The 72,089-nt window shown below is 40.7% G+C and overlaps 2 protein-coding genes across 3 annotated transcripts; one reads left to right on the forward strand and one right to left on the reverse strand.

Moving 5' to 3' along the window:
* Positions 1-5,205: 5,205 nt before the first annotated feature.
* Positions 5,206-28,754, reverse strand: LOC307141142 (uncharacterized protein). Of its 2 annotated transcripts, none has more exons than XM_079841112.1 (3): positions 28,520-28,754; positions 18,933-18,996; positions 5,206-7,867 (listed from the first exon to the last, which is right to left on the reverse strand). In XM_079841112.1, exons 2-3 carry the CDS (start codon positions 18,989-18,991, stop codon positions 6,253-6,255), a joined length of 1,674 nt encoding a protein of 557 aa, XP_079697238.1. In that variant the 5' UTR covers positions 18,992-18,996; positions 28,520-28,754; the 3' UTR covers positions 5,206-6,252. The 2 variants fall into 2 exon arrangements, with proteins under 2 accessions (XP_079697238.1, XP_079697239.1); XM_079841113.1 differs by having other exon boundaries at positions 28,526-28,726.
* Positions 28,755-48,955: 20,201 nt separating this feature from the next.
* Positions 48,956-63,590, forward strand: LOC307139406 (uncharacterized protein; the record flags this gene model as incomplete). The annotated part of the gene is made up of 2 exons (XM_079838388.1): positions 48,956-49,041; positions 62,009-63,590. 2 exons carry the CDS (start codon positions 48,956-48,958, stop codon positions 63,588-63,590), a joined length of 1,668 nt encoding a protein of 555 aa, XP_079694514.1.
* Positions 63,591-72,089: the final 8,499 nt, after the last annotated feature.

The raw sequence follows: 72,089 nt of genomic DNA on the forward strand, positions 1-72,089 counted from the left end.
TGGTTTATATTGTTCATACTGACAAGCAGCCTTTGGAGTATCATCATGGGATGCTGCCAAGCCACTCCATAGCAACCAAACAAAGTACCCTAGCAACCGTTTACCAAGACCTATATCTCTGTCTTAGAACATCATAGAGGCATGGGGGTTGGTTTATATCATTCATACAGACAAGCAGTATCATCATTGGATGCTGCCAAGCCCCCCTAGCAACCAAACAGAGTACCCTAGCAACCGTATACCAAGACCTATATCTCTGCTTCAGAACATCGTAGAGACATGGGGGTTGGTTTATATCATTCATACAGACAAGCAGTATCATCATTGGATGCTGCCAAGCCCCCCTAGCAACCAAACAGAGTACCCTAGCAACCGTATACTAAGACCTATATCTCTGCTTCAGAACATCGTAGAGACATGGGGTTGGTTTATATCATCCATACAGACAAGCAGTATCATCATTGGATGCTGCCAAGCCACTCCATAGCAACCAAACAGAGTACCCTAGCAACCGTTTAGCAAGACCGATATCTCTGCTTCAGAACATCGTAGAGACATGGGGGTTGGTTTATATCATTCATACAGACAAGCAGTATCATCATTGGATGATGCCAAGCCCCCCTAGCAACCAAACAGAGTACCCTAGCAACCGTTTAGCAAGACCTATATCTCTGCTTCAGAACATCATAGAGTCATGGGGGTTGGTTTATATCATTCAAAAAGACAAGCAGTATCATCATTGGATGCTGCCAAGCCCCCCTAGCAACCAAACAGAGTACCCTAGCAACCGTATACCAAGACCTATATCTCTGCTTCAGAACATCGTAGAGACATGGGGGTTGGGTCTTTTGACTCAGACTGGCAAATAGTCTTTAAATGTCACCTTATAAATTGTATAGCAACTCCATAGCAACCATTTAGAGTACCCTAGCAACCGTACACACACATGAAAAGGACATATCTCAGCTCCAGAACATCGTACAGACTTGGGGGTGGCCTCTTTTGCTTCGGGTGAGAATCCAGTACACACAACCTAGCATCCGAGAGGATTTTTTTTGCCACAGCAAGCACCACTCACATTTTCTTCAGGAAATGTACATTCTAGTTTTATATGTCCTTTTACTGAAACCCTAAAGAATTGTATGAATACTATTGTACTATATTGTCTGTTCCCCTCTCAATGAGAGAAAGCACGTTATCAGTATGTTGATCAGGAGTTTTGAGAAAAGAAGAACATTGGGGCCCTGTTTGTGAGTGGAAGGGGTAAAAGAGCCTCAAAACGGGGACTGGTCTTTTTAGTGGCCAGCATGTCCGTGATGAGGTGAAGAGACAATTGTAACCCGGAGGGGAAACATGCGTCACCACTTGACCTTCCGTAGTGACCTCACTTGTAGACCAGACGTGGCGGTATGGGACCCCCACATATGGTCTAAAAGGGGGGAATGAAGGGTCAAGGGTCAAGCCAAACATCACTTGTCTCTTCATCAGACACATATCCTTCAATAATGATTTTATGTTCAATATTAAAATAAGAATGAATGATAATCAAGTTATAACCATTTCCTACATTTGATAAATCAGTTCGCTATATTCAAGGAGTGATTTTGGATATTGTTGTGATTTAGTTGCTCTGTGCTTTTGAATCCACATTCTTTAGGTGCTGCTCTGAGTCTGTGTCAAGACGTGCTGACAGGCAACTGTCCTTGGTGTTGTAATAACACCCCAGGGAGTGAAGAGTGCTCAGCATGTGTTAACTGTATGTCTTACTAAAGTGACCCCTGGGGTCATCTATGTCACAGCTATGGGACTCTTTGGGGAAAATGTACCTCTTTGATATATTCTTCTTTCTTTATAGAATAAATTCACTTCTGTACTCAATGTCGTATCAGCATGTTTTGGAGAAGTGCTTTGTTGATAGTTAGTTAAAATGTTCCGACCTTGATGGAAACTGCTATTCTGCTATATATATATACTCCTATCTGTCTATGTGTGGAAAGTTGCTTACGTTGCATGTTGTTAGAACCAATCAGAATCATTCCACATGGCAGTAATGACGTGTCTAGACCTTGAAAACAGTATTACTGTTCAGAAAATTGTATGTATGTTAGACGGAGGCGGGGAGACTGTTAGAGGGAGCGCGGCCTACTAACTCCTCTTGAAGCTGGCTTCTGCTGATGAAACTGCAAACTATTCTTCAGTAAAATTTTCTTTAATTAATCTGACTCCTGGTCTTCATTTTTCACTACTGGTCCTGGGTCCTAAGCTGTTACCCCAACACTACTCGCACTGTACGAGTAGATCGCATGCGATGTAAAGCCAAAGCTCACGGTTTATGTGCTCACACCTCACACTCGTCGAGCGCAACTTGTCTGCTCACTGTACGAGTGAAATATGCGCGAAAAACCTATAATAGCCTATCAAATGCATCAGCTATCGATTTAGCATTTATTATTATTATTAGGGTAGGCCTACTTTTAGTATTAAATTGATATTACATTTTATTTTCCCCTGTGATAATTTCATAATGCATCAATGCAGGCTATGCATAACCGACGCTGCATAATAAAAGAATAGATAGATTAGCTTACTCCTCATTATTTATATACATTTTGGCCAATTAAACAAGGAATTATAGGCCTATAATTAAAATGATTATCAGTCTATAATATGTCAGAATACTACAATAATATCAGTATTATTATCAGAAAGTAAGAGCAGCTTTATTTCAAAAACAACTTGTTTAACAGCAGGGCTCGACATTAAGCATGTTCACGTGTCATCCACTTGTCCAAGTAAAAAATGTGCTTGTCCGAAAAAAAAAAAAAAAAAATGTGTGTGTTGTACATAAAATTTATTCTGAAGCAATCTCACCAGTGTTCAATCAGCTTTGACATGTGCATATTTGTGACATTTGTACCTTTTATAAAGGGCATTTTCCCCCTAATCTTATTAAATATAGGCTATGATTCAGATTTCCTTTTATATTCTTAAATTGGATCAATAAATTAAATTAGAAGACGACACTGGCTGTTACCAGTCAAATTAAATAACTAACACTGAAAAATTACAACTGCATTAAATAATGTTATGAGATGGTTTTAAATATGTTTTGAATATACAAATAAGAAATGTTGGAAAGATTAAACTAAACCACCAGTAGGTGGCAGCAGGTGACCGTCTGAATGAGTGAGTCATTGAGTCGATTCGTTCAAACGCTGATTCATTCAAGAATGAGGCGGTCGTTTACGAATAGTTCATTGAATCTTTGATTCTATCAATTAATTCAAACGCTGAATCATTCACTAACACGTTGTTGCTGTGACACGCGTTCTGCTGTGATCTTTTGGAACTTTTTTCGCTGCTGAAATAGAACAAAAACACTCAATATTGCATCTAAAATGTAAGTGACTTAATGTTAATAATTGTTTATGGAACTGTCATATGAAATCAGTGTCATTTTCAGTCGTGATGTTATTCAGGAAAACAGCACTCTTGGTAATGTGACGTTGCAACTGTATCATGTTATAAATATAAATAAACATTTCTACATTTTTACGGCAGTGTGTTAACTGGGTTTCGCTGTGCGAGCGGTGCACATTTGTTTCGATTTCTCCTCGAGCTGCGCTAGCGTCAACAGTGCAACGTTAGTTATCGTCAGTTCATTATACATTATTATCATCCACTGTCAATAGCCACTTACAGTAATGAATGCAGAATCATTCTTGCATTTTGGTGATTCCCTAGTTATTTTTTGTTAATGACGTTTTATCAGGCTACTTATCCGTCGGGCAAGTAAAATTCTCTTTCACTTGCCCCTTCAAAAAATCCACTTGTCCCGGACAAGCGGACAAGCGTTAATGTCGAGCCCTGTAACACGAAATGGGCCTATACTTCTCTTCTAATTTGTTTCACAATATGGGCCACAAGAGAAATATTAAGAATATAAATTCAGACAGTTATAGGATATACGTTATCAGCGTTAAAGCAGATTTATATAAATAAATAGATGTCTCTTGTCTCCGAAAGCTTGTCAGATTTTACTTTCACTTTTTGTAGTGAATAATTGACCAGGTTTGAGACTTCACCGACTCTCCCGCACATTGCGTTTTTGTGTGATGTCCACTGACTCGCCTTAATGATTTAAAACGAAAAAGAAAAAATATATATATTGCGCCGTGAAAACTGATCTCGTTTCCCTCTGTATACTTCACAAACTATGAAGAAGATGTCTCCTTCCTCTTCTGTCTTTATTTCTATTCTCATCTCTGTGGGCAGTTGATGTTAAGTTAAAATGACCTCGTTACATTGTGATGCAATGTTATTCCATTTGGAAAGATATTTCATTTACGCTACTATACATGGATTTCTCGGCGACGTCATCACTGCTTGCGCACGCACCCGAGAGGCAGAAAGAAGAGACCTCTCGTGTTGTAGGTTGGTAGCAGCGTGTCTGTAAGTCAAAATGCCAAGGAGTTGCTGCGTGGTTAATTGTACCAACAGAGCCAGTGCTGGGTGCCTGATGTTTAACATACCTAGGGGGAAGCATGCGTTTGCCAAAAAAATATTTTTGTTATTGCAGGTACATTTTGATAGGTAGACGTACCCTGCCATTCATTTGCAGTTAGCCGTGAGGATGTACCCAAGGGCCTTGTGGACATACACCCAGGCATCATAAGGCTTGGCTTTAATCCCTTGCCTTTGACTAGGGAGCACACCTGACCTCAACACGCAAAAATCCGGTGCAGCATCAAAGTATTTAACAAGCTGCACATGACCGCACGTAGTTGTATGCATCGAGGGATTTGTACGCTCTAATAATTTCTCTAGTATACACACTTGGTGTCTGAATTAGATAATTGTATATATCAGGCGATTCAATTGCTGGCCATTTTTTGTCATCCACAATCCACAGATCGTCATGTATAGCGTAAGGATCTGGCAAGATCTCACCATTGCTGAGAGTAAGTTTTTTTATATATATAATCGGCACGGTCAGAGGTACTAAGGCTTCCCACGTAATCCATTGTCAAATATTTTATTTACAGTTTAGTATTTTGTGTATATATGTGCAGTCATGAAATGTGGCACGTAAATAAAAACAAATTTGCGCTGTCCAGTAGATGCGGCTAGTACATTACTAGCCTAACATGATCATTCATACATGTATCACAGCAACACTGCAAAATTAAAGACAGACAAACAGATCCAACTAAAATCACGTTTTATTGAGTCAGCAGTTATATACAAACAATAAGGAAAGCTTCAATACTTAAGGTTGTTGCAGTAGCGGACCAGCTCAGCGATCTGTCTTTCTGCCTCCAGGATGCGCACGCACCCTGTAATGTTTGTAAACAGGAAACCCGTCTATAGTTGCAGCTTGAAGTCGCGCTGGTATTAAAAAATATTTTGAAGGTATTAAAAAAGGTAGTAAAAGGTATTAAATTCAACTTAAGAAGTTCTGTATATACCCTGGATTTGAACCTTGCACATTACATTGGTGAAAATCATACAATATAAAAGAGTTTGTGAAATCCGTTTTCTCTCAGGTACATCACCAGTGTAAGCTCTGTTATTTTCAGGCCCTTAACATTAAAGTTTCATAATTTTTTCCCTATGTGAATTTCAATAAAAAAACATGAGTCCCTTACATGTATATTTTACCTTGTTTTACTCTGTTCCTATACTACTTTGACTTATTATGTCTCTTGGGTAAAAAACAAAAACAAAACAAAAAACAAGTTTCTAGTTTAAAATAAGATCAGATTTATGAATATAGACCATAGTGTTTAAGAGCTGCAGACATTTTTATTTGGGTATGTCGTTTTCAGAAAATGCTCAAAAATAGGGGCGCTAATTGAGAGGTTAACTGATCATCAATCACAACCACAAGGTTCCTGGCTGTCCTGGAGAGAGTTATGGTAATGGTTGACTCCTTATGTTGCCCCCACTCTCAAAATGTAGAAGGGTTAAATCAGGACAAACAATACAAATCACTGTGGTTACCACATTTTCTGTTAGTTAAATCAATCATTCAGTAACCCAAAATAATGACATTATTATTACAGTCCATGAGCTAAAATATTGGAGATTAAAATGTTTTTTAATGCATTCTTCCATTGATTGAACCAAACACTAAAACATGAATGAAAATGATCTTAATACAATTATGAAACTGTCTTATAGTCTCCATATATACATAAAGTCTCCAGTATTGATTTCTCATTGTGAGCAATCTTCTTAATTTTCATTGATTCATCTCTTGTCTTCTTTGCATTTCTTCACTGGACCAAGGAAAAGTTTTAGCAGCCCAGCTCTCAGATAACTCAGAGCGTCTTTATTAGCTTCTTCAGCTTCAGCGGTTCTCTTCATTTCCTCCAGCTCTTTGGCCCAGTCTTCTTTCCCAGCTTCCCTCACTCTGGGGATGAAGAAGTCCAGATGCTGAAGAGTGAAGGCCGAGTCTGGCTTTAATGCGATCTCAGACAGATTCTTGATGGTCTGGTAAGCATCGGACAGAAGAATTGACTTTTGATCCTCAAGCTCCTGCAGATCTTTCTCAAGATGTTCCATTATATCTGAAAACTTCTCATACTTTTTTTGAGCTTTTTCATATTCCTTTTTTACAGAGTTATATTCAAATTCTGTGCTTACAGTTCTGATTACATACTTCTTGTTTTCTTTGACGTGTTTGCTGTGATGACACATCCCTGTGCACACAGTGCAGTATCCGTTTTTCATGACTTCACATTTGCTGGGATTAGAAAACCACCAGGAGTTGTACTCATGGCAGTTTTCCTCACAGACAGTGCAGGTTATCGCCTTCCTGCTCATCCATGAATCACTTGCAATGGGCACCTTTTCTTTCACTGCTCTTGTGAGTTGAAAAGAAAAATTTTTAAAGCCTTCAATCTTTTCCTTGTTTTGTCTCATTGCTTCCTGGATCTGAATTTTTTCTAACTTTTTCGACTCTTTCTCTTCGACTCGCAGCTGTAAGTTGCAGATAGATGCTTCGAACTGAATGCGCTCTATGAGGACATCTGAAGTCAGCTCTAAACTTCTTCTGTTCATTTCATTCAGAGACTGAAGGAAGTCCTTCATGCCATTCATGCTTTCTTCCCAGGAGTGTCTCTGAGCACGAAGGTAACGTCTCTCATTGTGACGGGCATCAGCCTGCCGGTTGTTGAATAAGAAATGAACAGGTCGGCCTTTTTTGTCTCGTCTGCAGGGGATTTGAGCTTTTTTAATGGCACTGTGGACATTTTTGGGTGGCAGACCATCAGAGTGTGTGATTAGAAACACAATGTTGTCCACAATGTCTTTTCCAAACAAAGACAGAATTGAACTGATGATGTAATGCTGTCTGTCTGAGAGACGATTCTTAGATGCTTGAGTCACAAAACACACGGCGTCAACTTCACGAATGCCATCATTGCTGTGAAACAGAGTGGATAAGTTCTCAGCAACTTCCAGATCTTTTTCCAGTCCTCTAGTGTCTCCATATCCTGGAGTATCAATGATGGTGAGCGATACAGGACTCTCTTCAGGACAGACCTCATACATGGTGATTTCAGAGGTTTGTGATTCTGATTGGTCTCTGTCTTCTTCTTCTGTGATTTCATACCACAGTTCATCCTCAAACTTTACACACAGTAAGTAGTTGACCATGGTGTTGATGAGAGTCGTCTTGCCAGCGCCGGTTTCTCCCACCAGCAGAACAGTTTTGTTTTGTTTACTGGTGTCTTTTATCCCATAAGTCCATTTTCTGACTTTTCCATTATCATCAAGCACTTCTCTCTCTGTATGTAGACGATATCGTTTTGGAGGACCTTCATGAATAAGAGTTGATCGGCTTGATGGAAGACTCGGCTGTCTGTAAAATAGGGAGTAAAATGCTTTATATTTATTATGCTTTCATGTAACTTTTAGATAAAGATAGTTGAATACCAGAATTTTTATATGAATTAATTTGACCTGAATAGTTGTAGGGACCACATTCCATTATATTTTTCAGAAATGTGGCTGTATATTCTGACAAGAAAACATTTTTGCATTCTACATATCAGTGATGTTAGGAAAAATTTTCACACAAAAATAATAAAACCAAAGTATCGAAGCATTTTTTTCTGTTCTGGGTATAGTAGGACAGTATAGGTATACATCCCGCCCTATTAGATGTGGTTGTCCCCTGAATGACGGGTGCGACACCCTACTGGCTGCCGTTCCTGGCATATTCAAAGGTCCCATAACAAGAAATTTTCACTTTCTGAGTTTTTTTAACATTAATATGAGTTCCCCTAGCCTGTATATGGTCCCCAAGTTTCTAGAAATTTCAATCGGTGTAAATCAAGCTTTTGCTATCTTTCTCTGCCTTTGAGAAAATGGAAGCTCAATCGGGCTGATCTTGAATCTCCTCCTTATGACGTTGTAAGGAGAAATGTTACCGCCCCTTTATCTGCTTTGCCTGCCCAGAGAATATTTCCCGCCCATGAGAAAATGAGCTTGGAAGTAGGAACGCATGCGCGCGATTTTAGTTTGTCCACGAGATATCATGGCTTTTGAGAGAGCGAAGCATAATAATTGCTCAATAATTGGATGAACAAATGAACACTGAAGCCTTTTTTTAGTTCCTTTTTAGCTGAAAGTCTGTATTGCCCACCGCCACAAACAGTGAGTAACAATGTTCATTAATGCCTGATCTGTGATCAGTGATTTCTGATGTGTAGCTTATCATTCAAGTTCACACAGACTTTCTTTCTAAATCGTTGAAAACTGTTTATGCATCAGTGAATCAAGCCAGTGATTAAACAATCAGCGTATCGTAGTGTGTATCTGCACACTTGCCCAAACTGCCGTTATAATGAATGACGCTGTTATGCTGCAAAACGAAGCTCTTACTGTATTCATATCGATATTGTGTTAGTTGTGGTCAAAGCATTTTGTGAGAGAAATAGCGCTGCAATGACGAGATCACTGTATTCACGCGATGGACAGACTGTCTGTGTACTCAATGCTCATCACTGCAGCCTTACATGTGATGGGAAAATATCTATAATAATGCTATAATCAACACATTCACAGTATTCAAGAGAGGTTCCACGTGTTACAAAGTTCGTAGAATAAGTTGGAAGAAGACAGGGTCGGTGTGACTGGCACTCGTGTTTATTCAGAACTCTCAGATACAAACAAAATAAACTTGCGCTCACATCGCTCTCAACAACTCAGTACAATATAACTTTCTCAGCAATCTTTTTCCAGCTCTCCGTCTCTCTGGTCCACATGCAGTCCATCTCTCAGTCTCTTTCTGGCAGTGCTTGCAGATCTCGCTAAACCATGCCCACTCCTCCGTATAATCTAATACTCATTTCAAATGCAAAGCTGTCAGCCAATCACAATAGTGGGCGTTTACACTGAAGTCTCACAGCAGACACGCCCCTTGAAACAGAGCATTCAAGCCAGAGGGCTAATATCAGGATATAAAAAATGCCTTTTATTTTTAAATTATGACATTTTGTGATGTAAAAATCATACTAACAATATAAGTTCACCTCAGGAAACATAAAATAATAAAAAAATCCACGTCATGGGACTTTTAAGGCGTAATTTATACCATCTGGGTGCGCATCGTACAATCGCTGTTGTGTGTGGGCGCGTGCGCGCAGCTCCGCGGGAGGTATGTACCTAACTGTTTGGCTAACGTTGTTGCTAGTGCCTATGCACTGTTTAAGTGTGTGTATTTGCTATAGCCAGGTCATGGGTAGGGTCAGTGCGACGTTACTGTTGGGTACAGGCTGTCTTTCACCCCAGGTACTGTATGTTTACCCTAATGGATTAACGTTTGTTGTGGTGTGATTCATAGTGACTTATGTTTCGCTCGTATTGCAGCTGTGTGTGCTCTGATGGAGCACCTGCATATTTGCAGTTCCCTTTCGTTCAGTCACTACGACGTAACGTTAGTGACTAACGAATGGGGGTTTCGCTTAGAAGCCTATCATCTTCGAGCATAGAGAAAACGCCCAATGGCGTGCCAATGCCATGGGGCATGCGGAATTTGCATACGTAACTCCGCCTCACCGCGTGAGTATATAAGGAAGTACGTGGCAATATCGCATTATGTTTCTGCTTTCGGAGCCAAGAGTACCTACCTCTTCACTCCTACAGCCTTCTGAGACTCTGTCAGCTTCTTCGAGACGAGCAGCTTTCCAGTCGGTGTTGGTGTGACGGCGCGTTCCAGTGATCGCATACTTCCTGCCTGCTGATCAGCGCAGTGGTCCGTTTGACAGCTGGTGTGTGTTTCCCTGGGCGCTTCGGCATCGACTGCGAGGCTTTCCTCTCACAAAAGAGCTTGCGCGTGACACGTCCTTTTCAGAATGTCTCGCCCATGCACTTCTGGGTGCAGTAGATCCCTTCAGCCTTTCGATGGGCACGAGCGCTGTTTGACGTGTTTGGGCTTTCAGCACGCTCAAGCGGCGCTCGTGGATGACTCATGTTCTCTCTGCGGGAACATGGCCATCTCGGTGTTACGATCGAGACTCCTTGAACTCCGTGCGGATGCCGGAGCGAGAGTCCCCTCTGCCACACCCCGATTTGCGGTCTCCACTGGAGGCGGCACTTTGGCTAGTGGCCTGGGTGATCTGAGAGTGACGGTGTGTAACAAAGCTCCGACGCTCATGCCTCGGCCCACACCCCCCTCTCATGCACCTGACCCGGTCCGTGTCCAGGCGTCTACATCGGGGCCGGCTCCTGCCGTCTCGACTGTGGCGTTTGGTGCGGCGGAAGATGAGGAGATTTCTATCGCCGCATCACAAGGTGGGCTGGAGTCATCTGAGGATGATGATTCGGCTGTGCTGCCACCCTCGGGTGCGCCAGCATTGCCCGAGTCGTACCCAGAATTGACAGCCATGCTGTCTCGGGCCGCCGCAGCGCTTGGGTTGGAGTGGAACCCTCCGCCCCGACCTGAGCGTTCGCGGTTGGATGATTGGTTTTTGGGGGTGGCGCGCTCGGATGTCGCTCGGGCGTTGCTGAAGGGTCAACATGTGCTTGTCCGGACAGCCAACACGGCCGTAGTAGCGTACATCAATCACCAGGGCGGTCTACGCTCCCGCTGTATGTCTCAACTCGCCGCCATCTCGTTCTATGGAGTCAGAAACGCCTGAGGTCCCTTCATGCTGTCCATATTCCGGGAGTCCTAAACCACGCAGCCGACGAGCTCTCGCGGTTTCAGCCTCTCCCGGGAGAATGGAGACTCCATCCCCAGACGGTCCAGCTGATTTGGGAACAGTTCGGGGACGCGCAGGTAGATCTGTTTGCCTCCCACGACTCTTCCCACTGCAGCCTGTTCTATTCCCTGACCGAGGGCACGCTCTGCACGGATGCACTGGCGCACAGCTGGCCGCGGGGCCTACGCAAATATGCGTTCCCCCCAGTGAGCCTACTCGCACAGCTCTTGTGCAAGATCAGGGAGGACAAGGAGCAGGTCCTTTTGGTCGCCCTGTACTGGCACGGCCGGACCTGGTTCCCCAAACTCATACTCCTTGCGACAGCCCCTCCCTGGCCTATTCCTCTGAGACCGGACCTCCTTACTCAGAGACGGCGCACCCTATGGGACCCGCGTCCCGACCTGTGGAACCTCCACGTGTGGCTCCTGGACGGGACGCGGCAGGTTTGAGTGGCCTGCCACCTACGGTGGTCGCCACCATCACTTCCGCTAGGGCAGAGTCCACTCGGCATGCCTATGCGTTGAAGTGGAACCTCTTCGTCACCTGGTGCTCTTCCCGCCAAGAAGACCCCTGGAAATGCCCGATTGGGTCCGTGCTCTCGTTTCTCCAAGAGGGGTTGGAGCGAAGGCTGTCTCCCTCCACCCTCAAAGTTTATGTGGCCGCAATTTCTGCCCACCACGATCTCTTGGAGAACAAAAAGGTAAGTCAGCACGACCTGGTCATCAGGTTCCTGAGGGGGGCGAGGAGACTGAATCCTCCTCGCTCTCCTCTCGTACCCTCTTGGGACCTCTCAGTAGTTCTAAGTGCTCTGCAGAGGCCTCCCTTTGAGCCTTTGCGGTCAGTTGATATTAAGGCCCAATCCCAATTCTATTTTATACCCCTTCGCCTTCCCCTACCCCTATACCTACCTGTTCCCCTTGCCCCTTGAAACAGAGTGCCAAGGAGTAGGGGTGAAAATATTCCCCTAAGAAATGAGACACCACTACTATACCATTACACGTCATCATACCCCGTTTCTTTTATTATAAAATCCTGTGACATTTAACCAGTATGAACAGCAATGAAGTGCGTAGGCTATATCTAACAGAAATCAGGCGCGAGCACGTTTAACAAATTACTAACTCCCAACAGAGTTTTGCGACTTAATAAAATGGCGCTCGTTTTCAGTTCAAAAACATATGAGCCAGAGTTTCCTAAGATGATACAGAATGATACAGAACATACAAGACTAGTGAAGCTTTTCCATTGGACCGAACTGTTCTTTGTTTATTAACCGTTCCATTCCGTGCTGATCCGACCCGGCCGGTACGGATATGGTTTCGTTATCCACTGTGGTGCTGCGATAATGTTCATACGTTATACATCAAGTCAGTCGTTGCCTTGGTAACGTGAGAGTTTACAGACGATATGTATTGTAAATATCGACTGCGTTATGAAGGATGACCAGATATATATTTTTTAACTATTATTAATATGTGTTCAAATCACCCAAATAGTGAGTTTAGCAAGCTACGGAGAAACAGCAGACAGGCGGACACGCAAGCGATTGATCCCGAGTGGCAACACACACACATTCTAGCAGCACGGTAGCCGGTGGAGGGAAACTCCTCATGTAGATGTTCGAAGTGTGGTCCTGAAAAATCTTCGTTTGAAGGGCTATATGGCCGTTCCCCTTAACCCTACCACTCCAGTCAAAAAAGAATCGAGACACCCCTACCCCTTCACGTGAACGCGCAAAACGAAGGGGTAGGGGAAAGAGAAGGGCTACGGGGTAGAAATGGGATTGGGCCTAAGTTCCTGTCGATGAAGACGGCTCTGCTGACCGCATTGGCCTCCGTTAAGAGGGTCGGGGATCTGCAGGCATTTTCGGTTGACGAAGCGTGCCTGGAGTTCGGGCCGGCTAACTCTCATGTGATCCTGAGACCCCGGCCTCGATATGTGCCCAAGGTTCCCACCACTCCGTTCAAAGGCCAGGTGGTGAAAATGCAAGCGCTGCCTTTGGAGGAGGTAGACCCAGCCTTGGCACTGCTCTGTCCAGTACGCGCTCTCCACGCTTACGTAGACATGACGCAGTGTCTCAGACCAGCTCTTTGTCTGTTATGGTGGAGAGCGGAAGGGAAGTGCTCTCTCAAAGCAAAGGCTGTCTCACTGGATAGTGGACACCATTGTTTTGGCTTACCAGCAGCAAGGTCGACCATGTCCCCTTGGTGTAAGGGCACACTCCACTCGGAGTGTCACCTCCTCTTGGGCTCTAGCGCATGGCGCCTCGCTAACAGACATCTGCAGAGCTGCAGGCTGGGCGACACCTAACACATTCGCCAGATTCTGCAATCTCCGAGTGGAGCCAGTGTCCGACTATGTACTCGCCCCGCCGAGGGGCCGGTAATGGGCCAGGCTCAGGTGTCATCGCTTGCTTGCCATTCCACTCCTTGGACTGGATACATGCGATATTTCCTCAGGTGAGCTCCCCGAGAGCCCTGAGTTCCTCCAGCACTGCTTACGCCGATACCTGTGTGTCTGCCCTCTAAGCGAGCCACAAACCCTCGTGTCCGGCCAGGTGCCCCGTGTGCATGGTTCCCCTCCGGCGACCCCCACACGAGTATTTCACCGTAAGTCTCCGCAGTGAGCGGGTTTCTTCCCTTGGCGTGTCCCCGTCACCCCTAGGGTTAAAAATCCACCTTCGGCTGGTACCCTAGAGTTTTCCCATATGCAGCCCTTAGCGGGTCATATGTGTTCTTAAGTCCTCCCCACGGGTAGGCATCTTGGCATTCCCTCACTGGGATATTCTTCCCAGTGTACCTTGGCATTCCTGTGATAAGTGGGAGTCCTTCGTCCGTACTAGTCTTACGACAGGGTACTCACACTTACGCAGGGCACTGGAAGACAGCTGAGTGGCGGGATTATATTGGGACCCCCATTCGTTAGTCACTAACATTACGTCGTAGTGACTGAACGAAAGGGAACGTCTCGGTTACGGATGTAACCCTCGTTCCCTGAGGAGGGAACGGAGACGTAACGTCCCGTTGCCACATCAGCTGTGCTACCTGGAACGCAGGAGTTCAGTCTTGGCTCCTCAAGCAGGTAACATAATGCGATATTGCCACATACTTCCTTATATACTCACGCGGTGAGGCGGAGTTATGTATGCAAATTCTGCATGCCCCATGGCATTGGCACGCCATTGGGCGTTTTCTCTAAGCTCGAAGATGATAGGCTTCTAAGCGAAACCCCCATTCGTTAGTCACTAACATTACGTCTCTGTTCCCTCTTCAGGGAACGAGGGTTACATCCGTAACCGAGACGTTCTTCAAATACAGATAAAGCTGTGAGTAACTGAACCTATATGGTTTGTTCCATTTTTTTTTCCTTTCTGGTTTTGTTCTTTTCTTTTGATTCCTTGCTGCTCATGGCGTGAACCTATTTGAACATTTATACATCTCTGTCTGACCCCTGGGGCCAGTAGATTGCCCATGGTTGTCCTCCTTTATGGTTAGGACTTATTCCAATGCAAGTTGTTGATTGAATGTGTTTAAGTGTGCTTTTACATTCTCTTTTTTTGTTTATTCCAGGAGCTGAAGGCCCCCAGTGAGGGAAGCGAGCTGCTTTTTGTCCTGTGGTGGTGGTGTTTCTCTCACAGAGTGTGTTTGCCATTTGACAACTGCGTCTCCCTCACTGAGTGTGTGTGTGTGTGTGTGTGTGGACTGGTAATCATCACGTTATGGGGACAAAATGTCCCCACAAAGATAGCAATATCCGAAATCCTCATCCTTGTGGGGACATTTTTAGGTCCCCATGAGGAAAACATCTTATAAATCAGACTAAGTGATGTTTTTTGAAAATGTAAAATTGCAGAATGTCTCCTGTGAGGGTTAGGTTTAGGGGCAGGGGCAGTGTAGGGGGATAGAATATACGGTATGTACGGTATAAAAACCATTACGCCTATGGAAAGTCCCCATAAAAGATGAAAACCAAACATGTGTGTGTGTGTGTGTGTGTGTGTGTGTGTGTGTGTGTGTGTGTGTGTGTAATGTGTGGACTGGTAATCATCACGTTATGGGGACGAAATGTCCCCACAAAGATAGCAATATCCGAAATCCTCATCCTTGTGGGGACATTTTTAGGTCCCCATGAGGAAAACATCTTATAAATCAGACTAAGTGATGTTTTTTGAAAATGTAAAATTGCAGAATGTCTCCTGTGAGGGTTAGGTTTAGGGGCAGGGGCAGTGTAGGGGGATAGAATATACGGTATGTACGGTATAAAAACCATTACGCCTATGGAGAGTCCCCATAAAAGATGAAAACCAAACATGTGTGTGTGTGTGTGTGTGTGTGTGCAGTGTGAGTGTTTGTGCAGAGCATAATTGCGTGAGAGGTGTGTCTTATGATACTCACTGTTCAGCTAGCCACACTACTGGTAAGTTTCTTTCATTGCTTTTCTTTGTTTGGTCCACAGTTTTCTGCATTTTTAACTAATTAGTGGTGCTTGCGTAGCAAGGCATCACTATTACTATCTAGCCCCAGAACGAGTTTTAGTGATGCCTTGCTGCGCAAGGCATCACCATCACTCTCAAACATACCTATTAGTGTTGCTTGTGAAGCAATGCATCAATATTGTTATTCTCCATACTTATTAATATTAGTGGGGCTTGCGTAGCAAGCCCTAAATATTAATATCTCACCCCATATCGGTTTATTTTTATTATTCTTATTCCGGACAACATTTTGTCCCGCTACTCCTCCCACATTTTTCGTCACAGACCCATGAATGAGGTGTCAAAACGTGCGGCCTATTCGGGAATGGTGTGCTATATCTTTTCTAAGGGGTCGGGGGTGCGGTGTTCGCCCCAGGGGCGAAAAAGTAGCGAAAAAAATCCCATAGACTTAACATTGGGAAAAATGTAAAAAAAAATTAACAAGTCATAACTCTAAGCGAGGATTTCGTAGAAACTCGTGGGTCACCACATTTGAAGAGGCTGACAGGCCCTGTAAGATGACACATCGCAAAGGGGTGTGAGTTGTACCCCTGGGGTGCAGGAGCTGCCTAAATTTGCCCCATTGACTTACTATGGGGAGGGACGTCCCATAAAACGCATGCGTTTCTCTTACTATGGGAAATTGCATAGGGATTTTGTATTGACCATAGCTCTGGCTCACAGTGTCTCAGAGACAAGGGGGTGGGCTCAATTTACTCAGACAGCCAATCACTATCTCAGGATGATTGTCAACATATGAAGCCACGCCCTAGCAACCATTTAGAGCTCCCTAGCAACTGATCCCATAGACTTCCATTGAAAGAGATCAAAGGGATATCTTTGGATAGAAGTGTCATAGAAACACGAGGGTGGGTTTGTTTGACTCGGGGCATCAACAGCCAATCACAAATCACCTTCAATACTTCCTAGCCACGCCCTAGCAACCATTATCAAGCAGCCTAGCAACCGTTAATCACGACCTATATCTCTGCCTCAGAACATCATAGAGGCATGGGGGTTGGTTTATATCATTCATACTGACAAGCAGCCTTTGGAGTATTGTCATTGGATGCTGCCAAGCCACTCCATAGCAACCAAACAGAGTACCTTAGCAACCGTTTACCAAGACATATATCTCTGCCTCAGAACATCATACAGACATTGGGGTTGGTTTATATCATTCATACTGACAAGCAGTATCATCATTGGATGCTGCCATACCACTCCATAGCAACCAAAAAGAGTACCCTAGCAACCGTTTACCAAGACTTATATCTCAGCCTCAGAACATCATACAGACATGGGGGTAGGTTTATATCATTCATACAGACAAGCAGTATCATCATTGGATGCTGCCAAGCCCCCCTAGCAACCAAACAGAGTACCCTAGCAACCGTATACCAAGACCTATATCTCTGCTTCAGAACATCATAGAGGCATGGGGGTTGGTTAATATCATTCATACAGACAAGCAGTATCATCATTGGATGCTGCCAAGTCCCCTTAGCAACCAAACAGAGTACCCTAGCAACCATATACCAAGACCTATATCTCTGCTTCAGAACATCATAGAGACATGGGGGTTGGTTTATATCATTCATACAGACAAGCAGTATCATCATTGGATGCTGCCAAGCCCCCTTAGCAACCAAACAGAGTACCCTAGCAACCATATACCAAGACCTATATCTCTGCCTCAGAACATCATAGAGACATGGGGGTTGGTTTATATCATTCATACAGACAAGCAGTATCATCATTGGATGCTGCCAAGCCCCCCTAGCAACCAAACAGAGTACCCTAGCAACCGTATACCAAGACCTATATCTCTGCTTCAGAACATCATAGAGACATGGGGGTTGGTTTATATCATTCATACAGACAAGCAGTATCATCATTGGATGCTGCCAAGCCCCCCTAGCAACCAAACAGAGTACCCTAGCAACCGTATACCAAGACCTAAATCTCTGCTTCAGAACATCATAGAGGCATGGGGGTTGGTTTATATCATTCATACTGACAAGCAGTATAATCATTGGATGCTGCCAAACCCCTCCATAGCAACCAAACAGAGTACCCTAGCAACCGTATACCAACACCTATATCTCTGCATCAGAACATCATAGAGACATGGGGGTTGGTTTATATCATTCATACTGACAAGCAGTATCATCATTGGATGCTGCCAAGCCCCTCCATAGCAACCAAACAGAGTACCCTAGCAACCGTTTACAAGGACCTATATCTCTGCATCAGAACATCGTAGAGGCATGGGGGTTGGGTCTTTTGACTCAGACTGGCAAATAGTCTTTAAATGTCACCCCATAAATTGTATAGCCACTCCATAGCAACCATATAGAGTACCCTAGCAACCGTACAAACACATGAATAGGACATATCCTAGCTCCACAACATCGTACAGACTTGGGGGTGGCCTATTTTGTTTCGGGTGAGAATCCAGTACACACAACATAGCATCCGAGAGGATTTTTTTGCCACGGCAAGCACCACTCACATTTTCTTCAGGAAATGTACATTCTAGTTATTATTATTATTGTGAAATAAAGGCATTTTAGTATTTATATCCACATCTCTTGTGTTCAGTGGTAACAAACCTGTGTGCCCTATTTTGGGTATAAACTTCCCCATTCACAGAAACGGGGTGGCGTAGTCTGCTCTATCATGTTCTAGTTGTATATTAGTGTAAATTGCTGCCCTTCACCGTCCTGCCACATGGGCAATGACCATTAAGTTCAGGGATTGTGCTGGGGATGGAGGAGATAAGGACCCATTTATAAAACTTTCCGATTTCATCCTAAAAGTGTACATACACACAAAAGCCACATGGCACCATGTTTAACACTGTCAAAGGTACAAGACATTGAAAAATATTAAATACAGATTTGAACCTTGCACATTACATTGGTGAAAATCATACAATATTGTAAAAGAGTTTATGAAATCCGTTTTCTCTCAGGTACATCACCAGTGTAAGCTTTGTGGTAAAAACATCTACATCACTCTGGTCAACGTCGTCCATAGTAACAACAAAAACATATCTTGATTTGATCTAGTGGTTATTTTGGGAAAAACAGTAGGAGTACATTTTACCCCACTCTACTTCAAATCTTATTTTATTAATACTGCTAAATAATACAATAATCAATCAAAAAAAATAATAATTTGAAAACAAAAACTCAATAATTCTCTGAATCAAGTTAGTATGCATAAGAACGTTCTCTTACTCAATTCCAGGAGGATGGTCCATACTGTTGCGCCGACGGGGATCATCGGGTGCTGCCATTGTTGCTACGATTAATAAAACACAAGTTAAAACATTTTTTTTTTTTTTGTAAAGATCAGATTATATAGATATAAGCAAAACAGAATTCCAAGGGTTTTATTAAAACAACAATATTTGTCTTTTTTTCTTATTTCACTTTCCCTTTCTTTTTACTAAATTACCACATTGTCACTGTATGATAATTGAACTGAGCTGATGACATCACCATTTTCTCCAGAGCAGCTGTACGGCCGAATCAAATTCTTTTGCATTATTTTCCTGTTTAACACTGTGAAGCTGCTTTGAAACAATCAGAATTGTAAAAAGCGCTATATAAATAAAGGTGACTTGACTTGACTACTTTCAGACAAAACATGCACTCACGTTCTCCTTCTCATCTCTCCTCTGCTGTGTCATCCTCTCTTCCCTCACCCACACAATTCTCCTCTATGGATGTTAACACTGCAACAGACACTTTATGCTCCTCTTTAACTTCTTGTCTAGATAGTATCTGTCCTCTATCTTCTAGGCCAGCACGAGCTTCTCCCTCTAACCCTTGGTTATCTGATGTTATTTGTGAACACCGGATGATACTCAGGGCAGCAGAGAGAAAATGGCACAAATTCAACCACCCATCTGACCTAAGTATCAATCTCTGCTCTCATCCTTTTCAGATGAAGTCCATGCGGTTAAATCATCATATTTCCAAAACAAGATCAACAGCACCTCAAACACACGCACACTCTTCAGAACATTCAACTCTCTCCACTATCCTCCTCCACCACCTATTTATCTGCAGACAGTTTTGCCCATTACTTCACAAATAAAACAACAACCATCAGCAGTCAGTTCTCACCCCCCCCCCCCCCCCCCCCCCCCGACACACACACACAGGATTTTAGATCAGCCAAATCCACAGCCGAACATCACCTCTCCTCATTCTCTACACTCACTGAGGCAGAAGTATCTAAACTTCTCCTCTCCAGCCACCCTATCACCTGTCCTCTAGATTCCATCCCCTCACACCTCCTACAAGCCATCTCTCCTACACTCCTGCTAGCACTCACACACATCATTTCTGCACCAGCATTTTCCCTACTACATTTTAGCAGGCTCGTGTAACTCCACTGCTAAAGAAACTCACATTAAACTCATCACTCGTAGATAACTACAGACCTGTCTCTCTCCTACCATTCATAGTGAAAACTTGAACGAGTTGTTTTCAACCATGTTTCATCTTTCCTCTCACAGAATAATCAGCTGGACATCAACCAATCAGGTTTCAAAAGGGGCCACTCCACAGAGACTGCACTACTGTCGGTCAATGAAGCTCTGCGGTTAGCTAAAGCTGATTCCAAATCATCAGTTCTCATCCTCCTCTACCTATCTGCTGCCTTTGACACTCTCAATCATCAGATACTTCTGTCCACCCTCTCATCACTGGGCATAACAGGGATCCCACTCCACTGGTTTGAGTCCTATATCACAGGTAGGTCTTTCAAGGTTGCCTTGAGAGGGGAGGCATCTAAAGCACATCAACTGACCACAGGGGTTCCTCAAGGCTCCGTGCTGGGACCTCTCCTCTTCTTCATTTACACTACTTCATTTGGACCCATCATTCAGGCACATGGCTTCTCATTCCACTGCTATGCTGATGACACACAGCTCTACCTCTCATTCCAACCAGACGACCTCACAGTAGCTGCACAAATCTCCAGCTGTCTGGCAGAGATCTCTGCGTGGATGCAAGGGTATCACCTGCAGCTCAACTTGGCAAAGACTGAACCTCTCATATTCCTTACCAATAGCTAGGTTCATCCTTGATTTGCCCATTAAAAAAGTCGGTCAGAAATCTTTGAGTAAAATTTGATGACAAGTTGTCCTTCAAGGAACACATTTCAAAGACAGCTCGCTCATGCAGGTTTACACTGAACAACATCAGGAAGATCAGACCATTCCTAACTGAACACGCAACACAGCTTCTTGTCCAGGCCCTGGACATTTCTAGGCTTGACTACTGCAATGCGCTCCTGGCTGGACTCCCATCATGTGCAATCAAAACACTCCAAATGATCCAGAAGGCAGTAGCACGTCTTGTCTTCAACGAGCCCAAAAGGACCCATGTCACACCACTCTTCATCTCTCTACACTGGCTACCACTCGCGTCAAGTTTAAGGTGCTAACGCTCGCTTACAGAGCCACCACGAGCTCCGCGCCTGCATACTTTGACTTGCTTCTATGAGTCTACAGTCCCATCAGAAGCCTTCGCTCAGCTAAGGAGCGACGGCTTGTGGTACTATCACAGAGAGGCATGAAATCCCTCTCCAGAACATTTATATTCACTGTTCCCTGCTGGTGGAATGATCTTCCCACCGCCATCCGAAACTCAGAATCACTGACAACATTCAAAGTTGAAAAGTTGAACAGTTGAAAACTCATCTCTTCCATGAGCACTTATGTGGGGGGATGTTGGAGATTATATCGATTTCGATCTTAATTCAGTTTCAATTCATATATAGCCTACTGTACATATAAAGATAAATAAGTTTGCCTTTTTAACACTATTTTAAACTTTTCTTGGATTATATTTGCTTGCATTCATTAAGATTCACGTGTGTGTGCTTAAATAAGTATTGTTAAAATATTAGAATGTAAGTTATTAACGTTTTAAAATTTTACATTTAAAGAAATTGTGATGTATTGAATACTTTCAAGTTTTGCATTTTACCCAGTGGAGATTCCGTAGCTAATGGGCGGGGCCTGGTTTATGCGCTTTGCGCTTGTGTTCTCAGTTTTTTGAGTCAGTAAAGAGTGACCTGAAAAGTCAGCCATGTGGTCTCACGAGTGTTATTTCAAATAGATACATCACAGTAAAAGTTTAAATTATGGCGCTTGTTGGAAACATAGGCGAGTTTGTCCCGAAAGCGGAGTCTTGGTCGGCTTATATTGAACGGCTGGAGCAGTTCTTCGTGGTGAATGACATAAGCCAGGAGAAACAGGTTGCGACCCTGTTGAGTGTGATGGGAGATACAACCTACGGTTTACTGAGGAACTTGGTACAACCAGAAAAGCCCAAAGATAAGTCGTACAAAGACATTGTGGACATTTTAAAGAGCCATTTCGAGCCAAAGCCTTTGCTGATAGTGGAGAGATTTCGTTTTAATCATTGCAACCAAAGAGCTGATGAATCTGTGACGGATTATGCAGCGGAGCTGAAACAATGTGCTGTGAGCTGTGAGTTCGGTGCAACGTTGGACGAGGCATTGCGTGACCGTTTTGTAAGTGGAATCCGCAACGAGGCCTGCCAACGACGACTGTTGTCAGAATCGAATCTGACGTTTGCACGTGCGTTTGAGATCGCATTGAGTATGGAGACAGCGGAAAAAGACACGCAGCAGCTGAGAGGGTATGACGCGCGCCCAGGAGAAGTGCATAAAGTGGATGCGCGAGCAGCACGCCATTCGGATCAGAGAGGGAAGACGTGTTACAGATGTCATGGCAAAGATCACAGCCCTCAGGTGTATCACTTCAAGGAGGCAAAGTGCCATAATTGTGGAAAAATTGGCCACATTAAAAGAGCATGCAGAGGAAAAATGGGAAAAAGTTAAAGTTTTGCTGACAAAAACACTAGGTATGTGGAGGCAGAGGAAACCAAGTTTCCCATGTTTTCACTGTTAAGTGATGAGAAGGACAAAAAGTCATTCACAGAGACATTTAAGGTAAATGGCAAAGAATTAATGATGGAAATTGATACCGGTGCAGCCGTGAGTATCATATCTGAGGAAATGTTCCAAGATGCGTTCCCAACAGAGCCACTAGGGGTCGCAGGAGTCAAACTTAAGACTTATACAGGAGAGATTATGCCTGTATTGGGACAGTTTAAAAGCGAAGGTGAGCTATGAAGGACAAAGTGAACTGCTACCCTTAATTGTAGTAAAAGGGAGGGGCCAGCTCTGTGTGGCAGAAATTGGCTACGAAAGCTTACCTTGAATTGGAAAAAAATTAAACATGTCAGTCAAGTGCATCAAGCAAAGACACTTCAAGAGGTGATAGATTCGTGTCCAGAGGTGTTCAAAGAGGAATTAGGAACACTCAGTGGGCTTAAGGCAAAAATACTGGTGAATCCTGAAATTCCCCCACGTTTTTGTAAAGCTCGCCACCTGCCCTTTTCCATGAAGGCTCAAGTTGACGCGGAATTGGACAGACTGGAGAAGGCTGGAATAATCACGCCTGTTAAACACAGTGAATGGGCAGCACCCATTGTGCCGGTGATAAAAAAAGACAAAACCATAAGACTGTGTGGAGACTATAAATTAACCGTGAATCAAGCAGCTACTACTGAAACGTACCCATTACCCCCGATTGAGGAGTTGATGGCTACACTGAGTGGAGGAATTGTGTTTTCTAAAATAGACCTAGCTTCAGCGTATCAGCAGGTTCTTTTAGATGACGAGTCCAAACAGCTGCTGACCATCAACACTCACAGAGGATTATTTGTCTACAATAGACTACCGTTTGGTGTCAGCTCAGCATCCTCGATTTTTCAAAGAATTATGGAGAACATCATGAAAGATCTGGATGTTGTCGTTTATCTTGATGACCTACTGGTCACTGGAAGAACAGAACAGGAACATCTGCTGAGGCTACAGGCAGTGTTGCAAAGACTCAAGGAGAACGGCTTGAGAGTGAAAAAGTCAAAATGTGAGTTTGGAAAAACGCAAATTGAATATCTAGGATTTGTGTTAGACAGCAAGGGCCTTCATCCATCTCCAGACAAGGTTACTGCGATCAAGGATGCACCAGCACCTACCTGTGTAAAGGAGCTTAGAGCATTTCTGGGTTTGGTCAATTACTATGGACAGTTTTTGCCCAACCAAAGAACAATGGCAGCTCCTCTCTACCGGCTGTTGAGAGATAATGTAACCTGGGAATGGAAACAGTCAGAGCAAAGGGCGTTTGAAAGATGCAAAGATTTGCTGACGGACAAAAGCGTTCTGGTACATTATGATCCAAGTCTTCCACTTACCTTAGCCTGCAATTCGTCGGCATATGGAATTGGAGCGGTTCTGCAACACACCATGCCCACCGGAGAGGAACGTCCAGTGGTTTATGCCTCACGAACTCTTGCGCCTGCTGAGAAAAAGTACTCACAAATTGAGAAGGAGGGACTGGCGCTCATTTTTGGAGTAAAAAAGTTTCATCAATATCTGTGGAGAAGGAAGTTCAAGATGGTAACTGACCATAAACCTCTGTTGACTTTGTTCGGAGAACAAAAAAGTCTACCCACCATGGAAGCAGCCAGGATTCAGAGGTGGGCGATCATTCTTTCAGCTTATGATTACCATATTGAGTACTGTCCTTCCGAGAAACACAGTAATGCGGATGGTCTTTCACGGGTTCCCTTACCTGACACGACGGATGTGGGCACAGCGGCTGTGTCAGAGAATATACATGCTTTAATCGCCGAACATTTTGAACAAGCTCCTCTGAATGCAGATCAAGTGGCACGTGTAACACGCAGAGACAAGGTGTTATCCAAAGTCCTGAAGTATTTAATGGAGGGTTGGCCAATGGATGTGGACGAGAGTTTGAAAGCTTATCACTCACGCAGAAATTAATTGTCTGCAGAGAGAGGATGTGTGCTCTGGGGCACCAGAGTGATAATTCCGGAGAAACTGAGAAAAAATGTGCTGAAAGAAGTGCATGTGGGTCATCCAGGGATAGTTAAGATGAAAGCTCTTACTCGCAAGTATGTGTGGTGGCCTAAAGTAGATGCAGACCTGGAACAGGTTAGCAGAGCATGTGAGTCGTGCCAGATGGAACTAAAAGCACCACGTCAAGTTCCATTACACCCTTGGGAATTTCCGGGTCAAAGCTGGAAAAGACTGCACATAGACTTTGCTGGTCCTTTCCAGGGTTACACGTTCATGATACTTGTGGATGCATATTCAAAGTGGTTGGAGGTGTTTAAAATGCCTAGCCTCACCTCACAAGCGACCATCACGAGACTAAGGAGGTTGTTTTCAGCATACGGACTGCCGGAGCACATTGTAACAGACAATGGAACACAATTTACGTCTGTGGAGTTCAAAAACTTCATACAGCAAAATGGTATTCTCCATTCAACGAGTGCTCCCGGTCATCCTGCTACCAACGGTCTGGCAGAAAGGTATGTGCAGACATTTAAAAGCGGAATAAAGAAACTTGCACATTTGACAATGGACTTGGAAAATAAGATCTCGCTTTTCCTGATGCAGTATCGCACTACTCCAAACTGCACTACAGGTCAATCACCAGCGGATCTTTTCCTTAACCGCCATGTGTGTACTCGTCTGGATTTTGTTCATCCAGATGTCGCTGTCACTGTTCACAGGAAGCAGTATCTGCAAAAGTTCTATAATGACCAACGAGCGGTGGAGAGGTCTTTTTCTGAGAAAGATGCGGTTTACCTTCGTAACACCACAGGAGGAGGGAACAAATGGGTTCCAGGTGTGATAGTAAAGCAAACCGGGCCAGTGTCTTACAAAGTTCAGGGACGAGACACTGATGTCACTTTCAGGAGACATGGTGATCAGTTGATACCCAGGGCTGAAGAAGATGAACTTGTTAAAGAGACTGATTGCTCAGAGATGGACACTTCTTTTCAACCCTGTGCACCAGAAGAGGAGAAACAAGCAGTTTCTGAGTTTTCTCAACAGGACTGTGGGAGGGTTACAGGGGTTACTCAGAGTCCCAGTCGCTCTTCCAGAGTTAGAAACCCACCTAAACGTTTGGACTTGTAATACATGAAGCAGACACTTTTGTAGCTACTGATAGGACTGTTATTGTCGTAAATATAGATCTGGCACTTTACTGTTATTAAAAAAAAAAAAAAAAAGAGGGTTGTTATTATGTTGTCAGTAGAAACAGAAATAATTTTGTTGAGGTTTGCTATATGCAGATTCCGGTGAAGCTGAATGTACCTTTGTTTAAAATGGGGGGTAAATGTGATGTATTGAATGCTTTCAAGTTTTGCATTTTACCCAGTAGAGATTCCGTAGCTAATGGGCGGGGCCTGGTTTACGCGCTTTGCGCTTGTTTTCTCAGTTTTTTGAGTCAGTAAAGAGTGACCTTAAAAGTCAGCCATGCGGTCTCACGAGTGTTATTTCAAATAGATACATCACAGAAATCTAGTGTTTGATCATGTCTAAATAGTTATTCAAATGCAAAACCTACAAATAAGTAAGAAGTTATGTTCTGCAATATTTTTTTTACACAACTAGACTAGACACATGTATATTTATTAAAGAGCCATACAGGCACCAGTGGGTAATGGCATTACAAATTAAAATTATTATTTTTCCAGCCACAAAATGACTCTCTTTGCATTGGAATTCTCTATTTTAACCTTAATTACTACACTAATTGTAATTTAATAAGACAATATTTTAAGTGGTCATTAATGGATATTCAATAAATATTATTAAACTAAAATATAAAACATTTATTTAATTAAACAATAGTTAAGGTGTATGGTGACATTTGACCACCAATGAGTATGAGTGTGACTAATTAGTAAGGAATACCTGAGGGCTAAATACGCTCTATTTTAAACATAGGACGCATGTTTCTCTTCCTTCTAAGGAAGTCTCTTCCTAGTGAGATCCTCTGTTAGAAGTATATAACATCCAAATTGAGTATCCTGCCTCAGACGGGAGAAAGAGACAGGAGATAGGAGAGGAGGGACGAGGGAGGATGGAGAGGGGAGAGAAATGGAGGAATGGAGAAACATACAGCTAGCATGAGACAATAACTTTTCAATGTCTCTACTATGTCTGATATATAAAAATAATAAATAAGAGATCTCTTGGCAAATTACTGGTATCCGGTCCTGTGATTCAATCATAACGGGGACAAAAGCTGAATTTTCAGATCAACACTGGGAAACACCGTGGTCTGACGTCAGCCAGAGTCTAATATCTGGCACTAGTTTCACATCATAATCTTGGGATTCTACAGCATGATATCAAGCAGCAGTTTAATCAGAAAATCTGGAGAGTTCAATAAAAATAAAAACTGTGTACAATAAGTTTAAAACCCCTTCAACGAGACAAACATGAACCTCAAGAATCAGCGTATGAATCTCAATAACGGTGACATGCTTTATGCTGCAATGCATTCTGGGTGCATCATACAAAACTCATCAGTGGCTCCCAGAATGCATTGCATATATTTGAATTGCATATACATTTTCCATCTATTTGAATTACATAGTTTTAACATTTACAAATTATTCAACTGAATGTGACTCATATCTGTAAGTAATACATAAATTAAACAAATGATATTGATGTATTTGTATTAATAAACTGAATGTGAGCCATGCGTAAATGAAACCAGTAAAATGTATGTAATAGTACACAACTAAAGACCCATGTTAAATTAACACTGCCAAGTGTTCATGCATGTGCTCACTACTGAGTTAAATCTCTAAAATCTCTCTAATCTAAATCTCTGAAGATCTCTGGGCTGTTATTACGGCATTATATATGTTAAAATAACCGCAGCATTATGATTACCTCATGTAAATAAGTAGTCACTTATTTCTGCTCATTTCCTTTATTTTGAGATAAAATACAAGACAAAACAATATTTGAACTATAATGTGCGTCTATATATCTTCCTATTTTAAACAGATTTAAATTAAATGATAATAATGATATTATTTTCCTATTATTAAATTAAATATGCATTTATTCTTATTATACTAAGCATATTACATTTTATTTACAGCAGTCAATCATGTTATTGAGCACGTGAGCATGTTCCCAGGTGCGCAGGATCACAAAATTCGCTCCTCCACCGTGAATAAATCACCATCCGAATGCACAAGTTTTATCACTGAGGTGGCATCACATCTATTTTTACAGACTTCCATCTGAGAAACAATTACCGTCTGAATAGCGCTTAAGTGACCATTGCCACCAATTTTCTACGATCAATTCAGTTCACGATGCTTTTGGGAAACACAGCCCTGGGCGGTGGCTCTGTAGTTCCCAACATACTTTGCAAGGGTAAATGCAAGTAAATTTAGGGATTAAGTGTTAATTTAGGTTTTTCAGGGAAAGATGTTGGTAGTTTATGTTAAAGTTTAATGTTCAATTATGTTGGACATTTAGCGGATTCTGTTTATTCTGTAAACTAGCACTTATTAGCACACAATTAGTGATTAGCACTGTCAATTGTGATTTTCACTTGGACGCAACATAATATGTATAATAACCCCAAATCACAATTTCTCATTAAAGCAAAATTCAGCAAGGCGCAGTCAATGTAACTTTAAATTATGCTAAAACAGTATTCACTTGTTTTGTTACGTAAAACTGATTCAAGTAAGTTACAGATATGATTAGAATTCGTGGGTAGAATCAGGTAGAAATAATAAAGCAACAACTTTTTACAGTGGAAAGATTTGTGTCATTTGTTGATGGGAATATGAGTTTAAATGACCAGAAAAAAACACCAGAATCAAGGTTACTGCATACGGAGGATTGAGTGAATAGTCCTTACCTTTACCTTTTAGTGCTGTCACCAGAGATGAAGAGAATAATACAGAAAAGCAGAGATATTTTCAGTCTGATGACCAAACGGGGCTACCTGTATACTTCTATATGAATCTCCAGAAGAGTGTTAGAAAATTACATTAGAAGATGCTCAACAAACATAAAATCAGAATCGACCTTGGTGATTTCTCTTGCGTTAAGAATATAGTTTAATATTTGATGAAAACAACCTTTGAACTCTTAAGTAGGGTGTGTGGGTGGATTTTTGAGAATTATCTTACAGACAAGTGTTATTCATGTTTTTACAATCTTCCTGGTTGTGATAAGAGTAAAGCTCTGATCCAGTTGTCCAGTATTGTTTAAATGCATTTTTTATTTTTTGATGGCATTGATGAAAGTTGGACAATAGATCTAACACTCCTGCAATGTACAAGACTAGTCGTCAAAAGTCAATAATGCAAAAACAGATTTTAAATGGTAAAAAGTTTGTAGGCTTATTTTGTGCACACTACTGTGAAGACTTCATTATGCATGAGGACAAAACTGGTCAATTATTAATCAGAGTTAATCTTTTCAGGTTCAAAGGTCATTTTTGAAAGAAAGTATACCTCCGTCACAACAACTTCGAATCCTGTCACTTTCACATAGAGTCCAAAGTTAACACTTACCATAGGTAAGCATGCTTTTTATTTTATTTTTCATGGTGAGACTGAGGAACTAAATGTGGCTTGAAGTGTTGCTTTATAACCCTTCATTATAAACATCCCCATAAAAGCTTTCTTTACAGAGAGTATTAATAAAACAAACGGACAACTCGAATGCAACGCAAGTCATTTTGAGCAATGTATATACAGTAACACAAACATAAACAATGAAGTAACACTTTAGATGCTTAATTCACAATGGACAATTGCTTTGGTTGCAGCAGGATGAAATAATACAGTTTATTTGAATTGCAGCATTCTTTTCTTTATTAACAAACAAGAAATAAACTGAATACTCAGAAATCTAGGCTTTAAACACAGGAACAGAGCAACCAAGCACATGAATACATGAGGGGATGATTAAGTAAGGGATAATGTACATCCAGCCGGTTGTTATCGCAGAATAAACCCTGACAGAGTGATCAGGACCCCGAAGCGAAGCGGAGTAACATTATCCCGCTTATTACACGGCTACTTGTCTCAAGTAGTAAAAATAACCATGACAACAAACTCAAAGCACACAGACATGCGGGCAAAACTAAAACACAGATAAACCGAACAAACCCTGTTAATGTACAACCCCAAATCAGGAAAAGTTGGGACAGTATGGAAAACGCAAAAAAAAAAAAAAAAAAAAAGATTTTTTAATTTACTTTGACTTGTATTTCATTGCAGACAATATGAACACAAAATATTTCATGTTTTGACTGGTCTACTTCATGTCATTTGTAAATATGCTTTCCTGTCATGTCATTCAGACCTGCAACACATTTAAAAAAAAGTTGGGACAGGAGCAATTTAGGGCTAATAATGAGGTAAAATGGTTAAATAATGATGTGATTTGAAACAGGTGATGTCAAGGTGATTGTAATTATGATTTGGTACAAAAGCAGCATCCAAGAAAGGTCTAATCCTTTAGGAGCAAAGATGGGCCGAGGATCGCCAGTTTGCCAACAAATACGTGAGAAAATTATTGAAATGTTTAAAAACAATGTTCCTCAAAGAAAGATAGGAAGAGATTTGGATCTTTCACATTCAACAGTTGTAAGGGAAAGCTACAATATGAGTATAAATGAACTAACGAAAACACTTCCTGAATTATACACCCACACTCATGTTAAACGACATCCTAAGATGACGGGGAGAAAGGAAGGAAGAACCATAAAGTATGGAAGAATCTGCAAGAGCCAGCATCGTCTGTACAAGAGTAACTAAGATGACAAGATATCGACACACTTGATTTCCTTTGCAGACAAACTAGACTTCCTCTTTGGAAAGAACCCAGATTGCTTAACATGTAAACAGTTCGGTATAAATACCCCTGTATTTTTTCTGTCAGTGTGCATTCCTTTTCGATTTCTTTTGATTGATGTACCATCATTGAGAATTGCTCTCTCTCTGTATTTTTATTTGCATTGCTCTGCTGTATCATTCTGACTTGTATTGCTCGGACGAGAACAAGTTAATTTTTTACATCTATTGCTTGAAACTGCATACAAGGTATTTTAAACCTTTATATTGACCCACTCATTCATGATTGTCTGAGATTGGATAAGCTGAAGTATTATAACCTGTAACCTTTTATTATTTTGCTAATTACTTTTGGATCATTGTTTAACCAGTACTTTTATCTTTTGTATAAATAAATTTTTATTTTATAAAGAAAAAGTATTTTTCAGTTTTTTACCTCAGCTTATAAAGTCAATTGCATAAAGAATAGATAGAGCATTTTTATCACATCTGACACGGCCAAGGGGTCAAGCAACCATCGTTGAGAAAAACCACCGGGTGGTGAGTATGGTCTCATTACAAGGGTTATTGACTGTTTATTGATTTTGTATTGTTCATTAAGGGACGAGATGTTCATATCACTAGATTAATGGTATGAGATAACGAGCTAGTGTAGGCTTAGACCTAATACTGACCTGACAGCACAAGACTGCTTATCTGCAATTAATATAATTGTATCTTAAGGGTTAATCAGGAACTGGGATAAATACCGGATCCCACTACATGGGGGCTATCGTCCGGGATTGTTTAATATTAATATAATTTAATATTGACAAACCTAAAAAGAATCCGAGTGAACAATAATAATTTAAATCAATAAAGCGTTTTTATTCAAATGCTCCATCAGAGTCTCAAAGCACAGAGAGGAAGCTACTAGGAAAGTAACTTCCGCATTTTTTAACTTCAGTAATATATCTCAGGGACGCCTGAGAAAAGATATTTCTGTTGTTAAAACTGGTAATAAAATCTGGAGGACAGCGCTGTGGGACCAAGAGAGTACCCAATACTAGGACCTCAAATGTAAAAGGATAATTACCAAAAGAGAGGAAACAGATACACAGCTATGGATAATATAACTAATATCAATTTGCTCTCCCAAGATGAATTAACTAAACGACTAAAAAATGCGGGATATGAAGGAAGTGAGGAAATATTAACCACTAGAAACACTTTATACACCGCTAATGTAGAAAGTTTACGAAAACTAGTCAAAAAGGTTGGGGAATCGAGTAAAAGAAAACAAATTATAATAGATATTGAAGACAGTGAAACCACCGTTCCAATTGTTAAAGGAATTAACATACGAGTGATTAAAAACGGTGTTCCCAATACGGAAGCATTGGTCTTAGCAAACTCGCCTACCCCATCAGAATCTGACAGGGAGGGAGCGACGGGTTGAGATGCGGACCATTTAAAAGAAGGAAGTAGAATAATGCTAATGGAGGCAGGGGCGATTCCTAAAAATAGTGCTTTCCTTAAAAGATTCAGGCCTCTGATAAGGGGGGAGGATCATGGGAATTTGGAAAAAATGCGTTTAGACCGTATTAAACATCCACGGAAAGAAAAAGTAAAAGATAATTACAGAATACGGGTAGAAGGTAGATCTGATAAAAGTTCTGGTTCAGAATATAGTGAGGATGAGGAAATACCTCGTAGAAAGAAAATTATTTACAAAAAAATCTAGAAGCCAATCTCGTGAGGGGCTAAGTAGCTCTCATTAAAGAGAACATGACACTTTGGGAGGAAGAACGTTCTTAACCTGCCCCGGTCTTGTTCTTAAAGCAGGATATTCGAACCTAACAAATATAAAGGGACCAGGCCAAAAAAGTATTAAGTATCTGATTATCATACTGAATAATACTTAAATCGATTCTGTTCAATCGAATTGAACAGGTTCAAAGGCTAAAATAGATATGTTAGCAGAACAAATAGATTGTATGCAGAAATCGTTGTGTTACATGCTGTTAGATGATAACAGAAACGACAGACAAGAACCGACTAACAACGAAATTTGGAAGTTGAGAGAATACACACATCAGGAGCTACCGCCCCGTAAGGGCAAAGCTCCCAGAAAACAATTAAAACCTGATAAAACTAGAAAGCTTATCAGGGAGAGTAGTGAAAGATACTACAGAATAGAAAAATATGAAAGGAAAATAGAGGATGAAGAAGAATCCTCAGAATCTCTGTCTGAATCCGAGTACTCAACTTCTGACAGAGAGGAGACCAGCAGCAAGAAACAGTTACTTCCTCCTAAGCCTCAAATAGATTTGTCACTAATGGCAGCCATCTCTAGGCAGGAAAAGGGGAGAGTAAACTCAGAATCAGATGAGGAAGTAAGGCCTAAACTGAGGCGTGGGCCGAAAAGACAGGCAAAAACTGACAGCGTCACTTCAATTCAGCTACTGCAGAATATGAGATTCCAGGGCGAAGGCGAAAAGAACATGGCCAAAGCTAGGATGGTAGCTGAATTGGGGGAAACGTTAAATGTCACAAAAAGACTGATTGAACAAATGATTAAGTATCATACCGGGTTGTCTCTAAGATTGGAAACATTAAAAGATCATAATTCAAAAGTAATTGGAATAAATGAGGAAGCCGAATTTAGGAAAGAAGTAGAGATAGTAAAAACCACAGGATTGTGGCCATATTTATCTGAAAAGGCTAGAGAAGGCTGGACTGAAACAAAAATGCTAGCCAGATTAAAAAAAAAAAAAAAAAGATAGTTGTAGACCTACCAGGTTGCAGAGAAATTGCAAGTTGGGGGGCGGAAACTGACTGGTCAGAATTGTCTAAATTTGCAGCAAGATATGACAGAGAAACAAATAGAAGACAAAGAATGAAAGACAGTTCAGGACCAGAAAGGAACAGACCAGCGGAGAGAGCGAGAGACAAACAAAAATCTAACTTTCAAAAAGATAAATTCCGATCAAATGACCGACATAAGCTCAGGCCTAGTGAAAAAGCAAATATAGAGTGTATGGATTTAGTAAGGAAATGGGGCCTGTCACTAGAGATAGATATCTTTGGGAAGGTTTGCATTGCATATTAGGCAGCTCAAATTTAATGTGTTTGAAAGATGTTATTTTCGTTAAAGAAATGACAGAGAAGGTTCCTGAGGAGATCAGGGAAGTTAAGTGGCTTAAAACAGTCGACCTGGGGCAAGAGATAAATAGAGTTGTAAACGAGACTCTACTACCAAAAGACGAGTTAAGAAAATTACTCGAAAAATATAAAAATAACTGCGCAAAAAGTAAAAACGATTGTGGGAAGTTATCAGATAAATATGAGTATACTATAGTGGGAGGAATCCCAACACCACAGAGGCAATACCCGCTAAATAAAGCTGCATATGCAGAAATAAAACAAACTATAGGGGAATTGCTTCATAAAAAGGTTATAAGTATACAGGAAAATTGTCCCAACAACAGCCCAATTCAAAGCATGGAAAAACCGGATGGGACCTATCGTTTAAATTTCAAAGCATTAAATAAAGTAACAGTACCTGACACCAGGTATTTAATTAATGCGAGAGACGCAACAAATGGCCTGCAAGGTGGTAAAATCCTGTCTAAAATAGACTTAGCTAATGGGTTCTGGTCAGTCCCATTGGCTAAAGAAAGCCGACCACGTACGGCCTTCACCTTTGAAGGGAAACAGATGATATTTAACCGTTTGCAAGGGTTCTGCAACCCTCCTAAGGTATTCCAGGCAATAATATCGGAAATTTTGGAAGGTTTACCTGTCACAGTGTACATTGATGATGTATTAATTGCCACGGAAACCGTAAAAGATCATATGGAAGTCCTAACGGACACCATTGGCAGATTAGCAGAAGCTGGCTTCCTGTTAAATCTGAAAAAACTAGAGTTGGGGAAGGAGAAGGTCAATTTTCTAGGGTTTGAAATTTCAGGAAATGAAAGGGGAATTGCACAATCAACCCAAGAGAAACTTAAAGAGTTAAAAAATACAGAAATAAAAAACTTGAAACAGTTGCAAAAACTGGCTAGGGAGATTAAATTTCATACGAGATTTAATTCCAGGATATAGTGCTAAAGCAAAAACAATGTATAAAGCCACAGCCGGGGATAGCTTTAAATGGGATGAAAACCTAGAAAAAATCAAACGTGACCTAATAGAAATGGCTTTAAACTCAGGGAGGATTATCCGAAGAGATCCTGATAAGAACCTGGTAGTTAAAGTTAATAACACAAATGAAGAAATGGAAGTTATCCTATATAATGAAGGTAGCTCAAAATCACCAGTGATGTTCATTTCGCATGAAAAACCGGCAAATCAAAGAAAGAATGAAAATATGTCATCAGTTGACATATTAGCGACGTTAGCAAGAAATTTACTGACAATTAAATCCTTAGCTGCAGAGAAACTGATAATAGTAGTAGCTAAAGGCGAAGGTATAGATTTACTGGTAAGAGAAGCCAAAAATCTTGTGAATGAACAAAAGATGATTCACACCTTTACCTGGGCGAAATGGAAAAAATTAATCTTTGATAAACAGATTGAATTTAGAAATGAAAAAAACGCCTAAAAAGGAAAAACAGACTATGATAAACCCGAAACAAATGTGTTACTTTACTGATGGTAGTTCAGAAAAAGGCCAAGAATGGTGGGGTTTCTTAGTCAAGCTAAATGGAAAAATTATCCATAGAGAGAAAGGTAGATAGTAAAAGTGGAGGATAGTAAAAGTGCTCAGGAAGCTGAAGTAACTGCAGTGGACAGAGCAATTTCACATATGAAAGATAACAATCATAAAGATTGTATACTAGTAACGGACAGTGAATATGTATATATGGGTATAGTTCAAAATTTGGACATAGGGCAACAGAATGAATTCCATAATGCAAAAGGGAAACCTTTAGCACAAAGAGAATTATGGATGAATATTAAAGACAACTATGAGATTGCTAAACCAAGAGTATTGAATAAGACAAGCCACAGTGTTCAAAAAACGGAAGCTGCAAGAGGAAAGGTCAATGAATACATTCGAGTGAGAGCAGTTACGAAAGCAAGCGAGGGGACCCTATTGCAAGAACTGCACGATAAACTGAAGCATCCTTCCACAGCGTATATTGCGAAATACTGCCAACAAATGGGTTTGTATGTGCAGAACCTGAAAACCAGCTATCACAAAATCAAGCTTAACTGTCCTGATTGTAGGAAGGTAATGACCAGTGTATATCATGATTTTGGAAAAATCAAAAACTGAAAAAGAGAATGTCGAAATAAGCCTCGATTTCGCGGGTCCCTTGAGACCTAAAACGAAGAGAAATAATGTTTATTTCTTAGTGATAGTGGACAATTGCTCAAATTTCACACAAATATACCCATGTCCACAGGCTACGAGCACAGTGGTTGTGAATAGCTTAAAGGACTGGATAAAATACAGAGGTGCGCCAGAACGTGTTCGTGGAGATAATGCACATAATTTAACAGGGCTAGAGGTTGAAAACTTTTGTGAAGAACAAGGTATCACCTTAATTAAAGCAGTTAAATATCAGCCAAATTCAAATAGAATAGCTGAGAATTGTGTGAAAAGATGTAAAAATTGGTTTATTAAAAATCAGAGTCTAGGAGACTGGGACCTACTAATTCCAGAATGCCTCCATTTTCTGAATTATAGGGTTTAAAAAACAAATCAAATTACTGAACCGACTGACACAAGCAAAAATCCGTTTAAGGTAGGCCAAAAAGTTTATATCTTATTAAAACAAAAACAGGGACGTTTTCGAAGTAAAACGGGAACTGAAGATAAGGTAGTAGAATTAACTTCAAATACTACCGTTAAACTTGAGGCAAACGGAATTTGGTCAGTTAGAGATCTTGTGGGGAGCAAAGACTAAGAAAACTATAATGAACAAACAGCGAGTGACCTCTCAGCAGGATTTTAAGTATCCGACGGAGGGCGCTGTAGTAGTTGTTAAAGATTTTAGTGAATCCTTTTTGGTGAAAACGTGGCATAGAGAGAGTCGAGAGGGCACTACCTCTATCCGACGGAGACCAACTGACTGTGTGATCTGTGGCAAACAGGAAGTTTGCAAACTCCTCTGGGCAGGACCTCGAGAAATGAGGGAAAGCCACACCTGGCTTAAAGCGCAGGTGGAAACTGTGCCAAAATGGTTCTGTAGTGAAAGAACCGTTGGCCCATGTGCAATCGGAGACATTTCAATCTGTGGAGCATGTCGGAAAAAAACGCAAAATTGGATCGTTTGGCAGTACGAACTAACCACTGGGAATTGTGGTTGTAAAAACTGTGTAGATTGTAAATTAAAATTTAATCTACGAGGCCAAGAGTGTAAGTGTGTTCTAGTTGAACAAGGACAACTTAAAAGGTGTGACAAGTGTGTCATTCTTCTGAAAAAATGCTGGATGGTTGTGACCAGCCAGAAAGGAGTATGGCAAACTAGGAAAAGTGGTACCAGTTTAGGATGTTTCCAAAATGGTAAAATTATGGAAAAATGGGAAGTGAACCCATTAGCCTTAATCTCTGACAAAGAAAAGGCATTTTTATGGGACAGGCTGTTTATTTGTGGAGAACAAATACCGTTAGATTCCGACCCGTTCCGAAAAGGGGAAGTTCTGGACAAAACCTTGTCTAGAGACACTGACCTGAATCTATGGAAACAAGTGGTGAAAGAATCATTGCATGACGGGGATGGTCTTGTGAACTATAAAGAAAAGGGAGAGTACAAGGAAAAATTATTATACGATTTAATGATTGATGTAATTAAAGAAATGTCTTTCCAGGAAGAATTCCCTATTTATATGCCGAGAGAGTATAGTTTTTATGTCTGGGAAATGAACCTTACTATCCAAGCACGTCGTCAGAGGACGTTTACAGGGTCAGAAATAGTAAAGGTCAAAATAGAACCTGGACAGCACAGTATAGAGTGGGAAGTGAAAGTCTCACTAACAACTACCTCAGATTACATGGGGGTTGGAAGATCAATAGAGGGGGTTCATGTGGAACGATCAGTGATCCCTAAAACTAACTTGCTGAGCAAAGTAACCAATTGGTTCAGAAAGCAGTTAGGGAAAGTTTAGGTTGACATGTCTCTCTGTGTCTCTTTTTCTGTTTTGCAGCAACATGAGGCGAAAAGGAACGGAAACGAGACGAAAGCAGAGGACGCTGAGAGGAAAAAGGAGAACTTTAAGCCTGTTCCTGGTTGCGTCACTAATATCGTTGTTAATAAGTTTTTTCATAGTTTGCTTGGGCATATCTGTAGAAAATAAAGAAAGTAAAATAGGAGTAGCCTCGTGTTCTGAAATTGAAAGAATAGTTAGTAAAATTTGTTATAAACAAAATGTAACTTTAAAAGGCGAAATATATGGGCCAAGAATGATAAGGGAAATGTTCAAGGGATTTATTGCTAAAATAGATAAATCTTTTTGGAATTGTAAGGGTACAAAACGAATCAGTGCAACCAAAGGGCCAGTTCTTTATGGGAATAAAGTAATAAAGAATAAAACCAAGTTACAATGGAGTAGTTTTAAAAGCCCATAACCAGACACATGTAAAATTGAAGGGTTTGGTTTATAATTTTTCAGATATAACTAACCTTACGTCCAGGTCGCATGTGTACAAAATATGGAATAGTCCTATTGTGGAAGTATCACAAAAAGACAAATGGGATTGTTTAACTAAACAGGTCAGTACTGTAGTGCAGGAAACCTGGATGGGAAAAAGTGGCATAGAAAGAGCCATAACTATGGAAATAAAAAATGACAGTGTAATTGGAGCAAACAAAAAACGAAAAATTAGATCTACTAGTAAAATTAAAATAACTAAGAACACGTGGAATAATGCAGATTTGAGCAACCCAGTGCAGAAAAGTTATTGGCCAATAGGACTGAAGCCACATGTATTAATTTTGGGGGTGTTTAAAAATAGACCCAAACCAGCCTATGCAGAGTTAGACTGGGTGACATGTGAGTAAAAGGTTGTGCCACTTGCATTGTGTGAAAACAGAAAAGATTGCCCATATTTGACTAAAAATACGTTTTTGAGTAATAAACCTGAAAACCAGTTATGGTACAATTTAGATATACATTGTAAAACGGAATATGGTACGACTAGTGCCTGGATTTGCTATTTGGATAGTGAATCCAAATGGGATAACGATAAATTTAAAGAGTATGGCATTGAGGTCATCAAGCTGTGGCATTCTTGGATGAGTTATCAAGACGCAAACAATGAAATGGTTAAGGCCGAGTCAAAAAGAGACACATGGACGATTAACGACACATTGTGGAAAAACGGAGTAGGGGGTAGTAGACTACACCCATTGACTTTGGATTATGCGCCACGAGCAGGAATATCGTTAGAACTAGCGAATGCATCAGGGATAGTGAGTTATATTCTAACTAATATATCTGATCAACAATATAGATCCGATATAGTGCTTTATTGTTTGGCAATTGAGGGCCCACTTCGGTGGACTCATACAAATCAAGGTATTTGGAGTAATCATAGTGATGGAATGAATAAAGGTACATTAAGATGGATTGGACTATCCAACTTCCAGTACCGAGTTTGGGATGTGTTCCCTGTAGCAATGGGATTGGATGAGATATCTAGCCAAACAGTCACTTGGAGAACGTTCCAAGAGAGCAAAAATAAGAACATATTCCCAATTTCTATATCTTATAGGAATAATAAATCAAATATAGGACTAAACAAATTAGTGTTGACCAATGGTTATTGGAGTAATAAATACTATTTACCAATGTTGAAACCTAGCGAACATCGGGGTAGCAATGGTAGGGATTATAAAGTATTGATGGCGTCATCTAATTTTAATATAAAAAGATCGAGTCCTTTTGCTAGGCATAGTCTACGGTCTGATGACTATTTAAAGGACGTAAATAAGATTAGATCAAGCTCATGGAATTTTGGAGTTGGCAAGTTTCAATTTAGAAGGGATGAAGAGGAGAAATATTTGTGGTTTCCGGGTAAAGAACAGGCTTGCGACAAAAGGATGTTCGATGAATGGACTGTTAAAACCCCAGGTGACATGTTCAGCCCTAATATAACATGGATGTATAAAGGGGAACACTTATATTGTACATTTAAAGACTTGATGAAATTAGGCCAAGACAAGATTGGAAGTGAGGAACGATGGGAAGATATAAGTCAAATTACGCCAGGGGCTCCTTTAATGTTGATAGCAAAAAATCAGATAATGATAAAATGTGCATTTTCATCTATGGTGAAAAGTCAACTTGAGCTAGGAGGAATTTTTGATTTAGTCGACGATTACCTGGAAGGCCTTTCAATGGGCCCGCATTTTATGTTTTCTGCAGACTTCTCGTCTCGATTAATAAGGCCAAATACAGGGAATCTGTTCACGGTTTATTGGAAAGTACAAACAAAAGCGATTCTGTGGGCTTTGGATAATGTTAAGGAGCTTGCTGTCTCCGTTTGGGACTTATTCATAGAATCATGGTTTTACATAAAAATAGTGGTAATCTGCCTGGCTGTCATTTTTATAGTGACAGTGTTGATAGTTATGATAATTAAATTTTCCAAACTAGGATTGGTTTGCAATCGACTGTCGAAATTGAACGGTTCCTTAAAGGACCGGAAAGCGCTTCTCTCTGCAAGCGAGTTCGACTCTGACATAGAGGATGGAAAAGTTTGAGGACTGTGAGTTACGCAATTTTAAGAGGCCCCTCGAGGCCTTATAAGCATGGCAGGTTGACTAGTGAACTTGACACAGACTGACACTGGAAGGTGATTGAACATAACTGAATTACAACAGCGGTCATTACGAAAAAAAGATAATGGCCTATCTAAATTGCTCAAACACAAGCTCGTCCTGGCCCAGCCAAGAACAAGCGAACCGCGATATAGTGAGTATGGTTATTATAAACTTTTGGTTAATTGTGTATTGGATTTCTGGGCTGTTCTATAATCACCGCCAACAATTTTTTCTAATGTGTTTGAGCCTAGGTCTTTTTAATATTCTGGATGATTTTTCTTTAGTTCTGATTTTAGTATCACAGCTGTTGAGAAGCACTAGATATGTAAAACTTTTTGGTCAAAGAGGCATTTTTGCGGTAATGATTTTTGCAGGCGCAATTTTTGTATACAATTTCGCTAGATGTTATATTGACATTTTTTGGCTGAAATATGTTGGAATAGTGATTGCTATCCTAACATATATTTTTCTGATCGCATAAAGCTATCAGAGAAATTATATGCTTAGACCCCTTGTGATAAAACTGGCAGTTTTGTATTTTTTAGTAATTATAATGGCTGCCAGTTCTCGGCACATTGAAGAGCAAAAATTATTCATGCTCTCAATTCTTGTGGGCATTAATGATTACAGCCGATTATTCAAATTTTTAGACAATTGTAAATTTTGGTGTTGTTGAAACAGTTGAACACAGGAGGAGAATGACTCATGAAAAAAAAAAAAAAAATGAGTCATTGCCCTCTTTTTGAAAGGGTCGGGGATATTTTGTTTATCATTTTTATTTTTATGACCATGATGATTTGTTTTCATTTTATTTTGATTATAAATAAGAATGATTACTGTTATAATGTCTTCATTATTTTTTTTTTTAGTTAGTTTTCCATTGATTTTTCCAAATAGTTTGGTAAATAGGAAGTTATGACATTTTTTGGAACTTGAATTGTATTAGTTTGTTATCATTTATGACGTCAGATGAAGAAGACGAATATTCTGTATTTTGAATTTTTCTTTCAAAAACACATTTTTTGATTTTATGATCTATTGCTCAATTACTTTTTTGCATTATAGACTAAAGCAGATTTACGAGTAGTTGATAGTAATTTTTTAATAGTATGTTAAAATGTTCTCTGTTTTTATTCTGGCCAAATAAAAGCAGACAACACAGAGGATTTCACTCTTTAAGATTGATAGTGATTTCTTTTTGTTTTTGTTGATTTTTCTTTCTTTAAACATAATCTACCATCATCTAACATTGATTTGGTTAAGAGGTATTAGGTTTTCTTTTATTGAATGAACTATGATTAATAGAACAATGAGTTGATTTATTTTGTTTTCTTTTTGTATTGAATTAACTATCCTAGATAGTGCATGATAAAATGATTTATTATTTTATGATTTTGTGTTACATTAGGTGCCTATAATGAAAAAGACACCGAGCGGGGTAATGCAGAGAAGATGTCACGAATGTGAAAAATATTGTTATCCTTTGAGATTAATGGTTTATAAGAGAGAAATGTTGATGTATGTGAATTTTTGTACAGAATGTGTAATCAAACAGGGTTATTACATGGCTGAAATAAGATCTATTACATTTTATAAAGCGATGGCGGATTTTACTGACCCAAAGAGCACTCATCATCTCGATTATCACGCATTGAGCTTTATTATTGACATGAAATGGATAATTGTAGACCTAGACGAAGCTGTTGAGCTTTTGATTGGACACAGAGAAACTATTTCGAAAGGACGGTGCTGTGCGGAGATTCAAACCTATCTATGGCGGAAAATGGTTGTTCCAGGGTTTTGTACAAGGATGGCGCGTGTTAACGGCCAAATTGTCTTTGTCTATGTGCTCGATCCAACAGCTCTGCTTTGTACGTCTGTCGAGAGCCCGCTGGGTTCCAAGGATGGTAGACGAAAGCATATTGGAGAGTGGTGCCGAGTTGGCGTTATCTCCGCAAGTGCTGATGGCAATGGATCGAGCCCCGAGGAGAAGGAACTCATTCCGATGGATGTCCGTGTCGAAGACATGGTACCGGGAGACGGTTAAGAATCTGTCCGCACAGTACGGGACTCTCGTGATTGGTTTCTTCTGGAAAGAGAGTGAGACTAGGTATCGCTTTCATGAGTGTTGTTTGGATTATGTACTTCCTACTGTCTATGTTTTTAATGTTAGATTGGATGAATTGAACGTAATATACCCTGACGAAGTTAATAGTAAAAGTATTTCCGTGAGTGCAAGAGGGGGTGTAAGGGAAAGCTACAATATGAGTATAAATGAACTAACGAAAACACTTCCTGAATTATACACCCACACTCATGTTAAACGACATCCTAAGATGACGGGGAGAAAGGAAGGAAGAACCATAAAGTATGGAAGAATCTGCAAGAGCCAGCATCGTCTGTACAAGAGTAACTAAGATGACAAGATATCGACACACTTGATTTCCTTTGCAGACAAACTAGACTTCCTCTTTGGAAAGAACCCAGATTGCTTAACATGTAAACAGTTCGGTATAAATACCCCTGTATTTTTTCTGTCAGTGTGCATTCCTTTTCGATTTCTTTTGATTGATGTACCATCATTGAGAATTGCTCTCTCTCTGTATTTTTATTTGCATTGCTCTGCTGTATCATTCTGACTTGTATTGCTCGGACGAGAACAAGTTAATTTTTTACATCTATTGCTTGAAACTGCATACAAGGTATTTTAAACCTTTATATTGACCCACTCATTCATGATTGTCTGAGATTGGATAAGCTGAAGTATTATAACCTGTAACCTTTTATTATTTTGCTAATTACTTTTGGATCATTGTTTAACCAGTACTTTTATCTTTTGTATAAATAAATTTTTATTTTATAAAGAAAAAGTATTTTTCAGTTTTTTACCTCAGCTTATAAAGTCAATTGCATAAAGAATAGATAGAGCATTTTTATCACATCTGACACGGCCAAGGGGTCAAGCAACCATCGTTGAGAAAAACCACCGGGTGGTGAGTATGGTCTCATTACAAGGGTTATTGACTGTTTATTGATTTTGTATTGTTCATTAAGGGACGAGATGTTCATATCACTAGATTAATGGTATGAGATAACGAGCTAGTGTAGGCTTAGACCTAATACTGACCTGACAGCACAAGACTGCTTATCTGCAATTAATATAATTGTATCTTAAGGGTTAATCAGGAACTGGGATAAATACCGGATCCCACTACACAGTGCATAACATAATTAAAAGATTCAAGGAATCTGGAGGAATTTCAGTGCGTAAAGGACAAGGACGCAAGCCTAAGCTGAACAACCGTGATCTCCGATCCCTCAGGCGGCACTGCATCAAGAATCGTCATTCATCTATAAGCGATATCACCACATGGGCTCAGGACTACTTTGGCAAACCTTTGTCAAGTACCACAATACATAGTTACATCCACAAATGCCAGTTAAAACTGTACTGTGCCAAAAGGAAGCCCTATGTTAACAGTGTCCAGAAGCGCCGTCGACTTCTCTGGGCTCGGAGGCATCTGGGATGGACCATCACACAGTGGAAACGTGTACTGTGGTCAGATGAATCAGTATTTGAGGTATTTTTTGGGAGGAATGGACGCCGTGTGCTCCGGACCAAAGAAGAAAAGGATCATCCAGACTGTTACCAGCAACAAGTCCAAAAGCCAGGGTCTGTCATGGTATGGGGTTGTGTCAGTGCCCTTGGCAAAGGTAACTTGCACTTCTGTGAAGGCACCATTAATGCTGAAAAGTACATAGAGATTTTGGAGCATAATATACTGCCTTCAAGAAGACATCTTTTCCAAGGACGTCCATGCATATTTCAACAAGACAATGCAAAACCACATTCTGCACACATAACAAAGTCCTGGCTGCGGAGGAAGAGGGTACAGGTACTTGACTGGCCTGCCTCAGTCCCGACCTGTCTCCAATAGAGAATGTGTGGCACATTTTGAAGCGCAAAATGCAGCAACGAAGACCCCGTACTGTTGCGCACCTTAAGACTTGTTTGCAGGAAGAATGGGACAAAATTACACCTGAAACACTTCATTACTTGGTGTCTTCAGTCCCTAAACGTCTTTTAAGTGTTTTGAAAAGGAATGGGAACATTACAAAGTGGTAAATGCTTTACTGTCCCAACTTTTTTTTAAATGTGTTGCAGGTCTGAATGACAGAAAAGGATGCATATTTACAAATGACATGAAGTCGACCAGACAAAACATGAAATATTTTTTGTTCATATTGTCTGCAATGAAATTCTAGTCAAAGTAAATTTAGAAATCACTTCTTTTTGTTTTTATTTGCGTTTTCCATACTGTCCCAACTTTTTCTGATTTGGGGTTGTAAATCCTAAACTTCAGACACTAATGCATCTGCTGTTTGCTCATAATTTTAATCTATTGCAACTTTTCTTGAGAACGCTTTAGATCTATAGAGGTTAATCTTCAGTAAGAGCTGGATTTTAAATTAACTTCATCTCAACAAATGTTTGAGTGACATATGCTGATGTCAAACACATAAACGCTTCGCATGAGAAGAAAACTTTCACAAATTTTAATGCTTTCACAGCAGACGCGATCTAACACTAAAAATAGATGTGTTAAAAACAACACAGTGTCTTGATGGTATTTTGACACATGTTGTGTAGATTCAACACACAATGTGTGTTAAAGTGTAACTCCGATAGAGCAGCACTGGATGGAGGGCAGTTTGTGTTTATGAAAAACAATTATGGGTATATTTTATATGGTATCCGATAAAAAGCTCTAATATAAATAAAACAATACATTGAAATAAATAAATAAAATCTTAATTTATAAGAATGTAAAGATTAACGGGTGTTTTTGGTAGCCAATCACATCATGCCTCTTTTTCAATGTCTTTTTCAAATGCTGCTTTCACTGCTTTTATCTTGTTATTACTAACCAGACTTTATTTCTGTCAGACAGAAGCTCTTATTGAGATGAACAGAGGTTTGGTGTTGACGATTCGTTGAATGTTTCATCATGATGGGGATCAGTGTTTTCTTAATTTGGGCTCTTGACCCTTTGCTCTTTCACATAATTTTTTCTATGTTTGCTGTAACTGTATATGTATGATGTTTATGTGTATGTTTATGATAAAAGGCAGAATCACTGAAGGAAAGAGTCCCTATTTTATTAGGAGCGAGTTTTGTGATCCTGTGCACCTGGGAACCTGCTCACATGCTCAATAACATGATTGTTTGCTGTAAATAAAAAGTAATATGCTTGGCACAATAAGAATATATGCATATTTAATTTAATAATAGGAAAATAATATCCTAGTTATTATTTAATTAATTAAATCTGTTTAAAAATAGGAAGATATATACAGGTGCTGGTCATATAATTAGAATATCATGAAAAAGTTGATTTATTTCAGTAATTCCATTCAAAAAGTAAATTTGTATAATGTATACACTCATTCCACACAGACTGGTATATTTGAAGTGTTTATTTCTTTTAATTTTGATGATTATAACTTACAACTAATGAAAACCCCAAATTCAGTATCTCAAAAAGTTTGAATATTGTGAAAAGGTTGAATATTGAAGACACCTGGTGCCACACTCTAATCAGCTGATGAACTCAAAAAACCTGCAAAGGCCTTTAAATGTCTCTCAGTCTAGTTCTGTAGGCTACACAATCATGGGGAAGACTGCTGACTTTACAGTCCAAAAGATGACCACTGACACCTTGCACAAGGAGGGCAAGACACAAAAGGTCATTGCTAAAGAGGCTGGCTGTTCACAGAGCTCTGTGTCCAAGCACATTAATAGAGAGGCAAAGGGAAGGAAAAGATGTGGTAGAAAAAAGTGTACAAGCAATAGGGTTAACCGCACCCTGGAGAGGATTGTGAAACAAAACCCATTCAAAAATGTGGGGAAGATTCACAAAGAGTGGACTGCAGCTGGAGTCAGTGCTTCAAGAACCACCACACACAGACGTATGCAAGATATGGGTTTCAGCTGTCGCATTCCTTGTGTCAAGCCACTCTTGAACAAGACACAGCGTCAGAAGCGTCTCGCCTGTGCTAAAGACAAAAAGGACTGGACTGCTGCTGAGTGGTCCAAAGTTATGTTCTCTGATGAAAGTACATTTTGCATTTCCTTTGTAAATCAGGGTCCCAGAGTCTGGAGGAGGAGATCTACGTTGCTTGAAGTCCAGTGTAAAGTTTCCACAGTCAGTGATGGTTTGGGGGGCCTTGTCATCTGCTGGTATTGGTCCACTGTGTTTTCTGACGTCCAAGGTCAACGCAGCCATATACCAGGAAGTTTTAGAGCACTTCAGGCTTCCTGCTGCTGACCAACTTTATGGAGATGCAGATTTAATTTTCCAACAGGACTTGGCACCTGCACACAGTGCCAAAGCAACCAGTGCCTGGTTTACGGATCATGGTATCCCTGTTCTTAATTGGCCAGCAAACTCGCCTGACCTTAACACTATAGAAAATCTATGGGGTATTGTGAAGAGGAAGATGCGATACACCAGACCCAACAATGCAGAAGAGCTGAAGGCCACTATCAGAGCAACCTGGGCTCTCATAACACCTGAGTAGTGCCACAGACTGATCTCCTCATGCCATGCCACATTGCTGCAGTAATTCAGGCAAAAGGAGCCCCGACTAAGTATTGAGTGCTGGACATGCTCATACTTTTCATGTTCATACTTTTCAGTTGGCCAAGATTTCTAAAAATCCTTTCTTTGAATTGGTCTTAAAGTCCCTGTAAAGTCAAAACTAAACATGTGTTCTGAGTTCCTCACACCACAGATAAATGTGTTATTAACCACCCAGCCAAATTTGAATCATAAAAAATTCCGGGAAGTACATAAAATAGCTTATCAAAAACCTGAAAAAATGAGCAGCATTCTCTGCTCTCAAACGCTGGGGGTGTGTTGGCTGTCGGCGCCGAAACCACGCCCACTCGCGGGAATGCGGCAGTAGCACACAAGACAACACTCACTGATCACGAGCGTCTATGATCAGGACGCACCAGATGTCGGCGGGACGGGAGGATGCAGGCCTGGGCGGGGGATAGTCGGTTCTGCAGCGGATTATCAGTGAATCCCAGTTGTCTCCGGGGAAAGTTTGTAAAACGATCCGGTGTAAAGTCACTGCAGAGGTAGGTGTAGGTGATGATCCTCAGCTCTCCATCAAGGTTGCTGTTCACAAAATTAATCCACTTCTTCATCGTTTTTGTTGTGTAAGCTGTTATGTAAGTTGTTGACTATAGTAACTAACAGTACTAACAGTAACTCGCGATCGAACTGATGCGAATGTGCTCTAGTTATGATCGTGTTAGGGGAGGAGCCAGGCTCGGTGGCTCCAGTGCGTCATCGAGCCACCGTTTTAGCCCCGCCCAGAAAATCCTGAACACAGCAACGGTGAAAAACTGTTTAACGGTCTAACTTCTGAATTCAGTACTTCATAGTTCACAGTCTTTGTAATGTGTTTCAGCAATACATTTCTAACATTTATAATGTGTTTAGAAACAAATCTCAGAATTGCCTTTACAGGGACTTTAAGTAATATTCTAATTTTCTGAGATACTGAATATGGGATTTTCATTAGTTGTCAGTTATAATCATCAAAATCATCAAAAATATCCCAGTCTTTGTGTAATGAATGAATATAATATACAAGTTTCACTTTTTGAATGGAATTACTGAAATAAATCAACTTTTTATTGATATTCTAATTATATGACCAGCACCTGTAGACACAATGTCACAGAGTCACTCTCTCCCTGCACTCAGCCACCTGCACCTGCCACGCCCCCTCGTTCCCAGTCACCAGAGTTCTGATCACCTGCACCTGTCCTTCCTCATCACCAGCACTATATCACCACACTCACTCCTCAGTCCCACGTCTGCAAATATCACTGCCATCATCAGTGCAGATCATTGATTGGTGGAACTGGTAGAGGGATTCTCGCGAGGCGGTTTGGCAACAGCTGATCTGTGACTGGAGCGTGCATGGTAGGAAGTGGTGTTGATTCTGGTAGTGATCCGGAAATGGAGGATGAAATGATTGGCGCGGACAGCGGAGGGAATGGGAAAGGTGAATGGAATGTAATAGTAAACAGGAAAAGAAAGAAAAATAGTGGTCAGGTATCTGAAACTGATAGTGAGAAAGGAAATTATGTGGCAAGAAGGAGAAAAGAAGAGTATAAGGTAGTGATGAAATTTGCTGCTGGGTCTAGTAATGCCATTAATCCGTTGAAGCTTTCTAAAGCTATTAAGGAAATGATCGGAACGATTGAAAGTGTTAAGTCATTTAGGGATGGTAGATTGATGTTATTTTGTAAAGATAACAAACAACAAAGAACAGCTCTAGGGGTAAAAATAATTCTAGGGCAAAAAGTGATATGTTCGATCCCAGAAGAAAAAAAATGGGTTAAAGGAGTTATTACAGGTATCTCCCCAGATGTTCCAGTAGAAAAGATTAAGAAAGGTTTAACTGGAGCAGCAGTGTTAGACGTTAAGAGATTGACATCCAATAGAAACAATGAGAAAACTGACAGTTTTTCAGTGATGATTAACTTTGATGAAGAGAAACTACCTAGTAGAGTGTTCTTAGGATTTGTGAGTTACATGGTAAGACCATATATCCCCCCTCCGCTAAGATGTTATAAATGCCAAAAGTATGGACATGTAGCGGCAGTGTGCAGGGGTAAACAGAGATGCGCGAGATGCGGGGGTGAGCATGAGTACGGCAAGTGTGGACAAGACGTTTCTCCCAAGTGCTGTAATTGTGGTGGTGATCACAGTGCGGGATATGGACGATGTAAGGTGAGGAAACACGCAGTCCAAGTACAGAACGTCAGAGTAGAGGAAGGAATATCATATGCGGAAGCACTAAAGAAAGTCGGAAAAAATAACGAAGAAGCAAATGTTACGGTATCAATTCCTCAAGGAAAAATGATGAACGACAAACAGGGGGAAGTTAATGAGACCTCAAAGATTGCAGACAAAGTGGCATTTGTAACATTCATGGCAGAAGTTGTGAACTGCTCTGCTCAAACAGAAAGTCGGACAGAAAGAATCAAAATAATAATCAAAGCAGCTGAAAAGTACTTAGAGATGGAAGGAATAACTGTAGACATGATTAATGAGAAGTTAAAAGTACAGATAACAAACACGCAATCAGGATGTGGTGGATCTTAATGGTAATATTAATACTGCAGTGGAATGCTCGAAGTCTAATTGCTAATGGGCAAGAATTTAAGAAATTTATATCAAATCAAGAAAATGGCCCTGATTTAATTTGTGTGCAAGAAACATGGCTCAAACCACAGTTGAATTCTATAATACAAGGGTATACAATAGTAAGGAGAGATAGAAAACAAGGGAATGGTGGTGGGGTAGCCACATTTATAAAACAAGGAATTGGGTTTAGAAAGGTAGAAGTTGATATAGAACAAGAGGTAGTGGTGGTGGACATATGGGAAGGGAATCAAAGTATAAAAGTGATAAATTTTTATAATCCATGTGAGAAGTTAAATAAGAATGTACTGGAAAGTATTGGAGGGAATAAAGGAAGCAAAGTGATATGGTGTGGTGATTTTAACGCACATAATTCATTGTGGGGGAGTGCTAGAACAGATTTTAATGGGCTGGTGGTGGAAGAAATGCTTGATTGGGGAGGATTAGTTTGTGTTAATGATGGGGGTGATACAAGAATAGATGTTACTCGTGGGCATGATTCTGCATTGGACATAACGCTAATGTCTGAAAACTTGGCAGGGAAATGTGAATGGAGCATAATGAATCAAAGCACAATTGGAAGTGACCATTTTCCAATAATTTTTAAAATAGGGGTGGATGTAACTCAAGCAGTAGTGGAGAGTAATCCAAGGTGGAAGTTGAAGAATGCCAACTGGGATATGTTTAAAGAATTGTGTAATAATAAAATGGATGAATTAAATGAAGTGAATGGAGACATAGAGATATTAAATGAAAAAATAAATGAAATTATTAGGAATACAGCAGAGGAGGTAATTGGAAAAAATAAAAATACCAAGAAAAGAAAGGCAGTTCCATGGTGGAATGAAAGATGTAGTGAATTAATTTCAAAAAGAAATAAAGCTCTTAAGAAAGCAAGGAAAACATTAGTGTTCAATGATTATATAAGCTATAAGAGAGCTCAGGCATTGGTGAGGAGAGAAATTAGAGTATCAAAGAGAAATTATTGGAGAGAATTTTGTAATAGCATCGGGGAAGAAATAGACATTAATGAGTTATGGGGTATGATTAGGAAGATGGGAGGGATTCAGAGGAAAAATAATATACCTGTTTTAGCTAATAATGATAAAATTGCGGTAACAGATAGCGATAAAGCAGAGATGCTAGTGGAATCATTTGTAAAGGTACACAGTAACGCAAATATGCCAGATGATATGAGGAAGTATAGGGAACAGAGTGTGAAGGACAATATTAAGATATTTAAAAAAAAAATACCAGCAGGAGGTACATTAGATTCTAATTTTACATTGTTTGAGATGAAGAGAGCTTTGGCAGGTGTTAAACAGACTTCCCCTGGTAAAGATGATATATGTAATGAGATGGTTAAACATTTATCAGATCTGTCATTGAGTATGATACTAAAACTTTTTAATATGGTATGGGAGACAGGAACTTTGCCAGAAGCATGGAAGCATGGAGTTATTGTACCAATAGCAAAACCTGGGAAGGATAATACTCAGACCAGCAATTACAGACCAATTTCATTGACATCAAACATGTGTAAGCTAATGGAACGAATGGTTATGAATAGATTGTTGTATGTTATAGAAAGCAATAATCTTTTATCAGCATATCAGAGTGGATTTCGAAAAGGGAGAAATACCATGGATTCAGTATTATGTCTGGAAAACGAAATAAGAAAAGCACAAGTTAGTAAAGAGGTTGTAATTGGTGTGTTTTTTGACGTAGAAAAGGCGTATGACATGCTTTGGAAGGAGGGTATATTAATGAAGTTAGATAGTATGGGGATAGAAGGGAAAATGTATAATTGGATCTTGAATTTTATGTATGGAAGAACAATTCAAGTAAGAGTGGGGTCCTCATATTCACATACATATCCTATAGAGAATGGTACTCCTCAAGGAAGTGTAAGTAGTCCTATTCTTTTTAACTTGATGATAAATGACATTTTTTCTAATGTGGATGAGGGAGTAAGTAGGTCATTGTATGCGGATGATGGAGCTTTATGGATAAGGGGGCGAAATGTTGCTTATGTTGAAAAGAAAATGCAAAATGCAGTATATGAGGTTGAGAATTGGGCAAAGAAATGGGGTTTTAGATTTTCTGTGGCAAAAACTCAGGTGTTATGTTTTTCGAATAAGAAAGTTAAACCATCTATGAATATTAAAATGTATGGGCATCAGTTAGAAGAAGTAAATGTAGTTCGATATTTAGGAATGTGGATGGACTCAAAAATAAACTTCAGAATACATATTCAGAAAATGATAGAAAAATGTAAAAAAGGGATAAACATATTAAGGTGCTTAGCAGGAGTAGAAATGGGGGGCAAGTAGACAGTCATTGAAAAGAATATATAAAGCAGTAATAAGATCTAACATTGACTATGGTAGCATGGTGTATAGCTCGGCAAGTATAACTTGTATTAAAATGATTGAGGCAATACAATCTCAAGCAATGAGAATTTGTTGCGGAGCAGTGAGATCATCTCCAGTGGTAGCGTTACAGGTAGAATCAGGAGAAATGCCTCTAGAATTACGCAGACTTCAATTGAAGATGGGATACTGGACTGGAGTAAAGGGTCATTTAGAATGTCATCCAGTTAAGAAAATTTTAAAAGAATGTTGGGAGTATGAATATAAAGAAAAAGTAAGTTTTGGGTGGACTGTTGGGAAGGAGGCACAGATTATGGGATTGAATGTTTATGAGATTGCACCATCAGTGGCGATTCCTGCAATTCCTCCATGGTTGTTTCAAATGCCACTAGTTGATCTAGATATACATAATGAGATTAAAAATAAGGATATAAACATTTCAACAGTAACAATGATACAACAATATATTAATCAAAAATATTTTTCAGTATTACAGATATATACTGATGGGTCTAAAGAACCAGAATCTGGAAGAACAGCAGCAGCTATGTATATACCTACATTTAAAGTCAAAATCGCAAGGAGAGTATCAGATCATATTTCAGTATATACTACCGAATTAATTGCAATATGTATAGCTTTACAGTGGATAGAGGAGGTGCAACCTAATACATCAGTGATATGTTCAGATTCAATGGCTGCCCTTAAAAGTTTACAGAGTGGAAAATCTGAAGCACGACAAGACGTAATATATGAAATAGTACAGTGTTTGTACAGAGTAAGGCAGTTGGGTATAATGGTATATTTCCTTTGGGTGCCGGCACATGTAGGAGTGGAAGGGAATGAGGAAGTGGACCAGCTGGCAAAGAAAGCCCTGAAACAAAATCAAGTTGAATTTACGGTTTCAATAAGTAAAGCTGAAATTAAGAGATTAATAAAGATTGAAGTAAGAAAGAAATGGCAAAAAATTTGGGATTGTGATCAAAAAGGAAGACATTTATATCAGGTTCAGGGATGTGTTGGTGCTGAAAGGATAAGGTATGGCAATAGAAGGAAGGATGTGATCATATCAAGATTGAGAATAGGGCATACAACATTAAATCACAGTCTGCAAAGGATGGGGAAACATGAAAATGGTTATTGTGACAAATGTGGTCTGCCAGAAACGGTAGAGCATATTCTTTTAAGATGTGTTGCATATGAAAGTGAAAGATCTCAGTTATCTCATGAATTAGAAATGATAGGAATAAATAATATATCGATGCAGGTGCTATTAGGAAATGGGTTAATGCAATCAAGGGTATATGAAATAATGTTGAAGTATTTAAAAAGGATTGGAATAATGGATAGAATTTGAATATTGTTTTTTTTTTTTTTTTTTTTTTTTTTTTTTTAAGGTAAAGAGATGATTAAGTAGCCTATATGTGAGCTTCACACTCCAGATCAGTAGGTGGCGGGAATGCACCTTTTTAAGTTGGTTTGCCAAACCGCCATAAAACAGAAGAAGAAGAAGTCCCACGTCTGATCTCGTCAAGACAACACGGACCCAACCTGCTCACCTAAGATACCCTGATCTTCATTGTTTGTGCCCATCGTCAGTCCTTGGTCTTCATCGTCTCGTCTGTCCTGGTCTCCACCTCGAGTTTCTCTTCGTCAGCTAAGTTCTAGTGATGGGCAGACTGAGGCTTCGTGAAGCACTGAAACACTTGAAGGAAATGTGCCATATTGTTTCGAAGCTTCGAATCAATCTGACACCCGTCTCTACAGCGCCATCTAGTGGTCATTTGCATGTGTTGATTTGAAATACCTTGACAATGATCCATGTAAAAAAAATTGTTTTTAACATCTGTCTGACAACTACATGATCTTGGTTTTGTAACCTGTAGCCTCGTCATTGTAAAGAACTATATATATTTTGTTTGTTATACAAAATGAACATGAATAAAATAAATAAAGCCACAATGTGTCACATTTGTCACTAAACATTTTTATTCAAAAATATGAATTGCTCTGCTGTTGAAGGACTCAGCCGACTTCTTTTTTTACATATAATTTCTCCAGCCTTTGAAAAAATCCTCTCACAAGGGACACTTGTTGCTGGCATGCACAAATATTTTTGGATGATGTAAATACATGGATGATGTATTGTTGCAGAAGGCTAGCTGCCTATCACAATACACACATCTCACTTTATTTGGTGCTTCCAAATGGAAATGCTCCCACACCACAGATGTACGGCATCTCTTGCGTGCAGCTTCCATTTCTATATATTCTATTTAATATATCTATCTATATATCACCTATGAATCTATATAATTCTATATATCTAACTTATGCTGTGCTATCTATCTGTCACTATCTAACTTAGCCTATATGAATGTGTCACTATATCTATCCTAACTATATGTCACTGTCTATACCTATCAGTCAATATATCTCATTTAAATCTAGCCTAAATATAACTAACCAAAGCGCACTATAAATCTCACTGCTATCACAAAATCACTGCTATCACAAAATCACTCTCCTCTCACAAAAACCCACGAGGTGAAGATGGATTTACTTCACATTTAAACTGTGGTGAATTAGGTTTATACAGATGTGTGACTGTGTGTTTTGTTCCCGCCCCCTTTAATCAACGCGGTTTCGACAGGCGCCACCTGATGAAACACTTTGAAGCTTCATTTAGCCATAGTCACGTGACATGGGTGTTTCGAATCACAGTTCTGAGCAGTGTTTCAAAACATCTGCGCTTCGGGATCTCGGCAAAGCCCCGAAACATCAGTTTAGCGTTAGCCATCCCTACTAAGTTCCAGTCATCTGTATCCACCCTGTGATTCATCCCTCTTGTGCCATGTCTGCTCAACCCTGCTCTGTTAAATAAACTTTACTGTTTTATCTCATCCACCCTCTGTTCTTTCTGTGTGTGTGGCACACATATTATAGTTAAAATGGTTTTCTGTCTTTTATTTTATCTCAAAATAAAGGATATAATTGTATTCCACATGGAAATGAGCATAAGTGAATACAGCCTCTTATTTACATGTTCATGTTTTATAAACAAATGCACAGCTGGAGCATGAAACTAAACAAAATATGAATTTTCACAAAGTGATGAATTCTAAAAACTGTACAAATTTGTAACAATGTTTTAATGTCTTCATTCCAGCCAATCACAATCAAGCATTTAGAGCAGGGGGTCTCAAACTCGTCTCCTTGAGGGCCAAAGCACTGCAGAGTTTAGCTCCAACTCACCAGCTTGGAAGTTTCTAGTAATCCTGAAGACCTTTATTTGCTTGATCAGGTGTGTTTGATTAGGGTTGGAAGGGCTGTGGCCCTCCAGAAACTGAGTTTGAGACCACTTGTTGGACAGAGGAAATAAGACATGTTTATTCTGAAGCAGCAGCAGAGGATTATATTATTTCAGTGGATAATGAGAGTCCAACAACCTTTACTAACATTATAAAGGGACTTCAGGGGAATGAAAGCATGATATGAGCACTTTAATGCAGGCTGCTCAGAGTCTTCATCTCATCTCTGTTGTAAATGTCTGCTGTAATCTTATTCTCTGCTCCCACACAGTAAATCCCCCAGTGTTGAATTAACACCACTCAGTGTTCATATGGGAACCAGCAGCAGGGTGTTAAAGTAACACTGAAGCAGTTTTAGGCTGCGTCCCAATTCGCCTACTTATACTACGTCCTAAAAGTATGTACTCTTTTTGTGAAGAAAAAATACATACTTTTGAGTGTGTAGCAGAAGAGTATGCAAGCTTTGGGACTACTTCGTCATCTTTAACGGACTCTGTTACGTGCGTCCTGTCACCGTTTAAACTGTCAATCATCGTCAGTTCAAATCCCCCACTTTAAATTTAATTTCCTACCGTATCGGAGAGAAATACAGTCGCTCGTTGATCTGCCTTTCGTGGGTCTTTAGACTCCTCTCATGTGTTTGCAAAGTTAATGGCCAAACGTATCATTACAAAAGTTCTCAATGCTGCTGCAGGTGAAATATAATGTGGATAATATTGAATAAATATCTTTTCGTCAGGTTAAATACTGATAAATGCTCACTCAAACCACTTTATCTAATCCTCTCCACTTAACCGTCAGACTCTCGTAACCGTCATGTTTGTAGTTTTTTTAACACTTTTTATCCGCGTTTGTAGTTCTAATCGAATCCTCGTCCATCTCGCAATGGGTTGTGGGCAATATCAGCCGTTAGAGTGCGCATCGATCTGCACTTCGGATTCTGACCGGAAATAGTAAACCATCCGGGAATCTTTGGAATACTCTTTTCAACATACTACGATTTGGGACATACTAATTCTTTTTTCGAATACTATTTAGTACGGATAGTAGGCGAATTGGGACGCAGCAACAGAGTTAATTAGATACTCAAGTGATTCATTGAGTGATGATTGTTTGATTATTGAAGACACCTGATGATAATGAGCAGAATCACTGAAGGAAAGAGAAACACAAGAACTACAACTGACTTCAGCCACAGCTTTAAATCAAATCAACTGAAAACACATCCAATCTCTCTTATTACAAACCAGACTGACTTTATTTCTGTCAGACGTCTACAGAAGTTCTGAGTGAGAATTAACAGGCTTAGATGTTGATGTTTTATTCAGAATGTTAGGTCGTAATTTTGGTGATCAGGGTTTTGTTTAGTTTGACTCTGTTTTATATCAGTTTGTGTTTTTTGTAACTGTGTTGACAAAACACATAATGTGTTACAAAGGAAGCCAGAAACAAAAAAATATATATGATATGATTATCATCATAAAAAAAGTGGTAACACTTTACATTAAGGTTCCCTTTGTAAAGGGTTCATAAAGGTGTTTATTAATGAATAATAACTTATTTACAAATGCATTATAAATTGTTGATAAGCAGTTATAACTGCGTGAATAAAACGGTTAACTTTAATGTACTGCCCAATAGTGAGCCATTTTATACTCACATGTTATAAATGCTTAATAAATGTGTTTATTTGCACTTATTTAACTCAACCATTTATTAATGAGCTACAAACATTAATAACCTGTGAAAGTGAACCTTAATGTAACGTGAACACATGTGAACCATTTATTAATGAGTTGCATGATTCACATGTGTTCACTTTACATTAAGGTTAACTTTCATAGGTTATTAATGTTTGTAACACATTAATAATTAGTCCGCATGTTTACACTAAGGTTCACAAGTAACTAATATTGGAATTAAAATATTCCTTATTAATATTTCATCAAGTTATTGTGCTCGGGTTTTTTTTTCTCCAAAATAACGTTTGATTATTTAATCTTGATAAACAAGAAGTTGATAGGAATAATGAGCTTTTTGTGGAATATCATGCGAGTAACTTTTGGTAAGGAACATTTTGAGAAAAGTGGCAGTCATTGAGATATTAATGATAAACCCACAAATACGTCACCCTTCAGTCTTACTATGATAGTCTATTTTTCCTGCATCATGAAATAAATCAGGAATCTGGTTTTGAGTTCAATAAGTGTGAATACATTCATTTATTAAGCATTTATAACATGAGTTAAAATGGCTCACTATTTGGCAGGTATTGCGTTAAAGTCAATTGTATATCAACGATTTACAATGCATTTTTAAATGAGTTAGTAGTCATTTTAAAACACCTTTATAAACCCTTTACAAAGGGAACCTTAATGTAAAGTGTTACCAAAAAAGTGATTGACTAAACTCATCTGTAACAAAAACTGGTTATTTGTTGTTAATTGATCAGTCATCCTAGTCATCAAGAATCAGTATATAAATCTCAACAATGGTTTCATGCTGCATTTCACGTGTGATATACTATGGTGGCTCCCAGTAGGCAATGCAGCATGAAGCATGTCACCATTATTGAGATTCGCCTGTCTGTCTGTCTGTCTCTCTGTCTGTCTGTCCGTCTGTCCAAAGGTTTTTGTTGTTGTTGCTCAATGCATTTAGAAATCAAATGTCAGATTATTTGATGTCTGGCGAGAAAGCATTGTTGGTGAAAATCTATTAATGTTAGTGTTTTGGATTACTTTTCAAATGCTTTTCTTTATGATGATGAAAGATATATCACTAGATTATGTTTGTTTATGGATTATTTTGCAACAAATTATGTGTTAAGATAAATACTGTTACAAAAACTGTCATCAAAAGCCACGAGTCAAACTGCCCAACTAAAACAAACACTGATAACCATAATGGTGACCAAACAAGTTCAATAAATCATCAATACCTACACAGTTAATTCTCAAAAGAACTGTAGAGGTAAATAAAGTAATAACAAATAAAGTCAGTCTGGTTTGTAATAAGAGAGATTGGATGTGTTTTCAGTTGATTTGATTTAAAGCTGTGGCTGAAGTCAGTTGTAGTTCTTGTGTTTCTCTTTCCTTCAGTGATTCTGCTCATTATCATCAGGTGTCTTCAATAATCAAACAATCATCACTCAGTGAATCACTTGAGTATCTAATTAACTCTAAAACTGCTTCAGTGTTACTTTAACTGGTGGTTCCCATATGAACACTGAGCGTTGTGTTAATTCAACACTGGGGGATTTACTGTGCAGAAGAGGGAAAAGAAGAAACCTCCCTCTTTTCCTAAGTAACCCAAAAGAAAAAGGAAAACAGATGTTAATATGCAAATAAAGGGAAAGAGATGGATAAATACACAAATATGGAGGAAGTAAAATATGATATAGGGGTTTTTAGAGAAATACACAAATGATGTGATGCACTGAGGGATGAGAGCAGATATAATAATCTCGTAGTTTAAAGCTGCAGACAGAAACATCAGACTCAGGACAGAAACACACCACCTCTAAAGTAAGAACAACTCACATGTTCATTCTTCAGACACAATTAGACTTTGAGATGTTAATATTGTCTGAATTATTGCTAAAACTGCTAATGTTTTATTTATTTTTATGACATGATCATGTTTTACTCTAAGATGAGTTTTTCAATGTGTTTCTTCCTCAGAAATGGACCGGACTCTATATGTCGTTCTTCTTCTCATTGGTGAGTGTGTTTGTTGTTTTATTTATGGTTTATAGTTTCATCAGGTTTGACCCTGTTATGAAAAGCATTAATTCAAACCCTCTCTTTCACGGCCTCATCAAGCCCAAACACCAAATCTGCTTCAGAAATCTGAAAAACATCAACCTAGAGACAATGGCATCCAATCTCCAGCATCTCCTTCCTGTAAACTGTCTACCACCCATGGATTCAGTGGACTATTACAATAACACCCTCAGAAGCATTCTGGATCTTCATGCCCCGGTCAAAACCAGAACAGTCACTTTCACCCGATCAGCACCCTGGTATACCGGTGAACTACGAAAAATGAAGACAGCTGGGCGTGCCATTGAGAGGAGATTCAAAACCACAGGTCTCACTGTGCACAAGCTCGTTTTTCAGGAACACCGAAAGGACTACTCAAAGTCACTTATGGAAGCACGGTCAACTTTCTGCTCAAACGTCATCAGAAATAGTCCCGGAAACTCCAAACAGCTATTCTCCACCATAAATCATCTACTCAAACCAAAAACCCCCTCACTTACAGAATCTACAGAAGAGCACTGTAATAATTTCCTGGACTTTTTCAAAACAAAAATAGACTCAATTCACTCTACCTTTCCTGGATCCTCACAACTATCCACTCTGACTATCCACTCACAGCCTGCCATTTCGGAGCCCCTACATCGTTTTCCAGAAATCTCACAGAAAGAGGTTGAGACGATAATTAAAAGGATGAAACCTACCACCTGTGCTCTCGACCTTTTCCTACAGCTCTAGTGAAAGTAAACACCTCTGTCCTAAGTCCTCCGATTACCACTATAATAAACAACTCCCTCCAGTCTGGCGTTCCATCTGCCCTAAAACCTGCCATAATCAGACAACTTCTCAAAAAACCCACCCTTGATCCAGTTGTGCTTGCAAATTACAGGCCATTTCCAATCTCCCATTCCTCTCCAAAGTACTGGAAAAAGTTGTAGCTTCCCACCTCCAGGATCATCTCAAATACAACAATCTTTTTGAAAAAATTTCGAAAGTCTGGTTTCCGCTCTGCACACAGTACGGAAACAGCCCTGGTTAGAGTCACAAACGATCTACGGATGACAGCTGATGCAGGTTCACCATCCCTCCTCATTCTCCTCGATCTGTCTGCTGCATTCGATACAGTGGATCATGGCATACTCCTTAACCGGCTGCATCAAACCACTGGACTCACTGGCACTGCTCTTAACTGGTTTAAATCGTACCTCACTAACAGAACAGAGTACATTTCACTTGGAAGTGCAAGGTCCAGGCAACACACAGTTACCTGCGGGGTTCCTCAGGGGTCAGTCCTTGGCCCCATTCTCTTCATCATTTACATCCTCCCCCTCGGCCATGTCATTAGCCGCTATGGAGTCTCATTTCACTGCTATGCTGATGACACACAACTGTACATGAAATCAGAAACACCACCTCCATTTCACCAACATCATCTCCGTCTTCAACACTCACTGCCTGTCTGGAGGAGATAAGGGTGTGGATGAAGCACAACTTCCTCCAGTTAAACAGCTCTAAAACTGAGGCAATTCTTGTTGGCACAACACATCAAACCCAGTCTTCCTCCATAACTGGTATAACTATCTCTGATCATGACATTCCCCTCTCCACAACTGTCACCAATCTTGGTGTAAGATTTGATCCACAACTCAGCTTCGAAGCCCATATCAAAAACCTCTGCAAAACATCTTTCTACCATCTCAGAAATATTGCAAAACTCCGTCCAACGCTAACCTTAGCAGATGCTGAAAAACTGGTCCACGCCTTTGTCTCCTCCAGACTGGATTACTGTAACGCACTTCTCATCGGGATCCCTTACAAAAGCTTGCAGAGACTGCAGTATGTTCAGAATAGTGCTGCTAGGATCCTGATGAGAGTTCGAAAATATGATCACATCACACCCATTCTTCATTCACTTCACTGGCTTCCTGTTTCCGCCAGGATTGAATATAAGGTCTCCCTTCTAACCCACCAGTGCATCTATGGAAATGCCCCCCCCTATCTGAAAGAACTACTCACACCTTCAACTATAACTCAATCACTCCTTTCAACAAAACTCAAACCGCCTCCTTCTCCCCAAGACAAAGCACAGCACTATGGGTGTCGGGCTTTCTGTTCTGCCACTCCTCGGATTTGGAATGCCCTCCCCGACCATCTGAGGGGACCTCAAACTATTGAGACTTTTAAAAAAGGACTAAAAAATTTTCTTTTTAGGAGAACTTATGACTTTTAACTATTCAATCTATTCGTTTTTTATCCTTCTTAAAATATCTTAACTGTAGCACTTTGAGATGTGTTCCAAATGTAAAGTGCAGAACAAATAAAATGTATTATTATTATTATTATTATTAATGTGCATAATAACTGTAGGTTGTTTTTGTAGTTGTTTCCCCAGACTTCCACACAGTAACTCAAATATGGTAATATGTGTATTATACAGATTATACATTAATTTATAATCCAGAATGTCTTGATATATTCAATATTGCCATGGTCTTTGCCAATTTTGTGTTTTGGTTTCCAGCTGATGTTGTGGTCTAAAATCACACCAAGAAATCTATTTTCATATACTCTTTCTTTACTTATTTGGTCAATTTTCAATTCTACTTGAGGGTTTATTTTATGTTTTCCCAACAACATAATCTTTGTTTTATTTATATCTAATGATAATTTATTTACATCAAACCACAGTTTTAATGTATTCATTTATGTTGTGATCACCTCCAAAAGCTGCTGTAAATTGTCCCCAGAACAGAAAATGTTTGTATTATCAGCAAATAAAATAAAATAAAGTTTAACATGTTTGATACTCTACAAATGCCATTGATGTATATTATAAAGAGTTTTGCAGAATCCCTGCAGTACACCAAAAATTATGTTCATATGTAGATTTATATTCACCAATTTCTACAAATTCTACAAATAATTCTCTGATCTCTTTTCTTGTGAGATCAGATTGGAATATCCTTCTTTTGAATTTGAAACTGAATTTGAATTAAAATATTGTTTATTTACATTATGTTCATGTTGAAAATGTACTGAAATATATTTTTAGTTTGGGATTTTTGCTACAGAAATATTCCAAGAATAATTTGCCTCCATCTGTACTTTACAGACTGCCGACGCTTCCACCAAGCCGATCAACTCTTATTCATGGAGGTCATCCAAAACGATATCGTCTACAAAAGGAGAGAAAAGTGCTTGATGAGAATGGAAAAGTCAGAAAATGGACTTATGGGAACAAAGACACCAGTAAACAAAACAAAACTGTTCTGCTGGTGGGAGAAACCGGCGCTGGCAAGACGACTCTCATAAACACCATGGTCAACTACTTACTGTGTGTAAAGTTTGAGGATGAACTGTGGTATGAAATCACAGAAGAAGAAGCCAGAGACCAATCAGAATCACAAACCTCTGAAATCACCATGTATGAGGTCTGTCCTGAAGAGAGTCCTGTATCGCTCACCATCATTGATACTCCAGGATATGGAGACACTAGAGGACTGGAAAAAGATCTGGAAGTTGCTGAGAATTTATCCACTCTGTTTCAGAGCAATGATGGCATTCGTGAAGTTGACGCCGTGTGTTTTGTGACTCAAGCATCTAAGAATCGTCTCTCGGACAGACAGTATTACATCATCAGTTCAATTCTGTCTTTGTTTGGAAAAGACATTGTGAACAACATTGTGTTTTTAATCACACACTCTGATAGTTTGCCACCAAAAAATGTCCTCAGTGCCATTAAAAAAGCTAGAATCCCCTGCAGACAAGACAAAAAAGGCCAACCTGTTCATTTCTTATTCAACAACCGGCAGGATGAAGACCGTCACACTAAAGAACGCCATGTTCGTGCTCAAAGAGACGCCTGGGAAGACAGCATGGATGGCATGAAGGACTTCCTTCAGTCTCTGAATGAAATGAACAGAAGTAGTTTAGAGCTGACTTCAGCTGTCCTCGTAGAGCGCATTCAGTTCGAAGCATCTATCTGCAACTTAAAGTTGCGAGTTGAAGAGAAAGAGTCGAAAAAGTTAGAAAAAATTCAAATTCAGGAGGCAATGAGAGAAAACATGGAAAAAATTGAAAAGTGTAAAAACTTCCCCATTAAAGTAAAAAAGACAATTAAAATTAAGGTGCCCATTGAGAGCAAGTCATGGAAGAGCAGGAAGGCGACGACCTGCACCGTCTGTGAGGAAAACTGCCATGAGTTCGACTGCTGGTGGGGTTCGAATCCCAGCAAATGTGAAGTCATGAAAAAAGGATACTGCACTGTGTGCACAGGGAAGTGCCATCACAGCAAACACGTCAAAGAAGACAAGAAATACGTCATCAGAAACGCGAGCATGACCATAGATTTTGACAATTTTAAAAAAGAACATGAGAATATATCCTTCAAGAGGTTTACAGTTGTAATAGGTTATCTTGAGAAAGATCTGCAGGAGATTGAGGACCAAAAGTCAATTCTTCTGTCCGAAGCTTACCAGACCATCAAGCTTCTGTCTCAGATCGCATTAAAGCCAGACTCGGCCTTCACTCTTCAGCATCTGGACTTCTTCATACCCAGAGTGAGGGAAGCTGGGAAAGAAAACTGGGCCAAAGAGCTGGAGGAAATGAAGAGAACCGCTGAAGCTGATAAAGCTAATAAAGACACGCTGAGTTATCTGAGAGCTGGTCTGCTAAAACTTTTCGTTGGGAGGTAATGAACGAATGCAGAACATATGTAGTAATTACCATGCAGGGATTTTTTGTTTTGTGTTGTAGATCTTAAGATAATCGACAAAAAATACATTATATATATATTTGGGGTGTAACGATATTCAAAAAAACAATTTTTTCCTTCCTTGATATTTGATTAAATAGTAATTAGTACGCTTTTAACAACTAACAAGAGCTGTATTTTTACTAAATATTATTATAGTAATATTATTTACTAAATATACACTAACTTTTGTCTTCCAAATACATGTCACATGACTTGGATGATCGTTCAAGTTCATGGTGGAAGGACGCAGAGAGCCAGTTTCCCCATGTAGCCAGGTTGGATAAATGCTAGTCCCAGCAACATCAGTCCGCAGTTAGAGAGTGTTCTCTACAGTAGTGTTTCTCAACTGGTTCGGTTGCGAGACCATTCTGAGTGGGTCGCGCAGTGTCTGAGAAAAACGTGTTGTCCCGATTCAGTATCTGCAGTCAGATGTTGTAAGGCTATATGTCAGTGTCATTTTCATAGCTTGTTACAAAATATGTCTCTCTCACCTCAGAAAACCAAATTTTCCTGTCCTGTCCTGTCAGCCGTTATACTGCACTCATAGCACACACTCTTCAATTGCATGCACAAATGTGGCGGTGTGTGCTGTATATCACTTTATAAAGCGCAAGATAAACTACGAGCATGCAACATTACGTTGTTAATTGGTTCGATTTGTGTGAGAGCTGGGAAGGCATGTAGATATGATGTTCATCCAGAGCAATTTTATGATTCATTAACAGTTCATGATGTATTGTGTATTCGCCATGGTAACTGTTGTTTCTATAACCCCAAAATGCCACATTATTTTCACTTTATGTTATTTTGTATATTTTTTAATTAGTGTGGTGGCTACTTTATTGTATTCACAAAAACTGCTATTTAATAGCATTACCTTAAAGGCCTATTTATTCATCAATATTAATCATATTCATACAATGTATGTGTTTAAGTAGGCTAAAGTGGGACATTACTTGTGTGTGTGTGTGTGTGTCATCAATTTTGTGAAATAAATATGCTTGTTTAAAAAAACAACAACAAAAAAACATTGAACACAGAACCCTGACCCCACAGCAAACAGAACTGAACTGTGGCATTGGTGTACTGTTATATCCCTAATATATATATATATATATATATATATATATATATATATATATATATATATATATATATATATATATATATATATATATATATATATATATATATATATATATATATATATATATATATATATATATATATTAGTGCTGGGAATCGATAAAAAAAAATTAACTAAATAATCGCATTGTTTTCTGTAATTAATTGCAAGTTTTTAATTTTTTTGGAGTTTTTAATATTTTGATATTTGTTGCTGAATGTGCTGTTTGATGCTTGAACTTTTAGGAACCCAAATGAGTTTTCATCAGCAGAGATTATTTTTCTGTTTTCATATGATGTAATAAAGTCGTATGTACATCTCGGATGGCATGAGGGTGAAAGACGAGTAAACGGTGAGGATATTTCTGCGTGCACTGTATTTTTAGTGTAGTTACATAATACAGAATAGCTAGAGACAAGGGATTCCTTCGTAAGATTCATCTGTGGCAAGAATGAAAAAGTAGAGGAACAAGACGAGGATAAAGCCAAGCATAGAAAGAATAAATGTTGTAAATCTGTTTTAAAAATAACTTGTTTTTTAATTAAAGGTTTCCGAATGATATCAGATTGTGTATGTGTTTTTATTGTACTTACCCTATAACTACATGAAACAAGAGGGGAACAAACACCACTTTAATTTAGTCAAGTCAAGTCAACTTTATTTATATAGCTCTTTTAACAATGTAGATTGTTTCAAAGCAGCTTTACAGTGTTAAACAGGAAAATAATGCAGCATAATTTTATTCAGCTGTATAGCCATTCTGGAGAAAACGCTGATGTCATCAGTTCATTTCAATTATCATACAGTGACATTGTGGGCTTTAGATCAATAATTAGATCAGTAATTTAGTTTATATGGTTAATTTAGTTTATTAATTCAATTTATTTCGATGTTTAGTTGAAAAATTTAGTGTCCCCAACTGAGCACACCAAGCCAGAGGCAACAGTGGCAAGGAAACCAAAACCCCATTAGGTGACCTAATGGAGAAAAATAAACCTTGGGAGAAACCAGGCTCAGTCGGGGTGCCAGTTCTCCTCTGGCCAATTAACAAACAGCGTATTATTATTATTATTATTATTATTATTATTATTATTATTATTATTATGGCAGCTTTACAGGTCAGAGGTAATAATAGATCGGAATATTCAAATGATCGGAGGCAACACGCTGGAGACGGGTTTATTGAGGATGACATATCGATTTAAGTATTATTTAATTGTAATATTCGAATAATCTTCTGAGTCAACACGCTGGAGACGGGTTTATTGAGATGCCGTGTCGATGAGGCAGTTGCATGGGGAGTCTAATCACGGTCTCTCAGACACTTCGGGGTCCTGTGTTGGTCTTCTCTGGGCGCAGGTCCACCATCTGAACTGGATACGGCCCGGATCCGGCTGACTGCAGTAAACCTCGGGATAAAACAGAGAGACTAACATTAGCGTAGATGCCATTCTTCTGATGATGTAACGAGTACATCAGGTGTTATGGGAAGTGTTCCCGGTTCCGGCTGACCTAGTTAATGCAGCCTGACAATCATTTCATTGAAAAAGTGTTTTATGTGTATGCCACAGTAAAGAGATGTGTTTTTAGTCTAGATTTAAACTGACAGAGTGTGTCTGCTTCCCGAACAATGTTAGGAAGACTGTTCCAGAGTTTAGGTGCTAAATAGGAAAAGGATCGACCGCCTGCAGTTGATTTGGATATTCTCGGTATTATCAACTGGCCAGAGTTTAGAGAGTGCAGTAGACGTGATGGAGTATAATGTGTTAAGAGCTCGCTCAAGTATTGGGGAGCTAAACCATTTAGTGCTTTGTAAGTAATAAGTAAGATTTTAAAATGTATGTGATGTTTAATAGGCAGCCAGTGCAGTGTTGACAGAACTGGGCTAATATGGTCATACTTCCTGGTTCTAGTAAGAACTCGAGCTGCTGCGTTTTGGACCAGCTGGAGTTTATTTATTAAGCGAGCAGGGCAACCACCCAGTAGAGCATTATAATAATCTAGCCTTGAGGTCATGAACGCATGAACTAACTGTTCAGCATTTTGCATTGAGAGCATGTGCCGTAATTTAGATATATTTTTAAGATGGTAGAAAGCAGTTTTACAGATGCTAGAAACGTGGCTTTCAAACGAAAGATTGGTATCAAAGAGCACACCCAGGTTCCTCACTGACGACGAGGACTTGACAGAACAGCCATCAAGTGTTAGACAGTGTCACAGGTCGGGGGGGTCGAACCAGTCTGCACCCACCCCTAAAACCCAGGACCACCTCGAGGAGCGTGCCAGAGACCAGACAGACCAAGAATCAGAGTAAAACAAGTTTTATTTATTTAAAAGTTTTATATCAAAAGTCTCAATGGGGCCTCTGGGTCCACCCACCGATGCGGGGGCCGAACCACCGACCAGAGGAGGGGAGGGGAAGTCGGTCACCTGTCCGACACACAGGTGAGTGTCCTGGTAAATAGAGCGGTGTGGGACAATTGAGCAAACCAGAGTCTTTAGTCGAAGGGGGCCTTCCTTGGGACGGACAGGTGAGTCTCCTGGTAAGTAGAACTTATTAGAACATTTGGACCGAACAGAGTCTTTAGACGAAGGGGGCCTTCCTTGGGACGGACAGGTGAGTCTCCTGGTAAGTAGAACTTGTTAGAACATTTGGACCGAACAGAGTCTTAGACGAAGGGGGCCTTCCTTGGGACGGACAGGTGAGTCTCCTGGTAAGTAGAACTTGTTAGAACATTTGGACCGAACAGAGTCTTTAGACGAAGGGGGCCTTCCCTTGGATGGACAGGTGAGTCTCCACTAGGGTATACTTCTGCAGGGCAGGCAGGGGTAGGCTCACTAAGTGTCTCCCTCTCCGGCAGAAGAATGTTGGCCGACGCGTGTTCTGGTCAGCAGATGAGGAAAGTTCACTGAGTGCCTCACTCTATGCGGACATACACGGGTGGCCGTTGGCGGAGGGATGCTCTGTTAACAACAGGATAGGTTATTCAACTTGCACATATATTTTCCCCGGAGACAAGAGAACAGGCTTACGGCTGGGTGTGTTTCTATCCAACCGGCAGAGGTAGGTTCACTGGATGGCTCACTTTAGGCAGACATCACATGGAAAGCCATTGGCGGAGGAATGCTCTATTAACAACAGGATAGGTTACTCAAACTGCACATATATTTTCCCCGGAGACAAGAGAACAGGCTTACGGCTGGGTGTGCTTCTATCGAGCAGACGGGGATAGGTTCACTGGATGGCGTATTTTAGGCGGACATCGCATGGCAGGCCATTGGCGGAGGAATGCTCTGTTAACAACAGGATAGGTTATTCAACTTGCACATATATTTTCCCCGGAGACAAGAGAACAGGCTTACGGCTGGGTGTGTTTCTATCCAACAGGCAGAGGTAGGTTCACTGGATGGCTCACTTTAGGCAGACATCACATGGAAAGCCATTGGCGGAGGAATGCTCTATTAACAACAGGATAGGTTACTCAAACTGCACATATATTTTCCCCGGAGACAAGAGAACAGGCTTACGGCTGGGTGTGTTTCTATCCAACAGGCAGAGGTAGGTTCACTGGATGGCTCACTTTAGGCAGACATCACATGGAAAGCCATTGGCGGAGGAATGCTCTATTAACAACAGGATAGGTTACTCAAACTGCACATATATTTTCCCCGGAGACAAGAGAACAGGCTTACGGCTGGGTGTGTTTCTATCCAACAGGCAGAGGTAGGTTCACTGGGTGGCTCACTTTCTTTCGTCTCGGGCAGTCACCACATAGATGAGCACTGATCGAGGGATTTCTCTACTGACAGACAGGGTGCGTTATACAATGCATATCTTCTTTCCACATTTGCATAAAGGGGGTATTCACATTCAACACCTGAAATACTTCTTCAGTGACAACGGGTAAGGATAGGAAAAATAGGGAGTGCAACGGCAGTCAATTTAATCCCCACACACTGCAACCTCACTTCAAAGCAATACTGTGCAACACATCAATTCAGGCACTGCATATCCACTCTCACTCAGTGCAATAAGGCCAGCACTCACCCGTTGGTCAATCCCTCCGCTGTCGTACTGAATCCGTTATCTTCAGATGTTGGGTGGGTCAAGATGCCTTTTTACTGAAGCGTGGAGGACACTCCCTTAACGCTCGATCACACTCAGAAGAAGAGGCAATGGTTCAATGATGACTTGGTTCAAACGCCCTCTCAGGTGACAATGACACTCGTGATCAGTACACTTCACAACTTCATATTCAGTTCAGTGCAGGTGCATACATTCAATGAAATCCGATACTCATACTACTTATCTCCGTTCTGATGCTGATGGCGTTTCTCCAGTCTGTACTCGACTCTGTAACTCCCTTCAAACGTATCCATACAAATGCCACTTCACCCTTTGTACAGCCGAGCCTTTGCGCACCCTCCAGAAACCTCCGTGAACCAACACACCCAATGAAGAAAAGACTCCTCTCGGGGAAGGAAGAACGCTGAACTGTCTCTCTACTTCCTTTTTATACCCTCCTCTGTCATCTCTCACACCTGCTCATCATCCGCCATTAGCCACCATTTTGTAGGGGCACATGTCCAACCGGAACCGGCCTGGTGTTACACCAAAAACGTTCCGGGGGGGGAACAACTTCTGACGGGACTTAGTTCCGCCTCACTTCGTCACCTTGTGACATACCCCCCCACTAGAACGTTCTAGTCCCTAGAACGGGATCCGGTAACCCAGTCTCCATACCTTGCTGGGGGCTGGCCTCGGTTGTCCCGCTGGGACCGTCTCGGTGGAGAGATAGGGTCTATTTGATGGGGCTCTATGCCCAGTCCCCTTGGGACCACTGCCCATCCTACCACCGAGGGCATCGCCGTTGGGGGCTCGATTGGGGGATTCTCTGCCACTGGGTTAGGGTAGTTAGGACAAGGGCGAATCAGGTTCCGGTGTAACACCCGCTCTGGGCCAACTCTCCCTTCAGGACGCATAGCGTATACAGGTTGTTCTGGGTGTGGCTGCCGTTGAATCACATATGGGTGAGGCTCCCATCGAGCGCTCAGCTTCCCCTTCCCCTGGCGACGGTTGTCCCTTACCAGAACTCTCTCTCCTGGCAGTAGCGGTGCCTCCCTAGCCGTCCGGTCGTACAATCTCTTGTTCCTCACAGCCGCTTGGTTTATTCGGTCCGAGACCTGTTCGTAGGCAGCATGGAGACGCTGATGGTGTCCGGTCACCCACTCTGTTAGGCTGCCCCCTTCCTCTGCCGTGGTAGCCCCAGATAGCAAGTCGATCGGCAGCCTCACATGCCTCCCGAACATCAGATAGGTCGGGGCGTACCCGGTGGTGCTATGCACGCTGTTGTTATAGGCCTGGATCAACGCCGGGAGTCTATCCACCCAATGGCCCTGCTGCTCCTCCTCCAGGGTCCCTAGTAAACTCAACAGCGTCTGGTTAAATCTTTCACACCCTCCGTTCCCTTGTGGGTGATATGGGGTCGTGTGGGTCTTCTTACCTCCGTACAACTGGCACAGCTCATGAATCACCCGAGACTCGAAGTTGGCCCCCTGGTCCGAATGGAATATTTCGGGACACCCAAATGGTTGAATCACGGACTTCCACAAGGCGTTAGCGGTAGTGACAGCAGTTTGATCTAGGGTTGGAATAGCCCAGGCGTATTTTGTGAATAGGTCGGTCACTACAAGGATATTCTGTATCCGATCCACCGGCCGGCCCAGCGTCAGGTAGTCCATGGCTACGATATGCAGTGGTGCCTTGGCTCGAATCGGAACCAACGGAGCCCGCACCTCCTTCTTTGCCTTAAAGAGCAGGCAACGTGGGCACCCCTGGAGGTAACCCCTCGTGGTCCCCTCCATCCCAGGCCAGTAGAAGTACCGCCGTAATAGTGACAACGTCCGCTCTTGCCCTTGATGCCCCAACTTGGTATGATAGGCCTGCAGCAGAGAATGACATTGCCCCTCGGGGACCACCACTTGGCAGATCTTTTCGCCCACGGTTGGGTCCCGGAGGGACCTACAGACCACCCCTTCCTTCAGGAAGAGCCTCTCTCTCTGCCCCAATAGCCCCCGCACTGTTCTCGTCTGGGCCCGACGTTCCTCCCCCTCGGGCCAAGTCCCTTGCCTCAGCCAGTTTCGTACCAGCCTCACATCCTCGTCCTCCTCCTGCCACATCCTCCAGCGTTGTGGGTCCCATCCCCAATTGGCGGGGGGCTCGACCGGCGGTTGACCCTGTGCCTCCACAACGCCCACCATCAGTTCCTCCTCGCACCCCTCACTCAACGTTGGTGTCCGTCCCACCGATCCTGCTTCAGGGAGTCTAGACAATACATCCGCGTTAATGTGTTCTTTCCCTGGCCGGTACTGAAGCTGGTAATCAAAGTTGGCCAGTTGTGCCACCCACCTCTGCTCAACCGCCCCCAGCTTGGCGGTTTGTAGATGCACCAGCGGATTGTTGTCAGTCACGACGAGTACCTTCGCTCCCCACAGGTAGTCTTTAAACTTCTCACTCAACGCCCACTTCATAGCCAGCAACTCGAGCTTGAAGGAACTGTAATTGGCATCATTTTTCTCTGTCGGGTGTAAACTTCGGCTGGCGTAGGCGATGACCCTCTCTTTCCCCTGTTGTTTCTGAGCCAGTACAGCTCCCAGACCCAGATTACTGGCGTCGGTGTAGAGGACGAATGGTTGAGAGAAGTCGGCATAGGCTAGGATCGGGGCTTGCAGCAGCTCCTGTTTGAGCTTCTGGAAAGCAGTCTCACATGCTGAATCCCACTGGATTGGCGGAGACCCCCGGCCCCGGAACCGTCCAGTCCCCCCCAACAGCTGATTTATGGGCTTGGCAATCCTTGAGAAGTCCTTTATGAACCGTCTGTAGTAGCCTACGAAGCCTAGAAAGGATCTGACCTGGCGTACGGTCTTCGGCGCGGTCCACCCTTGGACGGCTGATACCTTCTCCGGGTCAACAGAGATCCCCGCCGCACTTACAACGTGGCCCAAGAACTTCACCTCCTTCCGGAAAAGTTGGCATTTGTCTGGCTGGAGCTTCAATCCATACCTCTCCAAGGAGCAGAAGACTTGCTCCAAGTGCTGAAGGTGGGACTCAAAATCAGGGGAGTAGACGATTACATCATCCAGGTAGACTAGGGTGGTCTCCATCAGCTGGCCGCCCAAGCAGCGTTGCATCAGCCGTTGGAAGGTGGCGGGAGCGTTGCACAGTCCAAACGGCATCCGGTCCCACTCATAGAGCCCGAAGGGGGTGGTGAATGCAGTCTTCTCCCTGTCCCGCTCTTCCACCTGCACCTG

This window comes from Gobio gobio (assembly GCF_949357685.1).
Source record: "Gobio gobio genome assembly, chromosome: 2".
NCBI classification, from domain to species: Eukaryota; Metazoa; Chordata; class Actinopteri; order Cypriniformes; family Gobionidae; genus Gobio; species Gobio gobio.

What these genes read in the sequence shown, in the direction of transcription:
- LOC307141142 (XM_079841112.1), bottom strand. Translation starts at nt 18,991, where the DNA reads ATGGCAGCACCCGATGATCCCCGTCGGCGCAACAGTATGGACCATCCT. An exon ending in GACCATCCTCCTGGAATTGA is followed by an intron (nt 7,868 to 18,932) that starts GTAAGAGAACGT and finishes CCTATTTTACAG; the next exon opens with ACAGCCGAGTCTTCCATCAA.